General features: G+C 41.0%; 3 protein-coding genes across 4 annotated transcripts; 1 reads left to right on the top strand and 2 right to left on the bottom strand.

Annotated features, from left to right (window-relative positions):
• Positions 1 to 1,801: 1,801 nt before the first annotated feature.
• Positions 1,802 to 16,390, bottom strand: gal3st2.L (galactose-3-O-sulfotransferase 2 L homeolog). Of its 2 annotated transcripts, XM_041563491.1 has the most exons (4): positions 16,284 to 16,390; positions 7,305 to 7,400; positions 3,981 to 4,335; positions 1,802 to 2,873 (listed from the first exon to the last, which is right to left on the bottom strand). In XM_041563491.1, exons 1-4 carry the CDS (start codon positions 16,310 to 16,312, stop codon positions 2,067 to 2,069), a joined length of 1,287 nt encoding a protein of 428 aa, XP_041419425.1. In that variant the 5' UTR covers positions 16,313 to 16,390; the 3' UTR covers positions 1,802 to 2,066. The 2 variants fall into 2 exon arrangements, with proteins under 2 accessions (XP_041419425.1, XP_018117844.2); XM_018262355.2 differs by lacking the exon at positions 7,305 to 7,400 and having other exon boundaries at positions 16,284 to 16,384.
• A 2,115-nt stretch (positions 16,391 to 18,505) lies between these two features.
• neu4.L (neuraminidase 4 (sialidase) L homeolog) lies at positions 18,506 to 26,887 on the top strand. Its single transcript, XM_041563489.1, has 5 exons — positions 18,506 to 18,730; positions 21,270 to 21,473; positions 21,982 to 22,237; positions 25,264 to 25,833; positions 25,944 to 26,887. Exons 2-5 carry the CDS (start codon positions 21,273 to 21,275, stop codon positions 26,363 to 26,365), a joined length of 1,449 nt encoding a protein of 482 aa, XP_041419423.1. The 5' UTR covers positions 18,506 to 18,730; positions 21,270 to 21,272; the 3' UTR covers positions 26,366 to 26,887.
• On the bottom strand, positions 26,153 to 35,376 carry LOC108716232 (transmembrane 4 L6 family member 5). Its single transcript, XM_041563490.1, has 6 exons — positions 35,200 to 35,376; positions 33,540 to 33,617; positions 31,475 to 31,656; positions 30,669 to 30,855; positions 28,866 to 28,959; positions 26,153 to 26,269 (listed from the first exon to the last, which is right to left on the bottom strand). Exons 1-5 carry the CDS (start codon positions 35,374 to 35,376, stop codon positions 28,882 to 28,884), a joined length of 702 nt encoding a protein of 233 aa, XP_041419424.1. The 3' UTR covers positions 26,153 to 26,269; positions 28,866 to 28,881.
• Between the last annotated feature and the right edge of the window lie 16,341 nt (positions 35,377 to 51,717).

Raw genomic sequence — 51,717 nt, 5'->3', positions numbered from 1 at the left:
ACATCACATTGTCCTCCTATACACCGGGTTGAATAATACAAGTACATCTATAATAAATGTATGGTTTGAGATTGCGTGCTCTTATATACATATAAAATGAGTGTGCATTGCTTCACCCTGATTTATATTTCTGTTTACATCATAAAAACTTGTAAAACGCTTAGAGATTATACCATAAAACCAACTTTACTGTCAGTGACAATATTGCCGGAATAATTGTGTTATGGTGTATGATGATTTACTGGTAACCTCAGCTTGTTTCCAGGCACATTGTATAATTACTGTACATCACTCATGTTCCATATTTCTCATGACATAGAACTACCCAGTAATGTAACTAGCAGGAGGCAGGCACGGGGCGGGACATGCAGCTGGGGCCCCCACCCCCCTCCGCACATGATTTTCTGGCCGGTCTCCGTGGTGCGCGAGCTGCCGGGGGGCCGTGAGGGGGTGCGGGCCGTGGTCCAATCGCACCCCATGCTCTCCCGGTAGAGCTCTAAGCACACATTGTTTTCTTTTATCCTCTGAAGAGAACGGCTTAATGTAAAATGAACTTGTATGAGGCAGAGGTGCAATTGTAGGCAATACCTGGTTACTACAGAAAGTGGGGTGCTAGTGGGAAAATGGAAAGTTTATTTCTCTCTTGCAAAATGGGTCTGAAATAATAATGAGTGCTTCTCTGCTTGCTGGTGCTGCTGATGTCTTCTTATTTGGAGGGTCAGACTGTCCTACATAACCCTGGCCCTAGAGGGCACAAGACAAGACCAATGTCAATCAGCCCTTTCCTATTTGCATTATAGACTTATAGGAACCTATTACATGGCCCTAGGAGGACCAGTCCAATGCTACCCATTTGAAGGTGTGCTCCTTTGTGGAGCCTCTATACAGGGGGAGCCATGGTTCTCAAATATGAGTTACTGTGCTGTGGTGTAAAGGATAGACTCCTGCATGGTGTCTCTCGGGACACTTTCTGGGGTTCAGGCCTCTGCTGATTTAGTTCCATCTCTAGTTTTCAAAGCTCCCATCATTAACAGCATCCAACCAATCTACTGTGGGTGAACTGTGGTCCTACCTCTTTGTGTAACAATTAAGTATTCACAACAGAAAAAAAAAAAACAATTAGGGTGAAACAAATCCATACCTTTTGGATACCGCTCCTACCCAAAAAAATCAGCTGAATTCCAGGGCCAATTTTTTATATTAAAATTTGTGTACAGTTATCCCATACTTTACAGTCACATGAGGGTTCAGATTTGGTTTGGAAGGCTGGGAAGTGACCAAATTGTGAATCAACCCCAGAATATTCCTATAAGACACAAAATAAACAATCTTTCTCAAAAGAGCAAACAGATTTTTTTATATTTAATGTTGAAATCTGACGGGGCTAGACATATTGTCAGTTTCCCAGCTGCCCCAAGTCATGTTACTTGTGCTCTGATAAACTTCAGTCACTATTTACTGCTCTACTGCAAGTTGGAGTGATATCACCCCCTCCTTTTCCCCCCCAGCAGCCTAACAACAGAACAATGGGAAGGTAACCAGTTAACAGCTCCCTAACACAAGATGACAGCTGCCACGTAGATCTAAGAACAGCACTCAATAGTAAAATCCAGGTCCCACTGAGACACATTCAGTGACATTGAGTAGGAGAAACAACAGCCTGCCAGAAAGCAGTTCCATCCTAAAGTGCTGGCTCTTTCTGAAATCACATGACCAGGCAAAATGACCTGAGATGGCTGCCTAAATACCAATATTACAAGTCGAAAAAATACACTTGCTGGTTTTGGAATGACATTTTATATTGTAGAGTGAATTATTTGCAGTGTAAACAGTGTGATTTAGAAATAAAAATCATGACAGAATCCCTTTAACAATTGTTAGCCAGGGAAATATGTCCAACTAGTATTTCTAGCCTGATTCTGAGGCCCTTCCCTACAACCAGCAGTGGAACAAGGAGTCCTCCATATTACTGAAAGGTTCAGCAGACTCTGTGCACTGCACTTCTCTTATTGGACAGTTCTTTTGGAAGGATATGGTCATAAGCCACATACTCTGGTTAAAATAATTTACTTTTGCCTTCTAACTTGAATTATCATTGAGTTTATGGAACTGAATTTAGACTTTCTCTGCTTGGCCCGTAATAAATTTGTGTACTGTAATTCCGGGGTCACCATTCGCTGGCACAGGAGTTGCTCGGCCTTTCCTAAGCCAGGGTTCAGGTTATAACCGAGAATCTTTGCTTTGCCAGACTGGTATGGGATTAAAAACTTGTCTTGGATTTTGTTTACCTCTACTGTATCCTTCAAACATAATTTAGCAACTTGTGCTCTTCTTTTCCGAAGCTCTTCAACCTCACGCTGCATCCGTTCCTTTCCAAACTTCTCCACTCGATCCCAGAAGGAATTGTTGAAGTAAACATACAACTGCCAGTCCAGCTGGTTCCAGATCTTTATCTTTTCTTGTGTGTCTTGAGACATAGCGAGTTTAGTGCTGTTAGTCCTTGTGTTTAGGGGAAACGAAAGCACGTCATCAAATGTCCAGCACAGGGCGTCTTTAAGCAGCACCAAAGACTCATCAAAGTACTCAGTGATCAATACGAGGTCATATGTGGCTTCCACCATTCTCCCAGCCAACTGGAAGTGCTTTGGGGATTCTTTCCCATTGTGATCGAAGCCCAGGTCAAAAGTCATAATATTCCTGGCATGGCTGTTGCCTTTGTAATAATTGGATGTTTTGTTGAGGAAGTCTTCCAGGCTTTTGGCTCTAATGAAGGAGGAAGTGGCTTTGTAATAGGAGAAAGACGATTCCATGAGAGACACTGGATTCCGTAAAATGGTGAAATAAAATGAATTACTGGGCATCACCTTTTCCACCTACAGAAACATAAGATCAGATCAATCTTGTGGGATTATGGCTTCACTCGTATAACAGTAGTTTCCTTTATCTTAGATGTAAATTTTATTTCACTTTATCTGCTATATTACTGAACCTTAACTGAATATACATTGGCTTCTTACAAACTTCTATATGTCCTGGAAGCTCCTCTGGAATTAGCAACACTGTTAGGAGATGTGCCTCATCAAATTGAATGGAGTTGCCACACTTAATATCTTGGTATCGCAAAGCAAGCCCTGAGTTTTGGCCATGCCAGGATGGTACTCACAGCTTCTACTTCATCCTTTGGTCAGTTAATTGTTGTGCAAGTGCTGCATGCTTGCAATTAAAAGGGGTTGTTCTCCTTTAAATTAACTTTTAGCAGAGGCATAACTAGAGTGAGCTGGGCTCCCTGCAAAAAAAATTTCAGAGGGCCAAGAGCACTGCAATCTCTAAAGCTATACATTGTGCAATTTCAACAATCCAGCAGCTAGGGTCCAAACTACCCTAGAAACCATGCATTGATTTGAATAAGAGACTGGAATATGCATAGGTGAGGCCCAAAGATGAGTAATGAAAAGTAGCAATAACAAAAATTGTGTAGCCTTACAGAGTATTTGGTTTACAGGTGGGGTCAGTGACCCCCATTTGAAAGCGGGAAAGGGTCAGAAGAAGAAGGCAAATTACATTTCAACTGAAGGGCAATTGAAAAGTTGCTTAGAATTAGCCATTCTATAACATAGTAAAAGTTAATTTTAAGGCAAATCACCCCTTCAACAGCAGGTTGTGATCCAATTGGACTGGGATCAGGCTTGTCAGAGTGGGTATGGATACACGGGTATTTTGGAGCATTTTCTATAAAGAGAAGGTACACACATACAAGGGAGCAGGAGCATTAGGGGTTTAATAGACATCCAGTAGGAACATGAAGATATGAAGATTTAGGGGGCATCGTCCATACTTTACTTATTTCTAGCCTACTGCTTCTGTTAATAATCAGACTATTTTAGTGCACAGGCTCTCAGTGAATTAAGTAATAGTGGACTTTATTAAAAGGTCACATCCAAGCTGTGTAATCTCCCCCCCCCCCGTACATAGAGTTGTACCTCAGTAAGTAGGAATCTCATGTGATGACACATAATCTGATAAGTATTGTTGTTGTGTGCTGAGAATCCATCCACAAAAGCGGCAGTGAAATATTTTGGGTAGAAGAACTGTGAGTTCGTTTTTGAGGGCAAGGCGAATGTCAGGTTATGAAATTCTCCATAGCGGAACAGTATGTTCATGATGGTGCTGCTGGCGGTCTTGTGGGTTTTTAGGAAAAAGATGTTGGTGTGGGCCCTACAGGAGCTGGACCCTCTGTCTTTATTCTCACTATTCTGATGCTCTCCCCTGCTTGCAGTTGTAGGGTGCAGAATGGACACATACGGAGTCATGACGGGATTCCATTGCTCACTCCTCCTGTTCAAAAACAATATCGTGCACATTGAAACCTCTAGCCATTTATAATCATATCTTATCAATAACATGGTGACAGAGGTGGTACAAATAACAGAAGGGCACTTACCCACAGCATGCTGCAGACATTGTGTAACAACTCGGATTTAGTTCAGGATTTGGCCAATTCGGGATTCAGAATACTTTTTGATAAGTTATTGAAAGTGCAGTACCATGTATTCATCTCTCTTTCTGATTTGTAATTTACAGTATATTTGTTATTATTTTTCTAGTTTTAAAAGATATTAGCAGGTTTTTACACTGCTAATATTATGAATTTGGAGCAATAGCTGTCTGGAGACAGTCAGTAGAAAATTAAGTTATTGAGAAAAGGAAAATCGGGAAGGCACATTTACTATATCAAGGGTCCAATTCCTTATTCATGTGAGTTTTTTTAAACATTGAGGGCAAATAGACATTTTTAGGAAAACCTTGATGCAATTTTGTAAAATCCATCCTTCGAAATGCACTAGAATTGGTGGGACTGCAAAAAACAGTGTAAAAAAAGGGGAATGTAAAATCATGATTTGATGTGATAATAGCAGCTGCTGAGCAGGTAGAAGGCTTCCAGCTGGATTTCCTGGATTTATATCATTATTCTTTGCAGGGGCCCCAGAATTGCAAGGAGGGCCCTCATATTTTACTTTGTCCTTGCAAGTCTAATATACTATATGCCAACAGTTATTTATATAAATATGCTATTTGTAGAATTTTAAATTGCATTGTAGGGGCTTTTAAGATTTTGGGCCAGTGAGACAACTAAAGCAAAATTCACAGACGTCTCACCTTTGCCCCATGCTTTCAGCCCTGCTAGCAGGTCACTTTGGGACACCCTTGGTACAGTCACACCCCCTGCACTCTGATAATCTTTTAATACATAGTTGGCCTAAGCCTTATTTGTAAGTTTTTATATAAGTAAAGTGTAATTTATCATTTAGCCAGTAGATGACAGCAACTCCAAGGGTTGGGTCTGTATATGCAACCCCAGGAAGATTTCTAGTATTGCAGGGGATACAGGGCTAGTGAGACGGTCATCACTGGAGAAATCTCTTATATCTGTAACTGAGCTTGAGGTGCCTACTTTCGAGACCTAATAAGCAAAACAAAGATTGAGAAAAGGGGTATGTCCCCTTTAATGCTGAATTAACTAATTGGGGTTAGTCCATGTCAGGCTAAGACCTAGTGGTCTGAGTCCAACAGGAACTTGGGAGAGTGAATTCCAAACAAAACATTGTTTATGAAACTGGACATTGATGTGACGTGGCTGAAGCCAAAACTATTCCATCTTGAGTTATCCTTTAAAGGGGTGGTTCGCCGTTAAGTTTTAGTATGTTATAGAATGGCTAATTCTAAGCGATTTATCAATTGGAGAGGAAAGATTAGATGTTTTCAGCCACAGGATGATGTGCTGGGACATCCACAATGAGGGTGTTGAGATGTGGTGGATCCCTGTCGGTGGATTTGTTCGTCAAGCCCACAGACAGGAATACTCTACTCCACTTTGATTCCTTTCACCCATTGCAGGTTAAAAAGTCCCTCCCAAAATCCCAGTTCAGTAGGGTTAAGAAGATTGTTAAGGATGAGTCATCACTTGACCTTAGATTAACTGAGATGCAGAATAAATTTAAGGAACGGGGCTATCCAAATAATATGTTAAAGGAACAACGCAAAGAGGTAGAGAAAATTGATGTAAAAAGTAAGAGATTGGGCCAGGTAACTCAACAGCAAGATCGTATTCAATTTGTTTAACAGCTTATCCAATAATGTTTCTGATATTGTTAAAAAACATTGGAGAATTCTGAGGGAAGGTCTCCCCAATGTAACTAGTTTTCAAAATTTTCCCATCATGTCCTACAAGAAAAGTAAAACAATAGCCTCAGTACTTGTAAAGTCTGATATAGGCAGCCAAAAAATGAAACAAGGCCCATTACGGCCAATAAAAAATGATACTTTTCCATGCCTTGGGTGTAACTGCTGTTCCAATTGCCAAAAAGGTGGAGTAGTTCATCATCCCCGACAAGGTACACCGTTTACAATATGGGGGTACTACACATGTGCCACAAGCTTCATGGTGTATAGAATTAAATGCCCTTGTGGCCTATTATACGTGGGACAAACCTCACGCCCCATTCGAGAAAGAATTAGGGAGCATAAATCGGCAATTAGAACAAAAAAGATGGAACAAGCAGTTGCTGGCCATTGTTTAGAGGCTGGACATTGGATACACCAATTGAAATTTCAGATATTGGATCATATACCTATACCCAGACGAGGTGGGGATCGTATAAAATTTATATTTTAAAAAAAGAAGCACAGTGGATTAGGAGACTAGGGACACTTTCTCCGTATGGATTGAATAGGGAATACGATCTACAAGCTATTTTTCGATGATTATGTTTTTATTCAGATTTTAATTGGTTGTTCTTAATATTTTGTTTTACAGATAATATACCTAAATGATTGGTCTGTGACCCACAAAGAGTTAACTACAAAACTAATTGAACTGCTTAGCAACAGTATGTATGCAATGTGTTTTCTAATATTTAAATGTTGCCAAAAGGTGGTACTTAAGGGATACATTTTGGTCACAGTTGTAACAATATGTATATAACTTGTTGCTGTTACCATATAACCAGTAGATGGCGAAAATTTCCCCTATATAAAAGGGGTGTTTCAAAATGGTTATTATAGCGCTTGATAAAAGGCCACATGGCCTGAAACTTCGTGGACCAGGCTGTTTGCCATGTAGTTTATCAATAAAGGCATTTTAACCTACTGGTGCTGTGCGAAAAACCTTCTTTGGGACATCCACAATGTGCACAATTGTTTTGCCCCACACTGGGGCCATAGCCTTTATAAATTGGCCTGAGGGCCCCTCATCTCTTACTCTGACCCTTGTCTTGTCCCCACCTTCAGTAGCATTTATCACTCACCTCTTCTTTTTACTGACTTCCAGAATTTGTAATGTGGTGAATACAACCCCAGTGACAATCAGAGCAACACAAAGCAGCTTCAGGCAAACAGTGGTCCTGAAAACACAACACAAACAGGATTCATTGGCTCATATACACACACCTTTCTCTTTGCTTTCTCTATCACACCTCTTCTAAAAAACAACATTGGCAAGCACTAAACATAATTGGTATTTGCATTTACATTAATTGCCTGCCTTCCACATCAGTAGACACTGGCACTTGTAGCTTTATTACATCTGGGCTGGCTGCAGGCTGAACACCCTGGTTTCATTCTGTAGAGGGAGAACCACCCTTCCTGCATTAAGCAGGCTTTCTGGCATCATCATTGCCCCTTCCAACCATAACTCTCTCGAGTAAGGAAGACAATAGCCAAAGTCAAGGGAGACACACTTAGTTCTATTCTTACCCTAACTCCAGGTGCCCCACGGGACATCTTTTATTTATTAATCCATTAGGGTCATGGGACATGAGGCACTTGGAATACAGATAGGTTGTAAAAAAACATGAAAAAATAATGAGACTCCATATTGGGGCTCCATATTTTCTTTGAGGTGCCTACTTTGGAGACCTAATAAGCAAAACAAAGATTGAGAAAAGGGGCATGTCCCCTTTAATGCTGAATTAACTAATTGGGGGTAGTCCATGTCAGGCTGAGTCCAACAGGAACTTGGGACAGTGAATTTCAAACAAAACATTGTTTATGAAACTGGACATTGATGTGATGTGGCTGAAGCCAAAACTATTCCATCTTGAGTTATCCTTTAAAGGGGTGGTTCACCATTAAGTTTTAGTATATTATAGAATGGCTAATTCTAAGCAATTTATAAATTGGAGAGGAATGATCCTTGCCTTCAGATTAATTTAATTTCACTATTACAGCCAGTTCTATTGCAGCTCTTTTAGTTACTTCCTTGTCTAGCAGGAAGCTCTGCAACTTTGCCTTTCTAATCACTCCCCTTTAACATCATGTGTTTGTAATTTATCAGTTAGTGACCTTTATAAACCTACATCATGTCACTTCACACTGCTTGATCACTGAAGCCACAAAGCCAGATCCAGCCTGTTAAGCTCCCCATACACTAGCCAATATAAACTGCCAACAGATTAAAGGAGATCTAAACCCCCCAGTTAATCAAAAATCCCCATCCGTCCATTGGCCACCCTTCCTGCTTTCTCCCTCCTTAGTAACTCAGTGGAAAAAGTGTCCCTGTCATGTACCTTGGCATATTCATGCAGAGTATCGCAACGGAGCTCTCCTGCGCCATCTTCTGTATCTTCTGGTTCCACGCGGAAGTGAGTGCCGGAATGGAGCTTTTTTGCACATGCGCAGTTGGGACCATTCTGGTGTTCGTGCCTACTGCGAATGCGCCATAGCTCCAAAGATTGCCGAAGGAAAAGAAGAGTATCCGAAGATGGCGCTGAAGAGTTCCACTGCGCAATAATTATGCCAAGTTATATGACAGGGATACTTTTTACACTGAGTTACTAAGGAGGGAGAAAGCATTGAGGGGGCCAATGGACAGAAGGGGATGGGGATTTTTGATTAATGGGGGTTTAGTTCTCCTTTAAGTCGGCAGCTTATTGGGCAGTGTTTAGGGCCCTCCAACGGACTTCCCCAATTGATATCTGGCTGAAAGTCAACCAAATGTCAATTGGGCAGGTTTAAAAATCCTGTTGGATTGAGGACCACATTGGTTCGTTGATGCAGCCCTCAATCCAACTACCCATATTCTTCTTGAGGAAATCCGATCATTGGGCCCTACGGGATCAGCCCAATGTAGGGACCTATTGTCTGAAACCACATGTTGGGAAATCCCCTGCCTGTGAGCTACAGGGTCTGCCTAGAGCTTTGGGAGGTGCTGGAGCCCTTGTCCCTGTGCAGCATGTCTGGCAGATACTGACATGCTGCACAGGGACAAGGTGTCGTTGCTGCACCACCTTTGAATATATAGGAGATGCCACGTGCTCACATTTTGCCATTCCTGCTTTCACTGAGAGAGGGTGGACAGAGATGACTGCAAAGATGTAGGGGCAGGAGCCCCTGGATGGCTGGGGTGCGGCAGCCCCAAGCCTGGGAGCTAGACCAGGAAGGTCTGAAGCTCCTAAATCCAAAACCTGGACTTTGTGTGCTCACGCTATGGACAGTGATCGAAGCTACGGAGGATCAAGCAATGTGTGTGCTTGGCTAGGAAAGCCTGGCAATATTTATTCACCACCATGCCATACTAATTCAATTTAAACAACTTGAAAACAAACAGCGCTGCATGTGTAAGGAGGGAACCCTTGTTTCAAATTCTAAACCACATACACTGATTAGCGAATCAGGTGAGTGTGGAACAGTATGTGGGCTTGTTAGAAGTAATTTATAATTATCTGCATATGAAGCAGAACAATATGCCACCCTGCTCTGTGTAAGTAGGGGTAGAAGGTCTTTTGTAATCCTGTGTGAAACAAATCCCGAGATCTGCGATGTGTGGCGTCCCAAGAGGGCATACAAAGTCACAAGATTACTTCACGTTCATTGTGCTCTCCCGAACACTGGGATACTCTAGCTGTACCCCCTGAAAGAAGCCTTATTAATTAAGTCAGTGTGAAACCACAAACGACACTGGTTATTCAGAATGGCAACGTAAACTCAAACGGACATGTATTGCAAAAGACTGGTAAAACTTTAATCTGCTATGCAGCAGTTACACAGGTAGGTATGCCATGTCACCTTGGCTTGTATTTTCCTTGTATTGAATAATTTATCTGATAAGGTTTAGATTAACCGTAAGTACCTGGGACTGTGTGAGCTACACAAATTAACAAGGTCATATTCAGCCATTAATATCAGTGAAGTGTTTGTTCTCAGTTGGAAAGGAGAGAGACACAAACTCATTATGCACAGTACATGTTAAGAATCGAAAGCTAGTAGAGCTCATTTACTAACATAGGTGCTAAATTTCACAAGTGCAGCAACCAATTACCACTTAATTTTAAAGGGCATGTAAAGGCAACAAAATAAAATCCCATTTTTACTTTCTTTAATGAAAAATGAACCGATCTCCACAATACTTTAGTTAAAAAATGTCTACCGTTTTTATAAAAAACCTGACTGTATGCAGTAAAATTATTCCTTCATTTACTGCTGTGGATAGGAATTGTCAGACAGTCCCTAACTGCTGAGCAGAGAAACAATCATACTTATGAACAGCAGGGGGAGTCCCCGTGTTACTTCCCAGCCATGCAGAACTCAAGCAGCTTTGTTTGTTTCCCTGTAGAGCAGTCGATGACTGTATAGAGATTTGTATTGGATTTTATTTTTGCCTTTACATCCCCTTCACTGTTTCCAACTCCAGCTGCAGGGACAAAGATCATGGAGCCAGATTTAAACAGATAAAATGGGATTCTCATTGATGGATTATTTTGCTGCAGCCACTGGTTCTGCAGAGTTGGAGAAAGTTTGTATTAAACAATAGAAAAACGATAAAATCCACATTAGATTACATGACAACACAGGACCCAGTGCAGTCTCCATATTCTGATTATTAATCAGTCTTGCTGTATCGGCTTCTGGCAGATATTATTTGATAATTTATGATGATCCCTAAGCAGCCCAGACCACACTGAGCATGTGCACAGTCTTAGTCTTGCATAGATGTTTAACAAAGTTACAAGATGGTGACCCCCTGTGGCCAACTTTGAAAGCATAAATTATTTGTTTGATTCGCTTGTAGTGCAGTAAGTTCATGTTTATATTTAGTATACAAAATACAGCATGTCTAGCCTTATTCTATTTTAGACTTTACTTCCCCTTTAAAGGGATTCGTTAAACAAAGCAAATGGCGTATTTGCTCTCTTCTCTGTTTTACAATTGATTTGAACTTGCCTAAAGCTTAACAAATGGAGGTTCACTTTTTAGACTAATATTTGATAATAAATTCAGTCCGAAACTACAAGGGTGGGTTGGCGTTTGGGAGGACTGGTCTCTGCATACTGCATATCTCTCTCTTCTTGCTACATTTCTAAGGGGTCAAAGATTTATGGTTTTTGAGTCTTAGTTAGCTCTTTCAATAGTACAGAGCAGGTAATTACCACAGTCTCGGTTACCCTGCCTTCTCCAAGCTTTGTGGTGTCCCAGGGAAAGAAAATAATCAGGCAGCAGAAATCGGGACAACTCCGCCTCTCTTTATTTCATTTTCTCACATACGTTTTCATGCAATATGAGCAGTTGATTTAAACAATTCATTCCCAATTAATTTTACCGGCTATCAATTGTTTCTCTACCTCAGAACTTTTTTGTTAAAATGAACTGTGATTTTTGCACTGCACTTTAAATTCATGATAAACTATTTAGTATATTGATTACATAAATCTATTAATTGTACAATTAGTCTCATTGTAATCAATTTTTTTAATTAACTTAAAGGGGACCCGTCACCCAAACAAAATTATCCAAACCCAATTTATCATGTTAGTCAAGCAAAATGAACTTTAATTACACTGTATAAATTATTTGAATCTTGTTTCCATCAGTCTGGGAACTCATAATTATAGCCACCAGGCAGGAGCCATTTTGTGGACACTGTTTTTAAGGCAAGCATTGTATCATCTCAAAATCTTGTGCACTAGGGGACAGGGACCCAATGTCCATCCCCATGCACTGGTTACACAATTAAATGGTAAAGAGAGCTGGGGGAATGTAGGGAGAGCGGTGACATCTAGGAAGTGCTGAATGGAAAGTGAAAGTAATTGCTTGCCCCGCCTCTATGCCCAGTCATAGAGGAGGGGTAGGCAATACTTGATTGACAGCTGATATTTTTAAATGAGTTTACAACAGCTATGAATGCTTTAATAAAAAAAAGAAACTGGATTTCATTTTTAATTTAAGAAGGACTTTTATTATACAGATTTTTATGTCTGGGTGACGGGTCCACTTTAAGTCATTGGCTTACTCTTTACAATTAAATAAGTCTGATTGGACTATTACTGAATTCGTTTCTAATTATCACTTTCTAGAAAAGATTAATGATTCACCTTGCACAGTAAATAGAGAATAATTGATAAACATCTGTGGAATAAATATATGGTATAAGTAGTAATTCTATATAAATGGGGTTCCTTTCTTCTAAAAATTTGTTTTAACAACTAAGTTTGTAAGTCGGCCCCAGCATCTCAAATATCAGGATTGAGTAAATCAAATCCTATGAAGCAAAAGGGCGCAAGACATTCAATTCGCTTTTATGTTCCCACACCTTGCCCATCTCTCCTAAAATAATATCTCATAATATCTTATGTCTCTATGATCATTTGAAAAGGCTTCACTGTTATACATTATAGGAATTTCAACTGAGAAGCCGTAGCACTGATAATCAAAGTGCACACTCAAGCTAAAATGGTTCAATGGAATATGAAAGGGGGTTTAACCAAACAAACATGTAAAACAAAATCAGAAACTGCCATATTCAAAGTTGTTTATTGATACTAAAAAGTTTTACCAAAATGTAAAAAGCTATCACAAAAAAATCCATGCTCATGGGTATCTGCATGGCTATCCGGATCACTTCTGTGCAATTCTAGTGCAGTCACCTTTCCATACAGATCCCTCACCAACCGATAATTCCCCCTTCAGATTCCAGCAACCCAGGTTCCAGTAACTGTAATTTTAGGATTAAGAGGTTGCACAGCTAACATATCTGCTGTCCTCAATATCGCTATGTCCATCTGAGCTTTTATTGTGCCACCGGAATGTTAAGGCAAGACCTTGCTGTTCTTGAAAGGACTTGCCTGACACCACTACTTTGAGAATCCCTCGAGGTCTTCTACCACCAGCATGGAGCCCTCCCATTAAGTTGGTTCCCATTTTTCAAGAGTTTTGACACCCTGCCTACCAAAACTAAATAGAAATTGTGCATAACGTACATTTCACTCTGTGTACCCAACCTTTATCAAAGTGACTGGAAATACAACATTAGTACCACGGTAGAACTCTCAGAGTGTGTTACCCACAATTACTGCATGACATAGAGATGGTGACAAGTCCAGAACTAGGGACAAGCAGAAGAGGCACCTGCCTAAGGCACGAAAATGGGGGGGGGGTGCCGGGCAGGTAACTTTTGAAGAGTCTTCTGCCTACCCCTGGTCTAGGTTCTCCTGTTCCCACTGCTGCTCTCCCATCTTGCCACCATGCCCTACCCTGTAACTTCACTTTGCATGGAGTACACGAGGGAGCTGATGTGGTCAACTGAGTTGCCTAGGGCTAGGGTTGCCACCGGTAAATGTGTAATATCTGTCCCGACCCTGGCAGGTGTTTTACCGGCTAGGCCGGTAAAATACCAGCCCGGTGACAACCCTACCTATGGCATCCGGCCGGCTGGGCCCTCCCATGGATGGTGAAACAGATTGTGATCTCAATATTGTGAATGTGACTGGTATGGACAGAAGACATACTGCACTAGGGTAGCCAATTTGGCAGAATGAAATCCACCTCCATTCCATAATAACTTCAAAAAGTAATAGGACATCATAAACTGACTGTCACGTCCATCTAGTCCTCAAATGGATTGCTAGCACAGCACGTAAAATCTACTTAGCCCAGCTCACATGACCCCCAACACTCATGCAGCAATGTCAAGCGTGGAGACAATTCCCCAAACACTAAAGCAGTTACCCCAGAAGAGGTAAGGCCTGTCCCATGTTTCACCCAACTCAGTTGTAAATAATATGAACCAACAGCTGAAAAAGACTACATAGTAAAAGAGCTGTAGAATATCTACAATGAACAGCTAAGGTCAAAGGGCAAAAGTGTTACCAATGGAGTTATTCTGCCAATCACATGGGCCCTTACAAGACCGGACATCGGATGTTTATAAATTGAGCACAGCATGTTATGTTACATCTATGACCTTGGACTACATTAAACAACAGTATTTGTAACACTTAAGTATTTGGGACAATTAATCTTAACTAAATCTTTGTTGATTCTGGCAGGCCTACCAACTGTTTTATATTAACATTAAAGATAAGAGTCCTTAGAGAAATATATCTCAATGTTTTGTTTTTTTTTAATAAAAATGATTGATTAGGAAGATTGCCAGCTGAGGACTAAATCTTGCCTCTAGTCTCATCGAGGGTTTTCCTTTGAAACCATAAGAGTCATCTTTAACCATAGTTCTCTTTAAAGGAAATACAAGTCTTTAAAACAAATGAATGAAAAAATAAACAGGATGATAGTCTAAGTACTTTTGCCATTTACAGCTTTTCTTCTTTTTAAGATTCCAGGAAATTAAGAAAAAATGTAAACAGCTGATATGATGAATTTTGTAACAACAGTGCCTCCTGCTGGTCACTTTTCTGACTGTGCTCCCATCAGCAGAAGAAGAGGCCTGTTCTGATGTTGCTCTCTTTAGAAAAGAGATCAGGAACCTCAGATAACTTTTCTCTTGTCTTTCCTGAGCAGAGCAACATCAGAACAGTTCTCTTGCTTTCTGTTTACAGATTCTGCTGACTGGATCACAGTCCAAAAACTGAACAGCATGTGGTGCTGTTGATATAAACTACATTATATTAGCAGTATACATTTTTCATGACCTGATGCTGATCTCCAGCATCAGACACATATTTGAGTGCAGTCAGCCCAGTGACACTAGAATGCTGGGAAATCAAAGACTGTTATGACCAAGAAAACAAATATGCAGATTTCCACCAGTTTGCTTTTTGCACTTTGCCCAGCATAATTAACTAGCCAATTTGCAAAATTTGTATTTCATATTTTACTTATATATCTTTAGATTGTAAGCTCTTGGAAGCAAGACCCGCTGATCCTATTTTTATTGTGTAACCCTTATTTGTTAAATTATTGAAAGACCCCTGTTTGTTATAAATTAATGTAAAGCTCTCTGTAACTTGCTGGAGTTATATAAATAAATGATGATGTGTTGTGTACCAAAAAAGTTATTATAAGTAAGTAATTAAGTTATAAGTAATTAAGGCAGTCACAAGAGTACCAACACCTCTCTTTGTACTGTTCAAAATGTTTCAAACGTTATTAAAAATAAAATGCTAAAACAAATTTGAGCAATAGTTGTATTAAATATCCATCCTATATGTTAAGCTGTCCCCATTTATATAGCATTCATGGTACAGGTATGGGATCTGTTATCCGGAAACGCATTATCCAGAAAGCTAAGAATTAAGGGAAAGGCTGTCTCCCATAGACTCCATTTTATCCAAATAATCTAAAAAATTTTTAAAAAAAAATAATTTCCTTTTTCTCTAATAATAAAAGAGTACAGTTATGGGATCCATTATTCAGAAACCCATTATCCAGAAAGTTCCAAATTATGGAAAAGCCATTTCCCTTAGTCTCCATTTTAACGAAATAAATCAAATTTAAAAAAAAAATCCTTTTTCTCTGTAATAATAAAACAGTACCTTGTACTTGATCCCAAGTAATAAGATGTAATTATTCCTTATTAGAAGTAAAACCAGCCTATTTGGTTAATGTTTAAATGATTTTCTAGAAGACTTAAGCAATGAAGATGCAAATTACAGAAAGATCCATTATCCGGAAAACCCAAGGTCCCGAGCATTCTGGATAACAGGTCCCATACCTGTACCTTGTACTTTATCCAAGTTAAGATATAATGAATCATTATTGGAGGCAAAACCAGCCTATTGGGTTTATTTCATGTTTACATGATTTTCTAGTAGACATAAGGAATGAAGATCCAAATTACAGAAAGATCCGTTATCCGGAAAACCCCAGGTCCAGTACCTGTGGTCACATACACTATAAGTTAGGTACATATAGATCTTGAAAAGCTTCCATTCTATACATAGCACAATATGTTGCACTTAAGACATGTCCTATTTTAATGACAAGAAAACCCTATTCTTGCAGATCATGTTGTACTGCTGGGAGGGTCATTTGGAGAGATCCGGTTCTGAACTTACCTGCAGACAGCTCTGCTCCTCCACATCATTGTTACCAAGTGTTTCCCAGTTCTTCCCTGTTACTTTAGTCAGGTGTGTGTGTCCTTAAATATTCTTCGTAGTAAGGGTGATTTTTATCTTTCTTACATTATTTATCTTTTCCGTCACAAGATGTAGAAAAAAGTTCTTTAAACCCCTCCTCCCCTCCATCTCACCTGTCTCCATTCAATTTGTTCCAAAGATCTATCAGTAGACAGGTTTTAAAGAAAAGTATGAGATTGCCTTGGAAATACAGACCACACATATTGTATCATAATTTGTCTCCTGTTTAGCACATAAAGAAGCTCAGTGTGATGTTTTACCAGACACAACTATATTCTCCCCACCTGCATATCAAACTGCATTTTATTTCCTCGGAACATAGTGCAGAATTATGTTTGCCATAATATTATCTCTTTTTAATGTTATTTTCTTTCCCAGAATATCTAAAATGCATTTTAGTGTCTTCACAATATAAAGTGCAGCATTATATTATTCCTGCTTGCATGTGATCTACTATTATATCCTCCAAGTCTTCACATATAACCGAATTCCACTGTGTCCTAAGCAGAGAGTGTGGAATTACACCCTGCTAGTCTGTTTATTATGCAGCGTGCCCTGTGCCTGCACTCTCCGTGCCCCTGGGCAAGTTTGCACACTGCTAAGAAATGATTCCACTAAGTGTTTTATTCCTGCAGGCAGTGCCAGTGTATGTGCCACTCTGTGTGTAAGTGCATGTGGGTATTTTATCCCAATTTAACTCATAACAAGAGTTTAGATATATGAAGCCATTGCTGTAATATAGTGCAATATATTAAATAAGGATTCACCTTCAACATGTTCTGCTAATTCCACAAACTAAAGCCCTTTTCACTGCTCTGCTGAGTGCCAGTGATGTAAATATAGAGGAAGCAAAATAGGGGGCCCCAAGTCTCCTTCCTACAGGAGTCCATCGCAGGTGACCTGCCACGTACGTGAAATAACATTTTTTGTCACAGATGACTTTGTGCATTGCACGTGACCCTTGATTTCGGCAGTCAGATGGTGGAGGCCAAACTCATGTGCCACTGTTGGGCTCCCAGAGGGTGCCGTCACACAATTTGGGAACTACTGCTTTATAGGGTTAACTACACAACTAATATTAACAACTAAGTATAAGCAACAACATTTTCTACAGCCTGGAATAGGGAAATAAAATAGTTATCTCTTTGATCAGCCCCTAACACTGTCAAGGATTTACAGGCAATCAAGTGAACCAGGGCTGGATCTAGGGGCAGGTACCTTTTGAAGAGTCTTCTGCCTAACCCTAGTTTGGGCTCTTTTGCACACCCTGCTTGTCACCACATGCTCCCCCCCCCCCGGGTTGCCTAGGGTGCCCAGTTATGCGTATTTTACAAACATTATATCCGGTAGCTCAAGATCAATAAAAATCCAGTTTTATTCAATATACATAACAAAATTGTTTACATACTGACCCCCTCAACGATCCACCTTACGCGTTTTGTACCTACCGGTACTTAATCATAGGTGCCCAGTTGACTTGGCCTGTCTCTGTGATGGACACTTCCAGAAATGTTATGTGTTCTTAGATCTGTTGACTGGACAATCACATTACATAGCTCACATCTTGACTTAAGGGCTCCTACAGACGAGCGTTTTTAGCTGCGCTCCCCTACATTCCGGTTTCATGCGTTGAAGGAGTAGACGTAGTTAACAGAGAGCTTTACAGAGATCATACATCCTTCACATCAGTCCCTGTCCCAATGGAGTTTACAATTTAAATTCCCTATCACATTCACACACACAGTAGGGCCAATTTTATTAGGAGTTGTCCTGCCTGTATCTTTTTCGAGTGATAATAAACTTGTAGAATAAAAAAAGATATAAAAAAAAAATAATATATATATAGACAGTATATATATATATCTATATATATATATAGATATATATATATATAGATATATAATAGATATAATAATAGATAATAGACTTGTATAATCATAAATTGGTGCTTAATGGTCATTTGTGCTATCACATGTTGAAACGTATTATTAATGAAATAAAATTACAGCTATAGTTGTTGCCTTTATATGGTGGTGGAACATCTGATTTCTCTTATCCACAGAGGAGCTTTAGCTTCAACAGGCAACGGGGAGAATGCTAAACAAGCTTAACAAAACCAGCTCTGTGAGGATGTTACAGTGACAGGCTGTGGTTGCTGACTGAGACAGAATTTCTGGAATCACTAGCAGTGTCCTTTGTATGTCAGCTCACATGATCTAGGCAGGTAGAAAGCCCCAGAAAGGATGTTGAACAAAGAGTAGGTTTAAACCTACAGAAGACCGAGGATGTCTAGGAAGAGACCCTGTAAGAGTCGGTAGGAACGTGAAGAGAGATCCAGAGAGGGGCATCAGGATCATTAAACGCAGGTACTGGGTATCGATTCAAGGACCCAACTGACATATAGAAAGGGAAGAGTAAGGAACACTGGTCAGGAGATGCTGGTTGGGAGGGCTAAAGAATCCTGGCCAGTAGACATTGGATTGGAAGTGATTCAATAACAATATATTGAAATAAGGAGGAAAATGAAAAGACAGAATCCGCATACAATGACTGAGGAGGCATACAAAGTAGTGATATATGGGTTGACCAAAAACCCACCAAGACCTGTATGCAGGCCCGGACTGGCCATCTGTGAGTTCGGGAAATTGCCCGAAGGGCCTCTCTGCTTATAGGGTAAATGGGCTGCACGGGTCCTCTCTGTTCTGTAAAGGGGCTGCTGGAGGTGGAGGAATTCTTTGCTGGCCCAATCCGTTATCGTTACAGGCAGGTGAAGTTAGGAATCGAAGCTTTTATGTAGCAGTTTCCAGCTCAGCTGAGCTGCTTCCAGGGTAGGGCACTAGTTGAAACAATGTAACAGTTTCCCTGAGCCGGCCGAGAAAGGGGGCGGGGCCAGCACAGAGCAAGCAATGTGCAGCTGGAAAGGTAAAAAATGTCCCTGCATTTTCTCTTAGCAAAAGATTTAGCCTTTGTAATTCTTTACAATTTTATGGTACTTGTGATTATTTCTACATTAATTGCTGTGATATCTGAGAGTTTTTAAAAGCCTGTATGATATTGCAAATTTTCAGCCCTTTAGCCTGTGGTGTTGAGCTATAAGATTTCAGCAAAATTGTAATTCCTGTAGGGCCACAGTCCTTATTCAAATAGTGGAGCTATATTGTGCTTCTATTTACTACACTCTATATGCCACTTCTGCAAGTTTAATAATGTTGTCTACTGGCTATGTGGCCCTGTATGAAGGAAGGTGGTGAAGGTATTATAGTTTACAAAAATGCAGTAGACAGTCACCATTCCTTTCTATTTTAGATCATTCCAAGCTCTATCAGTTTTTGGAGAACTTTGCACTGTGCCCCCACAAACATAGGGTGTAGTGCTACACAATCAATCTCACCGCTTTTTGTAGCGTCGGGTGCCAGCTGCGACTGTCTGCCCAGGTCCAGTGCAAATTCCGATACAAACTCCAGCAGCACTCCGGTATAGTGATAAAGGGCTGGTTATGCCCGAAACGTTGCTTCATTTGCACAAATAAATTTCTTTCACTATACCGGAGTGCTGCTGGAGTTTGTATCGGAATTTGCACTGTGCCCCTTTACTTTATGGTGAACTTTGGCAGCCATTGTGAGAAATAGCACAAATAGAAATCCATTCTCTATTCTGATGAATAAACGAAATTCCTGCAATAAATAATATTTACCTTGCACTACATTTGTTAAATGTCAGCTGAGTTAGTTTTATTGCAAGTGTCTAAGGACTATGGGACAAGTAGCATTTTTAATACTCAGAGTGCTGTCAAGAAGCCCTGCAACAGTGAACACACCATTAATTGCTTGGAAATAACTTCTTAGTGAAAAAAAGTTGCTTCACCTGCAGTGACAAGCATTTTGATCGCCACATTTTTGCCAAGAGCTGTACAGCAGTTACATATTTGCTATACGCTTAAGTGAACAAGTGTATAGCACAGCAGATTAGGAGTACTTCACTGTGCACCATACACTATACAGTGCAAAGTCTTTATGTATAAGGTTTATTGCCAGGCAGATGTATGCATGTGGGCTGCTTCCCAGTTTTTGCCAGGGCTGCTTTTAACTCCCAGTCCGGCCCTGCCTGTATGTTTACCTCCAGTTGGGTAGGTTTGAGTTGAAATTTGGGAGACCATTGCAGGTTAGGGTTGGGTGCAGGTCAGACTCCTCCACTGTTCTCAAAGATTCTTTTATCACAGAAGTAGCAGACAGAGTGAGTTGATGTAGGTGCAGGTTGGGTGTGGGTCCTACAATGACAACACTTTGTGGGTTAGGGTCAGATGCAGGTTGAGTTCTTCCTAACACACACATCCCTAATACAAAGGGCATCATATAATGATCTTCAACCTGAGGGTCTGTAGTTGTTGCTGAACTACCACTCAGCATCTCAGTGGCCGCTGCTAGGTGCCTACCTTGAGGAAGTTTGAACATGTCTAGAGATACTTGAGAGTGAGGTAACATCCATGTCTGGCTAACAAGTACCAGATAAAATAAGTGAAAGCCATTATGAAAATGGAGAAAAGTCCTTTAATGTTTTCTAAAGTGTTTTGTTCCATAGCTGTGCAGCAGGTTGGTGAGCTATTCCTGGCTAGTATTGCCACCTGGCCGGTATTTTAGCAGCCTGGCCGGTAAAAATGTTTCTTGATGCCTATGTTATTAATGGGGAACTTAAAATAGAGTAAGGGTGGTATGTTTTTCCAGCAAATGTGGCAACCCTAATCCTAAGTGAGACTATACAGCGTATACAGGACTGGTTTTAGGGTATAACAATTGTCAGATACATACAGTATACATAGAAAGTATGCAGTCTATGGCTGTTGTTGGACTGCACATCTCACTATCCTACTGGCAGCTGAATACTACAACTAAACAACTTTATCCACAGCCCATGGGGTCCCGCCATGTCCCTGCACGCACCGTGCTTTTTGAGAAGGAGAAAAACGGAGTGACATACCGGGTGCCGGCCCTGCTGTACATCCCACGCTGGCGCACCCTGTTGGCCTTTGCAGAGGAGCGGTTAAGCGCAGATGATTCCCATGCCAACTTGCTTGTCCTTCGTCGTGGAATTTTCTACCGCAACTACGTGGAGGTCAGCATTAGGTGTCTAAAGGCTCAATCTTTATTAACTGTAATGAAATTAACAATAATCTAAAATGTGGAATTATTTCAGAAGTGTTTTTTTTTTTAAAGAATGTTGGTTTTTACTGCAGTTGAAGGCACATCTCTGCGCATCTTTGCACTTGGTCATCCATTTTTTCTGATGTTAGAATACTTTGTCTGTTTATCCTACTTCCTTCCAAAGGGAAACTTACTGTTATCAGATATAACAATAGTTTTTATACCCAAAAAGAATTGTTCTGGCTGAAGCATAGCAAACATAAACATATCAACTTAGAAGCAATTTTGGACTTTATACAAGAGGTAGATTTATTGTCCTTTGTAGCTCAGGTTCAGGTGACTTGAAGGGAAAAAACATGAATGAGGACTCATATTTTGCTCCCAAAATGTTCTATTGAGTTTGTTAGCATTGCTGTGCCCTAGGCACCTGTACTGGCACTACGTAAGGAGTAAGACAAGTCATTCTGTATTCCTTACAGTGGGAGGACATGCACGTGGTGGAAAGAGCTTCCCTGCCCGGCCATCGTTCCATGAATCCTTGTCCAGTCTATGATGACAACACTGGGCAATTGTTCCTCTTCTTTATCGCAGTCCTAGGCAGGACCACAGAATCCTATCAGAGAAATACTGGGCAGAATGCGGCTCGGCTTTGTTATGTGACAAGCTTAGATCAGGGCAAGAGTTGGACTGAAGTCACAGACTTAACCCACCAGGTCATTGGGGAGTCATTGAAAGGTAACGGTCTTTATGTATTAGGTGTGAAGCTTTGGCCATTGTCATCCATATCTTCATTATCCCTTTCAGCAACTTACCTACACTTCATTAACTTATAAACCTTTTGTGCTTTTTGCCCTAATGTACCTTTAAAGAGCAATCATATCCCCACACCATTGCCAATCCCAACCTTGATATATAACGTATAATTTAAGTCCATTTTACAAGATGGACTGCAAGTTTCTTCACTCTTTCCAGCTCTTTAATATGGAACCCAAGATGAGGTCTTACCAGAGATCTGTAAAGATGGTTTAATCCCTTAAACCAGTGACCTTTCTATATTCATGGAAGGGGCCAATAATGTGATGGCAGTATCTCTTTAAAGGGGGGTAAACCACCCCAAAAATTGGCTAATGAAAGAAAATAAAATTCTAAGCAACTTTACAGTATACGGTACATTAATTACACTGGGACACTGTGAAAAATCCTAGTGGGCCCCACTCATTGTCTTCTGCCCCCTGTTCATAGCCCACCTCCCTTGCATTATGCCTCTCTTTCTGGGGTAGCCCACCAACTGAGCGCTGCCATACATTGTGTCCCACAGTCACCCTCCCTTCCCAGAGACTATTATCCCACTGTTACTATAGGCACCATCTCTCCCTACTATACCTGCTATCCCACAGCCACACTCCCTTCCCAGAGACTATTATCCCACTGTTACTATAGGCACCATCTCTCCCTACTATAACTGCTATCCCACAGTCACACTCCCTTCCCAGAGACTATTATCCCACTGTTACTATAGGCACCATCTCTCCCTACTATACCTGCTATCCCACAGTCACACTCCCTTCCTAGAGACTATTATCCCACTGTTACTATAGACACCATCTCTCCCTACTATACCTGCAATCCCACAGTCCCTTCCCAGAGACTATTATCCCACTGTTACTATAGGCACCATCTCTCCCTACTATACCTGCTATCCCACAGTCACACTCCCTTCCCAGAGACTATTATCCATGTTACTATAGGCACCATCTCTCCCTACTATACCTGCTATCCCACAGTCACACTCCCTTCCCAGAGACTATTATCCCACTGTTACTATAGGCACCATCTCTCCCTACTATACGTGCTATCCCACAGTCACACTCCCTTCCCAGAGACTATTATCCCCACTGTTACTATAGGCACCATCTCTCCCTACTATACGTGCTATCCCACAGTCACACTCCCTTCCCAGAGACTATTATCCCACTGTTACTATAGGCACCATCTCTCCCTACTATACCTGCTATGCCACAGTCACACTCCCTTCCCAGAGACTATTATCCCCACTGTTACTATAGACACCATCTCTCCCTACTATACCTGCTATCCCACAGTCACACTCCCTTCCCAGAGACTATTATCCACTGTTACTATAGGCAGCACCTCTCCCTACTATACCTGCTATCCCACAGTCACCCTCCCTTCCCAGAGACTATTATCCCACTGTTACTATAGGCACCATCTCTCCCTACTATACCTGCTATCCCACAGTCACAGTCCCTTCCCAGAGACTATTATCCCACTGTTACTATAGACACCATCTCTCCCTACTATACCTGCTATCCCACAGTCACACTCCCTTCCCAGAGACTATTATCCATGTTACTATAGGCACCATCTCTCCCTACTATACCTGCTATCCCACAGTCACACTCCCTTCCCAGAGACTATTATCCCACTGTTACTATAGGCACCATCTCTCCCTACTATACCTGCTATCCCACAGTCACACTCCCTTCCCAGAGACTATTATCCATGTTACTATAGGCACCATCTCTCCCTACTATACCTGCTATCCCACAGTCACACTCCTTCCCAGAGATATTATCCCACTGTTACTATAGGCACCATCTCTCCCTACTATACCTGCTATCCCACAGTCACACTCCCTTCCCAGAGACTATTATCCACTGTTACTATAGGCACCATCTCTCCCTACTATACCTGCTATCCCACAGTCACACTCCCTTCCCAGAGACTATTATCCCACTGTTACTATAGGCCACCATCTCTCCCTACTATACCTGTTATCCCACAGTCACATTCCCTTCCCAGAGACTATTATCCCACTGTTACTATAGGCACCATCTCTCCCTACTATACCTGCTATCCCACAGTCACACTCCCTTCCCAGAGACTATTATCCCACTGTTACTATAGGCACCATCTCTCCCTACTATACCTGTTATCCCACAGTCACATTCCCTTCCCAGAGACTATTATCCCACTGTTACTATAGGCACCATCTCTCCCTACTATATCTGCTATCCCACAGTCACACTCCCTTCCCAGAGACTATTATCCCACTGTTACTATAGACACCATCTCTCCCTAATATACCTGCTATCCTACAGTCACACTCCCTTCCCAGAGACTATTATCCCACTGTTACTATAGGCACCATCTCTCCCTACTATACCTGCTATCCCACCGTCACACTCCCTTCCCAAAGGCTATAAACATTGCTCTTGGTCAGGTTAGACACATGCACAGCCCTGAACACCCAAAAAGTCCATTAAAGAATATCATGAGCAGTGTATATGGCCACTAGCACATATTAGGCCCTTATATATATAAAGCTTGTGCATAGATAGCAAAAAATTATTTGTCACTTTAATTCATATATAAACACAAAAATACAGGGAGCATAAATATCACACCTGCAGAAAAATGTACACATCACATCAAATTGCACACACAGAAACTGAGTATTATATATCACAGAAATATACAAGCTATGGCACATAACTATGATAAAATCACATGAACAATATGGACTCAAGGTTGGACTAGACCCCCTAGGGCCCACCAGAGAGCTTTACATCAACAATAAATACATCAACCTCCAGGGAACTGAATTTAGGTAATTTTTAGCAAGTTCTTTACATAAATGTGCCCATTCTAGACATACAGTTGTGCACCTTCCTGCAAAGAACTATTATTTATATGTATAAAACCATAATTATCATTTTATATTTCTGCATTTTTTTCAGAGTGGGCCACATTTGCCTTGGGACCAGGTCATGGTATTCAGCTGAGAAATGGACGATTAATTATTCCTGCTTATACATATCATATTGAGCAGAGATATTGTTTTGGGAGCTTCTGCCAGACTACTGCACGTGCTTTTGCATTCCACAGCGATGATCATGGCCAAAGCTGGAAGTTAGGAGACCTCATACCAAACTTACAGACTGTGGAGTGCCAGATGGTATCAGTGAATGAGGCTGATGGCAACAATATTCTGTACTGCAATGCCCGAAGCTCCCTAGGATTCCGAGTGCAAGCTCTAAGCAATGATGATGGTGATGTATTTGAGCCAGGTCAGCTGATTGAAAAGTTGGTGGAGACCCCTACGGGGTGTCATGGAAGTATCGTTGGTTTTCCAGCTCCACTGCACAATCTTTATAGTCCATGTCCTGACAATCACTTAACCATACAACCAATGTGCCAGAAAGTCCACACTGAAGTGTCAGAACAAAAGAATCAGCACAAGACAAAGGATGAAGTTAAACATAACTATCAGTCCAACAGCAAGTTGCATCACTGGAAATTCATAACAGGTACAAATCTCAGTAAATAATTGCTTCATATGAAGGTCAGCTCTATAGGTGGTTTTTGTAATTGTACCTATGATAAGTTTTTCTAAATTCACAATGTCTTCTTGGTTTAGAAGACCATCGAGGACTAAAGGAAACGTTCTACAAGACTGTGCCGGGTGTGCGGAATCCTACATGGGTGCTCTACTCCCATCCAACAAGTGCCAGATCACGTGTGAACCTTGGTGTATATCTCACCTCATATCCCAGAGATGCAGACAGCTGGACGGGTCCCTGGGTAATTTACGAGGGTCCCAGTGCCTATTCAGACCTTGCATATCTCGGGCCCCCATCTGGTGAAGAAAGTGCTAAGGAGTCCTTATCAGTTGTTATTTTTGCATGTCTATATGAAAACGGTCTGATTTCCCCATATGAACAGATTTCATTCAGTATCTTCACCCTGTATGAGGTAATTCGGAATTTAACACCAAACTCAGCGATCCTTCACCAGACCAAGATGAAGAACAGAATAAAGGAGAACTGTACAGCGTTTTAATATCTATAAAGAAAGCAACATAATTCTATGCAACTGAGCTACTAGAACCATAGAATCAAGGGAATGCTGTATATTATCACGCAATATCAATCCGCTATACATATTTACAAAAGTTGCAATCAGCAACAATCAGTATGGCTACTCATTAAAAAGGGAAGGTAGCTTTGAGTATTTGTGAGCATGATGAGCAGTAGAAAGGCCAGCCTCCAGAGACATTGCTAACAAAAATGTGGAGGTTGACAGAGAATGGCTTGGTCACATCTCATATGATCATTTCTATACTCAATTCTATCCTCCGTCCCCTAACACCGGTGACTTTCTGACTTTAGATACTTCTATGTATTCTGAAGCATCATATATGTAGTGACAGAGTACATGGAAGAGTATAAAAAAAAAGGTTCTAAAAAGTAAATTAGCTGATGGTTCTTCTTAATTCTCACATGAGCAGGGCTGGCTTTAGTCTAAGGCAGATGGGGCATCGGCCTCAGCAAGCCCTCCAGTTTTTATACTGGAAAAACATCTGCAACATACATCATCTCGCTGACAGCTGAAGATGGGGGGGTGCTGGATGTAATTATCACTTTGACGCATTTAGCCAACTTAAATATATTGCAATATATGGAAAAACAATACCTGTTTTGTTTAAAGAGTAAGGCATTTTTTAGTAGCTTAAAGGACCAGTAACACCATTTTTTTTCATTAAAAAAATCAAAACTACACCCTCCAAATAATAACCATGTCCTACTGCATTCTATATTAACCTTAGGTTTAGCTAAAAATTCACTTGTAAAAAAAGGCGAAAAGGCGACCAGCAGCTGCAGCTTCTACCTATGTGCGCGTCCCCAACAGCTCTCCTCCTCACATGACTTCCGGAACCAGGAAGTCGCTTAATTTTCAGAGCAGCCAGAGAGGATCCATACAGCGACGCTGCGCACAGAGCTGGGGAGAAGAGGCACACGAACAGAATGGCTGGGGAGGAGAGGCACAGTGGAAGGGTTGCTTCAACGATCGCAGAGGGCTGGGAGAGAGGCACACACACGGAATGGCTGGGGAGGAGAGGCACACGTGGAAAGGCTGCTTCAATGGTGGCCGAGGGTTGGGAGGGGTTTACACACACACACGGACGGGCTGGGGAGGAGAGAGGCGCACATGTCAGAGGAGTGTGGAATGGTTGGGGCTTGATGAGAGGCAGTGGAAGGGAACAGTTTGTTAGAACAGATAGGAGCATACTAACAGCACAGAAGACGCTTTCAGGTAACTAGTGGTTGCAGGTGATGTCACTTCCGGAAGTGACGTCACGAACTAGGAAATTGGATCCCGAAGAACAGGAAGAGGCTCACAGTGGCGCACAGGCACTGAGAAGGAGCTTTTCTAGTGCTGCAAGATGGCGGGCCACCTTGGACTCCACAAGAAAGCTGCGGTTTCCATTTTTATCGGTTTCCTTACTAGAAAGCAGGATGCAGCTGCATATTTGATGTTACTTATGTAAGTGCATTGACTGGGACTTGGTTCTCTAAAATGTGTTACCGGTCCTTTAAGGAACAAAATGTCTCATTGTCCTAAATATATTGATTGGGTTGAGTGCAGAGGATCCCTTGTATTTGTTTGTATGAATTTTGTGGTCACAGCCTCATTGAACCCCCGCTTAATGGTTTTAAAGATTAGTGGTGAGCACAACTTTCCCTTATTTGTTATAATTATCACCATACAGTGTACTTTTGCTTAAATAACACACACACTCTAGGGTTCATTTCATTTGTCACCACTTAAACTGTTTGTTTTTGGAGTGTGGGAGGAGGCCCTCAGAGACATGGAGAAAACATACAAACTCCTTGCTGATAATGCCCATTATCCTTGCAGACTCAACCCATTATCAATATATTTAAGACATTGAGACATTTTGTGCATTAAGCTACTAAAAAATGCCTTAACCTTTAAAAAAACAGGCAATGGCGTAACTAGAGTGTGCCGGACCATCCTGCAAAAAAATCTTCAGAAGGGCCAGGCACACTCCGATCCACATCCCTACGCCCACTTCCCATCCCCTCCGTGCCCCGCCTGACACACCCACTCCTGCCCAGACTCCACCCACTCCTGCCCAGACTCCACCCACTCCAGCCCAGACCCTGCCCACTCGACTTGAGTCCCAGGTAATCGAGTGGCTGGGGAGGAGGACCCCACAGTTTGGGCCCCCCTGAGAATGTGGGGTCTGCTTCCTATAGTTTCTCCATAGAGAAAGGGAGAAAGGGATTTTAAATTAACTTAAGACCCCAGAATGACAGTGCTAACGACTGAGCCCCCCAAACAAATCCAGTAACAGCTGGAGAGTTGGAGGTTGGAATCCCAAAACTTTTATAACTCTCCCTGCATCTTCCCCAGTTTCCGGTCACTCCTGCTCATAGGTTAAAAACAAAAAGATGGCAATAAGATATCTAATTGGATTAATTATTAATTAACTTCCTTTCTTGGATGTTAATATTATAAAACTGGCCGCCCTTACCTTACAGAATCCTTTCCTATACTGGTAGTGAATCTGCCTCTTCTTTAGTCTCAGGAGCTTTTCTCTTGTCATCTGGACCATCATCTGCAGAGCACTATGGAATCAAATTCATTGGACACATTTTTATATTGATCGATATATCATTTTGTAATAAGCAAATATTAAACTACCATCACACAACTTTACCAACTGTTGTCACCAGCGAATATGGACTCCCTAAATTCAAGAAAATTTACAAAGCAATTGACAAAGCAAAGACTGAAAAAAATATCACACTAACCTCTATACCAACCTATCAACAGAATTTCTACAAATACTCTTCTCCTGTTAATGTATTAGGGATGTAACTAGAAGTTACTGGGCCTCACCGTCACGATAAGATAATTTTAGGCCCCACAACCATTTTTCTTAAAGGAAAGCTACTGAAGCAGTTTATTGCCAATAGATAAGCAATAATAGTGCAAGTTATAACACTATATTTATTTTGCAGAATGCTTTACCATACAACCGCTCTAGAAACTCTCTATTTGTCTCTATATTAGCTTGTTGTGACATCCCTTCATGCCTGAGTCCAGGGCCGGGCCATGCTGGCTGGGCGCCCCAGGCAACCCAGCAGCCGTGACGCCCCATCAGCTCCACATGCGCACTGACGTGCACATAGGACGTCTGCGCGCATGCGCACTGACCGTTCACATAGGAGGCACGCACACGCGCACTAACCGGCTGCGTCGACCTCTCCTCTCCATGTACGCTCTCCCCCTCATGTACGCGCATGCGCACAAATAGGCGCATGGACTGGAGCGGTACTTACTCAGCCGGACTAGGGGTAGGTAGCAGTGAGAGGTACGTGCCTGGCGCCCCTCAAGCTTTGCGCCCTAGGCATGTGCCTACTCTGCCTACCCCTAGTTCCAGCCCTGCCTGAGTCTCTCCCTGCTCACTCATAACTCTGGGCTCAGATTACAGCGGGGGGGGAAGGGAGGGGGTGAGAGGAGCAAACTGAGCATGCTCAAGCCCAGGCCCTGGAGGTTTCAGCTGAAAACAGGAAGTCTGATACAGAAGTCCATGTGTACACAATAGAAGGAAAGAAATGCAGTATTTCTTTTGACAGAGGACTCAGAGCAGTATTACTTTGAGGGTTTACTGGTGTATTTATATAGACCTTTCTGATAAAGCTTACTTAGTTGTAACCTTTACTTATCCTTTAAAACTTAAAACTTCCACTTTAATTAAACCCTAGTTTCTGCTTGTTTTTGAGATGTTGTCTCCGAACCATGATTGCATTGAAAATGCAGGTGCTCAAGCAGTGGCGTAACAATCCGGAGCAGAAACGTTCCCTGATCCGATTATGCACTGGTGGCCATCCTAAAAACCAAACTCAGACCCCCGGCAGTCGCAGGGTCTGCTATGTGGAAGTTACACTACTATGCTTGAGCTCAACTCCTTGTCAGCCTTGACAGCTTAATAAAGTATCATTAGCAGTATACACTGCATTTGATCATCTCTACATTGGTTTATTACAATAACATAAATAAATAAATAAAAACTACATATTGCTAAAACAGGGCCTCCTTGATCTCCTTTAATCCAGCAAATTTTTTCCTACAATAAGAAGAAAAATGTGTTACTGAACTCATTTCCAACCAGCTCTTGGGTCACAAAGATATCTTCCAAGCATGAATCTGTGTGCACTGGGAAAAACTGATAAACAAGGTAGATGAGATCCCTCTCTGCCATCCCAGTCAAATCTGGGTATGTGAATTCCATGTGATACGGATACAACTAGTACAAAATTCTAGCACCAACCTTGTTGACATCACAGCTCCCACCAAATAGTCCAATAAATGAATTAATGATCTGGAAGAAGCTTAGGAGGACCTGCAAAAGGCTGACCAGGAAGAGCAAGATGAAGAAGCTGGAAGTCCAAGGAATAATCATTGGGGGCTCAGTGCAGATGTCGCTCCATACGAGAATGCCAAGCACTGAGACATCACTGGTGAAAGGAAGTATAGAAAAAAAAGATTAAATAAGATGGATTACTTATATACAGTATCTACAGTAGTTGTCTGCCAACCTATGTTCTAGGTAGGCATGGACAGAATCCAGGATTTAGGCAAATCAAAGTAATTATTTCAGGATTTGAATTTAGTCAAATTACGCGTTGAGTAGTGCTAATCAAATTTTTTCAGCAGCCATGGATTCACTGCACAATTCTGAATTTCTCTATTTATTCGCAAACATTAGCCATGGAAAAAGTTGCCAAGACAAAAAAGTCACCATAAGAAAAAACGCCCATTGACTGTAATGCATTTCACGCATAAAATAAATTTGACACCCATTGACATCAATGCATTTTGCAAAGTTTGGCAAGCTTTTCAGCAAAGCAAAACCGGGCCATATCCGTTCATCACTAGTAAAACGCATCAAAGTCAATGGGCGTCAAAATTATTTTGACGTGCGTCAATTTTGACGCCCGTGTCAATTTTTATATGCGCGCCTGTTTTGTTCAAACACATTAAAGTCAATGGGCGTCCGAATTTTTGCTGCAGTTTTCACAAATTAATTCACTGGTGGCAAAACTTCGAAATTCACCGCAAATTAATAAATCACACCTGCTCTCGAAACTGTCACGAAACTGCTCATTGCTTGGAAAAGCATAAGCCCATTCTTTTGGCTTATTTGTACTCTCCTTAATTAAACAGTAGGGGCCATTTTTTAGTCCTTCATTCGATATGTAGAGACAAGAAGAAGCTCCCATGAAGGCCACACAGGAAAAAACAAAGGAAAGCAGCATCTGCATAATAAAGAGATGTCATTGAAAAACACTCAAGCTCAAGGGTTGCCATTGACAGAACTAAACTCCCTCCCCACAGTTTACAACAATAGGTTTTGCATTTTGTTTGTAAATGACTAGGCTAGTCGATTTACTCTCTTAATACTCATGTATCATTTCTTCCTTTTCCCAAATGTAAATATTTCCTTTTCTCCTATTCCAAGTCACTAAACACTCTTTACATATGTTAGTTTCTCCCCATCCCCATGTGTCAATCACTTGTTCTTTTATCCTATCTCTAAATATGACAAATCCTCCCTTTTTACCCTTATGCCAGTGTCCATCCTTTCCAAAGAATCAATTACTCCCCATTTTTATTCCCTCTCTAAATGTCAGTTTTTCACCCTGTGCCATTTGTCCTCTCTGCACCTTCTGATTGGCTCCCTTTGCTTCCCCATGTGCCAGTTGCTTATACCACCATGTGACTCCGTAACTTCCTTTTTTATTCCTTCTCTTCATCTGTTCCTATGTGTCAGCTAATTCCCCTTTTAATATCTCTCTCTCTCTCTCTAAATTTGTAAATTAGTCTCCTGTTTTTTCCAAGTGAATATTAATCCCTTTCAAATACAAAAAAGGGAGGTTGTGGGTGCACTCCTAAGGCTAAATTATAATATGTTTAAATTTAATGGAAGTGCTACTGACCCGGCCTGTTAATCAATGCAAAATCTATACTCACACCTATACTCTTATCTACATTCAGACACATACATACATAAGTGTGCAACTATACATTTCATTTTACTTTGCCTTCATTATTATGCTTCCATTATCATATATTATTAAAAAATGGGCGTTGGTTTGGGCAGTCTCTCTCTATCTCTCTCTCAAAAGCTGCAATAGCAGGTGGCGGGGGAGGATTTAGCCCACAAGTTGAAACCAAGGTTCAGTAGACATTTACTCCAAGTAATGCTATTAAGCAGAGAGGTAAAAGACCTTTTATACTATGACCAGAGGTAAACAGTTAGGGACCACCATATGGGGTTTACCTTGACGTGGTATGGTGGCTTATCAATTTTATGATCATAACTTTGTAACAAAAAAAACCCTGTTTTTAAAATACATGCACTTGCATATTTATTGACAGGGCCAGATTTACATAGTAAGTGCCCCTAGGCCCGCTGCCATTTATCACCCCTGTCCCCTCAGGCTCTCCTTTATTTGAGCAAATTTTCATCATCGGGACCGGTGTAATGGGGATTTGTGCACGGGCAATTAAAAAAATATTGTGTTTCTGAACCAATGTGGGTGTTATTGGGCTTCACGCTGTCCCCTAAAATATTGCCACCCTAGGGCCGGGCCTTGGTGGCCTCTCCACAAATCCGGGCCTGTTTATTGAATTACTTAGACAGGGGACCAGGGAATGTGCATTGATTAATTGGCCAGGTCAGGAGCACTTCCATTGTACTTAAACATATTATAATTTAGCCTTAGGAGTGCACTCACAACCCCTCATTTTTAATATTAATCGCTTTCCCTATTCGCCAGTTTCTTTCCATCTCCCCCTTTGTCTATGTAAATGCAGTTATTAATGTCACCTTTTTCCCTTTCTGTATTTGATGGTGTCTCCCCTCTCCCAATTCCCATATAAACATCTATCCCCCTTCTCCTAGCTTCCAGTGCCATACGCCAATTTCTCCTTCTTGCTTGTATAGTGCACTCTCCACTATTTCTTCCCCCACCGTATTTGTAAATTTTCCCCCTTTCCTATCTCTCAGGTCCAATATCACCACCCCTCTCTCCAAATCTTCTAATTTTGCTAGGAACATGGGTGGGTATAATTTTGGCAATGTAGGCAGCTATAAATGTCACACAGAGTGACAAATTAGTAAGAATGAGTTACTTACATCACAACAGGTACAGTAGCTGGTCAAGCCTCTTACTTTAAACCCAACCAATGTGGTTTGTATCCCTGGCACCAAAACCTGAATAAAGCAGTTCAACAAGAAACAGTGTCATGTAAAATATTATCTGCAGTTAATACTTGCACGAGTCACAGTCTCTCATGTCTGCACCCATGGGTGTCAAGCAGAAGGGGGTAAGTTGCCCCACCCTGACCTCTCCAGTAAATTTAATTCCCAACAATACTATACTACCCACCCCAAGTCAAGCCTTTATTAAGTTATCTAACACATTGTCATGAATAGGTTCATATCAGTGGGATGCTACAATATCTGATATTAACTTATTTCCCCCCACCTGGAAAATATTCAGCGAACATCCATGTCTGCACCCTCTTTACTCTTTTACTCTGTCAGTGATGTAAACATGCACTCAAACTGTATAGTCCATAGTGGGCGCTAAACAATTTCTTTCCACTAATACATTTTAAATTTTTATTACAGTTTTTAAATAAAAAATACCCATGGTCTTTGTGCATGTATGCTGGACCAATGCTAACTTATACTGGGATCAGCCATTTATAGCAGCTTAAATCATTCAGTGACTCAAAGTTTGTGTGCCTTGGTTGCAACTGGAAAAATGTTAGGTTGAGAAACTCACTGATAATTTGTTAAAATATTGCAACAACTATAAGAAAAAAAAATAGTGATTTACTGAAAATGTTATCCTATGTTATCCTTCTATTCACTTACATGGATTCTAATAATAAATTTAAATCCTTTAATTAGGGATGCCTTACATGCTACAACAAGGCAACATCTAAAGGGCTACAAGTTGACCATCGCTACCTTAAAATGTTATTTGTAGTTGGATGATGCACGAAAATAGAGAAGTAGAATACGCGTCTCAGTGATGTGGCCAATTATGGTAATTTCTGTTTTTGGGTTGTTCTGGTAAAATTTCCCCCTATTTTTAGAAGAAGCTTTTCTCTTTTTGCAATTTATATTTATATCAAATTGAACAGTTGTGTTTATTTTCCCTTAAAGGGAAAATATATTTAGACCCATACAACTTTATGTATAATTAGTGTGGCCTTCTGAGCAGGTTTGGATTTCATTCATTATTTTTCCTTTTTGTACAACTTCAAAACTCATGACTGTGCAACAGAAACACCCAACAGAAGCTCAGGTGGTGGCTACACAGAACTGCAGAATTTACGAATTCTGGGGTAACTCCCGACCTTCATCTTCTTAGTTCTATTAGTAGTGTTACCCTGATCAATAGAACTGAGCAGAGAATTGTTTATTAGTGTTCTGTCCGACAGCTGAGCCTAACAAAACAGCAGGAGGTGCTTGAGAGTAGCAGTGTAAAACTGCCAATATCATAAAAATGAAAAGAAGACAATAATTACTGTCAATTGCAAAAGTGCTCAGAAGAGCACTTTCATATGGCCCTCTTCTTAGAAGTTCTTTGAATGAGCATATGTTCCCTTTAAGTAGATGTTAATATATGAAGATTTAGATTATTGGGATCAAACAATATTGATTATTTTTGTTTCAGCAGGAGTGGAACTACAGATTGAATAGGCAGTACCCCTTAAAAATAGTTTCTAGTATGATGTAGACATTGAGGATAATACTGATGATGATGATGATGTAGACTTACCATTAATCCCCCAGCCCAAATTCCTGCGAGTCTTGTAGCATCACTGCTGATCTTTTTGTTTTTCAGGTAGGAGCCATCAAAGTTAGGGAAGATCAGGAACAGATTAAAAGCAATAGCCAGTAAAGACAAGATAACAAGAGACAGACCAACATATCGAGAGCATTTCCCTACACACATGCCTGAGGAGGAAAGAACAGGAAGAGCTATTTAACAAGGAGCCCCCTGCTGCCCTGAAAATATGCAATATTATCATCAGTTCAATCAAATACATTAAATAAAAACACATAACATCAAATAAACATAAAACATACAGTATATAAAACATATATAAAAACCCAATGCTATGCACAGGAAATAGATGCCCAGTATGTAACACAAGCAACTCCTCCCTAAATGGGGTTGATTAATGCGAAATTAAGTGGTGATGTCCAGAAAACCAAATAAAGCAACACATAAAAACACAATCAGCATTTGCCTTCAAAATGCTCACATTTTCAGACACAGAAAATTATCATTAAATGTCATACAGGTATGGTATCCCTTATCCGGAAACCCATTATCCAAAATGTTCCATATCACGGAAAGGACATCTCCCATAGACTCCATTTTAGGAATATAATCCAAATTATTTTCTTTTTCCCTCTAGTAATAAAACAGTACCTTGAACTTAATCCCAACTAAAAAATAATTAATCCTTTGTGATTATTTAGTAGAACTAAAGGAGAAGGAAAGTCTTCTTCCACTTGGGGGTGCCAAATTTTAGGCATACCCAAGTGATTGTATTGACTTATCTGAAACCCAGGGTCGTTGCTCCTATCAGCAGAAAACTGCACCGGCCCGGGGTTCTTCCAGCTATCACCGCTAAGCGATCCTCTTCCGGCTTCTTCTTTCTTCATGATGCTGCACATGCGCAGTAGATCGAAAAGCATAATTTTAACTTAAAAGTCGGCTATTTCGTTCTACTGTGCATGTGTCTGCCCCGGGAAATTTGAGGAAAGAAGAAGCCGGAAGAGGAGCGCTCCATGGTGCTCGCTGGAAGAACCCCGGGCCGGTGCAGTTTTCTGCTGATTGGAGCAATGACCCGGGGTTTCGGGTAAGTCAATACAATCACTTGGGGTGCCTAGCATTTGGCAGCCCCAAGTGGAAGAAGACTTTCCTTCTCCTTTAAGCTACACTGATCAATTTCACAGAAAGCCACAGGCTTGAGCATTCTGGAGAACAGGTCCCATACCTGTATACAAATATACATATAGATATAGATAGGTTGACAAAGATAGATAGATAGATAGATAGATAGATGATAGATCGATCGATCGATAGATAGAAATAGAGATAGATAATGAGATAGATAGATAGATAGATAGATAGACAGATGATAGATAGAGATAGATAATGATAGATAATGATAGATAGATGATAAATAGAGATAGATAGATGATAGAGACAAATAGAGATAGATAATGATAGATAGATAGATAGAAATAGAGATAGATACTTATAGCTAGATGATAGAGATAGATAGATGATAGAGATAGATAATGATAGATAGATGAGAAATAGAGAGAAATAGAGACAGATAATGATAGATAATGATATAGATAGATAGATAGATAGATAGATAGATAGATACATAGATACATAGAAATAGAGATAGATAGATAGATAGATAGATAGAAATATAGATACTGATAGATAGATAGAGATAGATAGATGATAGATAGATAAATAGATAGATAGATGATAAATAGAGATAGATAGATAGAGATAGATAGATGATAAAGAGAGAAATAGAGATAGATTATGATAGATAATGATAGATAGATGATAAATAGAGATAGATAGAGAGAGATAGATGATAGAGAGAAATAGAGAGATAATGATAGATGATAAATAGAGATAGATAATGATTGATAGATAGATAGATAGATGATACATAGAGAGAAATAGAGATAGATAATGATAGATAATGATAGATAGATAGATAGATAGATAGATAGATAGATAGATAGATAGATAGATAGATGATAAATAGAGATAGATAGATGATAGACAGAAATAGAGATAATGATTGATTGATAGATAGATGATAAATAGAGATAGATAGAGAGATGATAGAGAGAAATAGAGATAGATAATGATAGATGAGAAATAGAGAGAAATAGAGATACAGTGGTGTGAAAAACTATTTGCCCCCTTCCTGATTTCTTATTCGTTTGCATGTTTGTCACACAAAATGTTTCTGATCATCAAACACATTTAACTATTAGTCAAAGATAACACAAGTAAACTCAAAACGCAGTTTTTAAATGAGGGTTTTTATTATTTAGGGAGAAAAGAAATCCAAACCTGTGTGAAAAAGTAATTGCCCCCTGAACCTAATAACTGGTTGGGCCACCCTTAGCAGCAATAACTGCAATCTAGCGTTTGCGATAACTTGCAACGAGTCTTTTACAGCGCTCTGGAGGAATTTTGGCCCACTCATCTTTGCAGACTTGTTGTAATTCAGCTTTATTTGAGGGTTTTCTAGCATGAACCGCCTTTTAAGGTCATGCCACAACATCTCAATAGGATTCAGGTCAGGACTTTGACTAGGCCACTCCAAAGTGTTCATTTTGTTTTTCTTCAGCCATTCAGAGGTGGATTTGCTGGTGTGTTTTGGGTCATTGTCCTGCTGCAGCACCCAAGATCGCTTCAGCTTGAGTTGACGAACAGATGGCCGGACATTCTCCTTCAGGATTTTTTGGTAGACAGTAGAATTCATGGTTCCATCTATCACAGCAAGTCTTCCAGGTCCTGAAGCAGCAAAACAACCCCAGACCATCACACTACCACCACCATATTTTACTGTTGGTATGATGTTCTTTTTCTGAAATGCTGTGTTACTTTTACGCCAGATGTAACGGGACGCGCACCTTCCAAAAAGTTCAACTTTTGTCTCGTCGGTCCACAAGGTATTTTCCCAAAAGTCTTGGCAATCATTGAGATGTTTTTTAGCAAAATTGAGACGAGCCTTAATGTTCTTTTTGCTTAAAAGTGGTTTGCGCCTTGGAAATCTGCCATGCAGGCCGTTTTTGCCCAGTCTCTTTCTTATGGTGGAGTCGTGAACACTGACCTTAATTGAGGCAAGTGAGGCCTGCAGTTCTTTAGATGTTGTCCTGGGGTCTTTTGTGGCCTCTCGGATGAGTTGTCTCTGCGCTCTTGGGGTAATTTTGGTCGGCCGGCCACTCCTGGGAAGGTTCACCACTGTTCCATGTTTTTGCCATTTGTGGATAATGGCTCTCACTGTGGTTCGCTGGAGTTCCAAAGCTTTAGAAATGGCTTTATAACCTTTGAAATTGAACTCAGGTGTGATAAACCACAGTTAAGTTATTTTTTAACAAGGGGGGCAATCACTTTTTCACACAGGCCCATGTAGATTTGGAGGTTTTTTTCTCCCTTAATAACGTAAACCTTCATTTAAAAAGTGCAATTTGTGTTCAATTATGTTATCTTTGACTAATAGTTAACGGTTTTTGATGAGCAGAAACATTTAAGTGTGACAAACATGCAAAAGAATAAGAAATCAGGAAGGGGGCAAATAGTTTTTCACACCACTGTAGATAATGATAGATAGATGATAAATAGAGATAGATAGATGATAGAGAGAAATAGAGATAAATAATGATAGATAATGATAGATAGATGATAAATAGAGATAGATGGATGATAGAGACAAAGAGATACATAATGATAGATAGAGATAGACAGATGATAGATAGATAGATAGATAGATAGATAGATAGATAGATAGATAGATAGATAGATAGATAGATAGATAGATAGATGATAAAGAGAGAGATAGATAGATAGATAGATAGATAGATAGATAGATAGATAGATAGATAGATAGAGAAATAGAGATAGATAATGATATTGATAGATAGATAGATAGATAGATAGATGATAAATAGAGATAGATAGATGATAGAGAGAAAAAGAGATAGATAATGATTGATAGATGATAAAAAGAGATAGATAGAGAGAGATAGATGATAGAGAGAAATAGAGATAGATAATGATAGATGATAAATAGAGATAGATAGATGATAGAGAGAAATAGAGATAGATAATGATTGATAGATAGATGATAAATAGAGATAGATAGATGATACATAGAGAGAAATAGAGATAGATAATGATAGATAGATAGATAGATAGATGATAAATAGAGATAGATAGATGATACATAGAGAGAAATAGAGATAGATAATGATAGATAGATGATAAATAGAGATAGATAGAGAGAGATAGATGATAGAGAGAAATAGAGATAGATAATGATAGATAATGATAGATGATAAATAGAGAGAAAGAGATAGATAATGATAGATGGATAGATAGATAGATGATAAATAGAGATAGATAGATGATAGAGAGAAATAGAGATAGATAATGATAAATAGAGAGAAATAGAGATAATGATAGATAGATGATAGATAGATAGGAGTTTGTAGCAGTGGGGGAGGGCTGCCTTGCAGGACAATGGGGCACTTTGCTTAGAAGATGATGGATAAGGTATTTACTGCTTTAGCATAACATGTCCCATTCCCATTATTATACAGTACATCAAAGCATAATAATAAGAATAATAATATAAATAAATAATAAGCTCCATAAAAAGAACACAGCATATCTCTGCAGGGTTAACAGGAAAAATATATTTTAACAAAATGACACCCACCTGAAAATTGTGAATTAGTGATGATATTTTTGAAGTTAGCCAGAGATTTATCAACAACTTCCCAAAGTCCTGCTCCCGTCAATCAATTCTGAAGCATTTCCTCGCATGATTAGTTCCTTATATACAGTAACATGCAGTGTTTGGCCCACTGTTGCCAAATTTAGCCCTTAAAAGAGGAAATTTGTGACATTTAGCATCTGTGTCACATGTAAGTGCTCATCGTTCGTTTGTTGTGGGAAAAGCGGAAAGATACAATGATTTTCCCTTCTAAGGCAAGGAAATATATCACATCTGAAAAGTGATTTAAAGCAATATTTTATCTCACAGTTTACAATCCACCATATAAAATATTTTTGTTACACTCTTTCCCCTTCTAGTGATTGGAAGAAATGAGCCAAGCGAGCTGATCTTTGACCATCCACATCCCCTTGGGCCAATGAACAGATTATAAATGGAGTCTATGCAGACCACTTGGGAGGAAATTGCATTAAAGGAACAATAGCACCAAAAGAAAGTGTTTTAAAGTAACAAAAATATAATTTAGTATTGTCATGCACTGGGTAAAACTGGCATGTTTGCTTCAGGAACATCCCCAACCAGAGGCTCGAGAGCAACAAGTTACTCACCAACCCTTGAATGTTGCTCTCAGTGGCCTCAAAGCAGGTGCTTCATTTTGGTTGAATAACAAAAGTTTTATGCTAAACAGAGCCTCCTATAGACTGCCAGTCCTTATAGGGGCTATAAAATAGCCAATCACAGCCCTAATTTGGCATCCCCAGGAACTATTTTCATGCTTGTGTTTCTCCTTGACTCTTTGCAAATTTGAATATGGCTCATGGGTAAAAACTGGTTGGGGACCGTGGGTTTATATAACAAGTTGCTGCGTAGCCATGGGGGCAGCCATTTAAGGTGGAAAAAAAGGAGAAAAGGCACAGGATACACAGCAGATAACAGATAAGTTCTGTAGTACACAATGAGATTCTATAGAGCGTATATGTTATCTACTGTGTATCCTGTGGTTGAATGGCTGCCCCCATGGCTACACCGCAATTTGTTTATATAAACTATTGTTGCGTTTCTAAAGCAAACACACCAGTTTTGCCAGCGTGGAGTAACAGTACATGATATTGTCATTCCTTTAAAACACTTTCATTTTTGTGGTGTTACTGTTCCTTTAATGTCCCAATATAGTGCTCGCCCCACATTGATTTTCAAAGCTTTCTTATAGATCTCTGTATTGGTAAGACAGGACATCAGTTTGGCCATATACCAGTATACTACCAACCATACTGGAGGGGCAGCTCAGCAGCTAATAGTGGCTGTCCTTTCTTTCCCCTGCTTTATCATTCAGGTAATTACTCCTGTTAAAGGAACAGTAACACCAAAAAATTTAAGTAATGAAAATATCATGTACTGTTGCCCTGCACTGGTAAATGATCTGTTTGCTTCAGAAACACTACTACAGTTCATATAAACAAGCTGCTGGGGAGCAATGGCGGAAATTGATAAACGGCTATGTGGCACAGGTTAACTAATGTATAAAAGAGAACACCGTTTGTTAACCAGATGTTAACAAAATGTTAACAAATTGTGGAGCACGTCCCCTGGTGGGGCATGTAGGTAAAACATTGGGGAAAGACAGACCAACATAGCAAGGTGGGGTAAGCACAAATTAAGTCTATGTGCATTAATGGCAGTGTAGAATGCTGGTATTTAATCTATTAAATTTAAATTTTTAGATTGAGATAGTCTGTTTCCATCGACCTGGAGTATTGTCTATGGGAGCACCACTGCAACACTATCTTTCAGTAATTTCCCAATAGTTCCTTGTGACTGAAGCATGCACTGTATAGTGAATTATAGCACATAACTATTCTGCCCATGTGCTGGTCCCAGATCACTAAGATCAATGCATGGAACTATAGTGTGTCAATGGATTGCTTTATGGCAATGGGGTTCATAAGGCATTGGGGCCATAAAAGATGCTGACTTGATGATTCTGGACCGATTCAACAGCTTATTGGCCTGTGAATGGGGCACGTTGTGAGGCTGCCCGACTGATATCTGGCCAAAATTGCCCAGATATCAGTTGGGGTCAGTTTTAAAAATCCTATTGAGGAGAGGAATGCATTGGCTCATTAATGCGGCCCTTACCCTGACTACCAGCATTCCCATCATTGTGAAGCGATAGTCTGGCCCAAGGGACAAAAGGAGTATTGTCCTGATATTGCCCAGCTCAGTGTGGCCATATTGGGTAAAGATCGGTTTGTTTCAAACAAGCAGTTCTTTACATGTATGGCCAGCTTTACACAGAAGATACTCCAGCCATGTATTTTTTCACAGCCATGGTCCAAGGTTAATTATTATATTCACTGGATGGTGTACCGTACCACTCAATGAATTTGAGTTTCTTTGTCCCTTAACAGGGATAAAAACAAATTTTTTTCGTATGGAAACTGAACATATAAATCTCCCAGTACCTCATACAAGACTGTATGTAGGTCAGTAGAGATGTCGCGAACTGTTCGCCGGCGAACTTGTTCGCGCGAACATTGGGTGTTCGCGCTCGCCGGAAGTTCGCGAACGTCGCGCGACGTTCGCCATTTTGGGTTCGCCATTGTTGGCGCTTTTTTTTGCCCTCTCACCCCAGACCAGCAGGTACATGGCAGCCAATCAGGAAGCTCTCCCCTGGACCACTCCCCTTCCCTATAAAAACCGAAGCCCTGCAGCGTTTTTTCACTCTGCCTGTGTGTGCTGAAGAGATAGTGTAGGGAGAGAGCTGCTGCCTGTTAGTGATTTCAGGGACAGTTGAAAGTTTGCTGGCTAGTAATCGTTTTGATACTGCTCTGTTATTGGAGGGACAGAAGTCTGCAGGGGTTTGAGGGACATTTAAGCTTAGGTAGCTTTGCTGGCTAGTAATCTACCTTCTACTGCAGTGCTCTGTATGTAGCTGCTGTGGGCAGCTGTCCTGCTTCTGATCTCATCTGCTGACTGCTGCAATAACAGTAGTCCTTGTAAGGACTGCTTTTATTTATTTTTTTGTTGTTTTTACTACTACTACTACTACTACTATAAGAGCCCAGTGCTATTAGTCTAGCAGTGTTGGGGAGTGGGACTGGTGTGCTAATCTGCTGCTCCTAGTAGTTCAGCAGCACCAACTTTAATTTTTTTTTTTAATATTCATTTTTTTTTTATTTTACTTTTTTTTATTTTACTACCGCTGTAGTAGTGTATAAGTTGACCTTTTAGGCATTATTTGCCCTGTAGGCATTTTTTGCCCAGTGTGTTATTCAACCAACTGCCATCTAGCTGTGTGACCTTGTTCACATTCTGTCTAAATATCCATAATATTACCGTCTCCAGAAAAAACACCGGAGTGACTTTTTTCAAGCAGCCATAATATATTTTACGTAATCCGTATCCACCACTGTAGTAGTGTATACGTTGACCTTGTAGGCATTATTTGCACAGTGTTTTCTTCAACCCGCCATCTAGCTGTGTGAGCTTGTTCACATTTTGTCTAAATATTGATAATATTATCGTCTCTAGAAAAACCACTTGAGTTACTTTTTTTCAAGCAGCATTCATATATTTTACGTAATCCGTATCCACCGCTGTAGTAGTGTATACGTTGACCTTGTAGGCATTATTTGCACAGTGTTTCTTCAACCCGCCATCTAGCTGTGTGAGCTTGTTCACATTTTGTCTAAATATTGATAATATTATCGTCTCTAGAAAAACCACTTGAGTTACTTTTTTTTCAAGCAGCATTCATATATTTTACGTAATCCGTATCCACCGCTGTAGTAGTGTATACGTTGACCTTGTAGGCATTATTTGCACACTGTTTTCTTCAACCCGCCATCTAGCTGTGTGAGCTTGTTCACATTTTGTCTAAATATTGATAATATTATCGTCTCTAGAAAAACCACTTGAGTTACTTTTTTTCAAGCAGCATTCATATATTTTACGTAATCCGTATCCACCGCTGTAGTAGTGTATACGTTGACCTTGTAGGCATTATTTGCACACTGTTTTCTTCAACCCGCCATCTAGCTGTGTGAGCTTGTTCACATTTTGTCTAAATATTGATAATATTATCGTCTCTAGAAAAACCACTTGAGTTACTTTTTTTCAAGCAGCATTCATATATTTTACGTAATCCGTATCCACCGCTGTAGTAGTGTATACGTTGACCTTGTAGGCATTATTTGCACAGTGTTTTCTTCAACCCGCCATCTAGCTGTGTGAGCTTGTTCACATTTTGTCTAAATATTGATAATATTATCGTCTCTAGAAAAACCACTTGAGTTACTTTTTTTCAAGCAGCATTCATATATTTTACGTAATCCGTATCCACCGCTGTAGTAGTGTATACGTTGACCTTGTAGGCATTATTTGCACACTGTTTTCTTCAACCCGCCATCTAGCTGTGTGAGCTTGTTCACATTTTGTCTAAATATTGATAATATTATCGTCTCTAGAAAAACCACTTGAGTTACTTTTTTTCAAGCAGCATTCATATATTTTACGTAATCCGTATCCACCGCTGTAGTAGTGTATACGTTGACCTTGTAGGCATTATTTGCACACTGTTTTCTTCAACCCGCCATCTAGCTGTGTGAGCTTGTTCACATTTTGTCTAAATATTGATAATATTATCGTCTCTAGAAAAACCACTTGAGTTACTTTTTTTCAAGCAGCATTCATATATTTTACGTAATCCGTATCCACCGCTGTAGTAGTGTATACGTTGACCTTGTAGGCATTATTTGCACACTGTTTTCTTCAACCCGCCATCTAGCTGTGTGAGCTTGTTCACATTTTGTCTAAATATTGATAATATTATCGTCTCTAGAAAAACCACTTGAGTTACTTTTTTTCAAGCAGCATTCATATATTTTACGTAATCCGTATCCACCGCTGTAGTAGTGTATACGTTGACCTTGTAGGCATTATTTGCACACTGTTTTCTTCAACCCGCCATCTAGCTGTGTGAGCTTGTTCACATTTTGTCTAAATATTGATAATATTATCGTCTCTAGAAAAACCACTTGAGTTACTTTTTTTCAAGCAGCATTCATATATTTTACGTAATCCGTATCCACCGCTGTAGTAGTGTATACGTTGACCTTGTAGGCATTATTTGCACACTGTTTTCTTCAACCCGCCATCTAGCTGTGTGAGCTTGTTCACATTTTGTCTAAATATTGATAATATTATCGTCTCTAGAAAAACCACTTGAGTTACTTTTTTTCAAGCAGCATTCATATATTTTACGTAATCCGTATCCACCGCTGTAGTAGTGTATACGTTGACCTTGTAGGCATTATTTGCACAGTGTTTTCTTCAACCCGCCATCTAGCTGTGTGAGCTTGTTCACATTTTGTCTAAATATTGATAATATTATCGTCTCTAGAAAAACCACTTGAGTTACTTTTTTTCAAGCAGCATTCATATATTTTACGTAATCCGTATCCACCGCTGTAGTAGTGTATACGTTGACCTTGTAGGCATTATTTGCACAGTGTTTTCTTCAACCCGCCATCTAGCTGTGTGAGCTTGTTCACATTTTGTCTAAATATTGATAATATTATCGTCTCTAGAAAAACCACTTGAGTTACTTTTTTTCAAGCAGCATTCATATATTTTACGTAATCCGTATCCACCGCTGTAGTAGTGTATACGTTGACCTTGTAGGCATTATTTGCACACTGTTTTCTTCAAACTGCCATCTAGCTGTGTGTATTATCGTTTCCAGAAAAACCAACTGAGTTTTTGTTGTTTTTTTAAAAATAATGCCAGGCAAAGGCAGGCCGCCACGCAGAGGCCGTGCTAGGGGCCGTGCTGCTATGCAATCCTGTGGCCCTAGCAAATTGCCCAGTTTTAAAAAGCCAATGACCCTGAACTCCCCAAAATGCTGAAGAGGTAGTTGACTGGCTTACACAGCACACCCCATCCTCTACCGTTTCTAACTTTACCACAACATCCTCCTCATCCTCCACTGCTATGGCCACCCCACGTAACACTTCCTCCACCACCGGTGCCCCTTCTTCACTGGAGTCAGAGGAGTTATTTTCCCATGAGTTTCTTGAACTGAGTAATGCGCAACCATTATTGCCAGAAGAAGATGAAGGAGATGAGGACCTTACACCAGATTTAATTCTGGCAGAGAACACGATAGAGATGGACATAATGAGTGATGAGGAGGAGGTCCCCGCTGCTGCTTCCTTCTGTGATGTGTCAGAAGAAATTGATGCATCTGAGGAGAATGATGATGAGGAGATTGATGTTTTGTGGGTGCCTAGTAGAAGAGAGCAAGAGGAGGGTAGTTCAGATGGAGAGACGGAGAGTCAGAGAGGCAGTAGGAGAATAAGACTTAGAAGAAGCAGGGAGGACAGCCCGCAGGGATCAGTAGGGCAACAACATGTATCGGCACCTGTGTTCAGCCGGCCAACGCACCCGCCATTGCCGCCAATGCCGCCAACTTCTACTGTTACCGCCAGATCGCACACTTCCAAAAAGTCAGCAGTGTGGGATTTTTTTAATGTGTGTGCCTCTGACAAAAGCATTGTAATTTGCAATGAGTGCAGTCAGAAACTGAGCCTTGGTAAGCCCAACAGCCACATAGGTACAACTTCTATGCGAAGGCACATGAGCGGCAAGCACAAAGCACTTTGGGAGCAACACCTCAAAGGCAACAGGCAAACTAAAAGCCACACTCCTTCTGGTCCAGCATCTTACTGCTCTACCTCTGCTCTCCTTGACCCGTCTGAACCACCCTCCACTCCGCCTTCCACCTTGACCACCTGTTCCCATTCCCAGTCATCTGCCACCAGCCAAGTTTCTGTGAAGGCCATGTTTGAGCGTAAGAAGCCAATGTCTGACTGTCACCCCCTTGCCCGGCATCTGACAGCTGGCTTGTCTGCACTCTTAGCCCGCCAGCTTTTACCATACCAGCTGGTGGACTCTGAGGCCTTCCGCAAATTTGTAGCAATTGGGACACCGCAGTGGAAGGTACCCAGCCGCAATTTTTTTTCTAAAAAGGGAATACCACACCTGTACCAACATGTGCAGAGCCAAGTTACCGCATCTCTGTCACTTAGTGTTGGGCCAAAGGTCCATATGACTACTGACGCATGGTCCTCCAAGCATGGTCAGGGCAGGTATGTCACCTACACTGCCCACTGGGTGAACTTGGTAATGGCTGGGAAGCAGGGAATGGGTAGCTCAACAACAACAGTGGAGTTGGTGTCACCGCCACGGATTGCACGCGGTTCTGCCACCACCTCTACTCCTCCATCGCTCTCTACCTCGTCTTCTTCCTCTTCTTCTTCTTACTCTGCTGCTGGGTCCTCCTTCTCCTCCTCCACACCTGTGCACCCCCAGCTCCCCCTAGGCTATTCGACGTGCCAGGTACGCCGTTGTCACGCTGTCTTGGGGATGACGTGCCTGGAAAGCAAAAACCATACCGGATCTGTACTCCTGTCATCTCTGCAGTCACAGGCCGATCGGTGGCTGACCCCACACCAACTGCAGATCGGAAAAGTGGTGTGTGACAATGGAAGCAATCTGTTGGCAGCGTTGAGACTGGGCAATTTAACACATGTGCCCTGCATGGCACATGTGTTAAATTTAATAGTCCAACGTTTTGTCTCCAAGTACCCAGGATTCCAGGACATTCTCACCCAGTCCAGAAAGGTGTCGGCCCATTTCAGACGTTCCTACACAGCCATGGCACGCCTTGCTGACATTCAGCAGCGCTACAACATGCCAGTCAGGCGTTTTGATTTCTGACAGCCAGACTCGCTGGAATTCAACGCTCCTTATGTTGGAACGTCTGCTGCAACAACAAAGGGCCGTCAACGAGTACCTTTTTGAACTGGGTGGTAGGACTGGATCTGCAGAGCTGGGGATTTTTTTCCCCCGTTACTGGGTGCTTATGCGCGATGCCTGCAGGCTCATGCGACCTTTTGAAGAGGTGACAAATATGGTCAGTCGCACCGAAGGCACCATCAGCGACCTAATACCCTTCGCTTTCTTCCTGGAGCGTGCCGTGCGACGAGTGACAGATGAGGCTGTAGACCAGCGTGACGAGGAGCTGGAAGCGCGCGATTTCTGGTCGGAATCACCAGAACGAACCCAGGCACCTGCTGCAACGCAGGGAGAGGTGCCAGAAGTGGAGTCAGAGGAGGAAGGTGGCTTTGTGGAGGAGGAGGAGGAGGACCAACAGGAGCAGGCTTCCCAGGGGGCTAGTGGTGACCTTTTGGGGACCCCTGGTCTTGTACGTGGCTGGGGGGAGGAGACCGTGGATGATGCAGTCCTTGATAATGAGGAAGCGGAGATGGATAGCTCTGCATCCAACCTTGTGAGAATGGGGTCTTTCATGCTGTCATGCCTGTTGAAGGACCCCCGTATCAAGAGGCTTAAGGAGAAGGACCTGTACTGGGTCGCAACGCTACTAGACCCTCGGTACAAGCATAAAGTGTCAGAAATGTTACCAACATACCACAAGTCCGAAAAGATGCGGCATTTACAAACCAGCCTGCAAAACATGTTGTACAATGCTTTTAAGGGTGATGCCACTTCAGGAACTCATCAACATTCCAGGGGCAGAGGTGCCAGTAATCCTGCCACGAGCGCACCTGCAAGGACAAAGCCCTTTGGCCAGTCTGTAACGTCAGACATGCAAATGTTTTTCTGTCCAAGGCAGCGCCACAACCCTTCTGGATCCACCCTCAAAGAACACCTCGACCGGCAGGTAGCGGACTACCTGGCATTAACTGCAGATATCGACACTCTGAGGAGCGATGAACCCCTGGACTACTGGGTGTGCAGGCTTGATCTGTGGCCAGAGCTGTCACAATTTGCCATGAACCTCTTGTCTTGCCCAGCCTCAAGTGTGCTCTCAGAAAGGACCTTCAGTGCAGCAGGAGGGATTGTAACTGAGAAGAGAACTCGCCTAGGTCACAAAAGTGTCGATTACCTGACCTTTATTAAAATGAATGAGGGGTGGATCTCGGAGGGTTACTGCACGCCGGAAGACTTGTTCTGACTTCTATGCAGCTGTCCTTCTCTTCAAGCCTCATGACTCCACACACAGCTGTCCTTTAGCGTCCTCCTCCCTCCGCCACCGTTACAAACTAGGGTGCAAACCCTACTGGTTTAATTTTTTCTGGCCTCTGTGCTTCAGTGGCTGCAACCAAAAAAACTGGGCAAACAATGTATACAAGGTCAACGTATGGCAAAAAATGACTATTTTCAGCATTTATATGGCATATTTTTTCTGGCAACTGTGCTTCAGTGGCTGCGACCAAAAAAATGCATATTTTCTGCATTTATATGGCATAATTTTTCTGGCCTCTGTGCTTCAGTGGCTGCAACCAAAAAAATTTATATTTTCAGCATTTATATGGCATAATTTTTCTGGCCTCTGTGCTTCAGTGGCTGCAACCAAAAAAATTTATATTTTCAGCATTTATATGGCATATTTTTTCTGGCAACTGTGCTTCAGTGGCTGCGACCAAAAAAACTGGGCAAACAATGCCTACAAGGTCAACGTATGGCAAAAAATGACTATTTTCAGCATTTATATGGCATATTTTTTCTGGCAACTGTGCTTCAGTGGCTGCAACCAAAAAAAACTGGGCAAACAATGTCTACAAGGTCAACGTATGGCGAAAAATTACTATTTTCAGCATTTATATGGCATATTTTTTCTGGCAACTGTGCTTCAGTGGCTGCGTCCAAAAAAACTGGGCAAACAATGCCTACAAGGTCAACGTATGGCAGTTGTTTAAAGAGAACAGTAGATTACTAGCCAGCAAAGCTACCTAAGCTAAAATGTCCCTCAAATCCCTGCAGACTTCTGTCCCTCCAATACAGAGCAGTATCAAGCAGATTACTAGCCAGCAAACTTACTATCATCTGTCCCTGAAATCACTAACAGCTCTCCCCCTACACTATCTCTTCCAAGCACACACAGGCAGATTTTTCAGATACATTTTTGCCCTTGATCCCCCTCTGGCATGCCACTGTCCAGGTCGTTGCACCCTTTAAACAACTTTAAAATCATTTTTCTGGCCAGAAATGTCTTTTTTAGATGTTAAAGTTCGCCTTCCCATTGAAGTCTATGGGGTTCGCGAACCGTTCGCGAACCGCTCGCGTTTTTGCGCAAGTTCGCGAATATGTTCGCGAACTTTTTTTCCGACGTTCGCTACATCCCTATAGGTCAGGTGCCACCCTAGTTGTCCCCCAACATACAGAATAACGTCATGTGCTTAGTTCAATTATACAGGCACCCGAGGGCCGCCCCGCAAAAGCGGCCACCCTTGGCACAGGCCCTATAAAATATGATCCACAAAACTCAAAAGCGAAATTTCATCATAAAATCCCCTACTTAAAAGATCTGTTACATTGTTTACATGTCTAATTAGTGATGGGAAGTTTTCTGTTTCTAAATATATCCAGTTTCCAGCTGGGCTGACATGGCAAGATTTGCCTCTTTGGTGAGGTCTCTGAATTCTGTGGTGACCTTTGCTGGTACCAATACAAAAACATAAGGTGCACAGTTTGTAGCCTAATTCTTTATTGTGGTTTAGTTCTCCTTTACACATTCAATTATACTTTACTATTGCTCCCAAAGCTACAATCAAACAATGGTTTCAGGTAAATATATATGAACTTAAATTCCTTAATGAAAATGTTAGGTTTGGTTCAGTCTACGGCACAGAATTAACTAAAATGCCTGAACGTTATTCAAAATAAAGGAGTTGTTCTGTCTGTCTGAAACCAGCAGACATCCCCGCTCAGCACAACATACTTCTGGTAACTGACACACATATGTAATGAGAAACTCACCAACATAAGGGTATATATATCAAAGAGTGAAGTTAGAGATCACCATAGTCTGGTAGAGTGAAATTCCACCACTCTCCATACATTTCTATGGCATTTTGAAAGGCGTATTACCAAAGGGTGAACTTTTACTTCCACCCTTTGATAAATACGCTTTTAAAAATTCCAAAGAAGTGAATGAAGTGACAGAATTTCACTCTAGTGGATTGTGGTAACCTCTAACTTCACTCTTTGATAAATATGCCCCTTAGTCTTAGGTATCAACATTTTAATATTTCATTTGTCCCTAAATGCCACGACTTATTTGTGCTGATATCACGTGTCATGGGGCATAATGGCAAATCAAATATTAAAATACTGATATCACAAAACCTGCAATAAGATAAGAAAAAGAGCACAAGGCTAAACAGAACCTGGCATTTACATCAAGTGCCCAAAATAAAGAACAGTGTGCAGTTATTTCTTCTCACCCAAGCTCACCAGTAACAGGGTCAAAGGTGGAGGGCACAGAAAGTAAATTAATAATGTTGTTGTTTTTTCAACTGTTTAACTTCCTATTCTGCCTCTATTCGTTTTGCAGTTATGCTAAAATGCTATCTACTTGCCAGGAGCATCAAAAACGTATTCCCTGCAAAGCTATAGTTTTATTGCTGTGCTTATCATTCTGTAGAAACTAGTGATGTACAGGTTGACCTGAAATCTGCAGTGACCTGCGGGTTGACCACCAGTTGGGTGGGTTTGAAATTAGGGTTAGAGTTGGGTGCGGGTAAAACTGGGGAAGTTCACTCCTATACTGCTCCGGAAGATTCCCTGTCTTGGAATCAGACGTAACGTACTGAGAGAAGACGCAGATATGGGTTGGGCGCGGGTCGTACAATGGCAACATTTGGGCATTAGGGTTGGGTACAGGTTAAGGTTTAAGTGCAGGTTGAGTTTTTCCA

This window comes from Xenopus laevis, chromosome 5L, assembly GCF_017654675.1.
Source record: "Xenopus laevis strain J_2021 chromosome 5L, Xenopus_laevis_v10.1, whole genome shotgun sequence".
NCBI classification, from domain to species: domain Eukaryota; kingdom Metazoa; phylum Chordata; class Amphibia; order Anura; family Pipidae; genus Xenopus; species Xenopus laevis.
Note: the sequence above shows the minus strand (reverse complement) of the source record. Positions and strands in the feature narration are given on the sequence as shown.

Excerpts from the sequence above, each read along its gene's own strand:
- gal3st2.L (XM_041563491.1), bottom strand. The coding sequence starts at position 16,312 with ATGATGTGGAGGAGCAGAGCTGTCTGCAG. Across the intron at positions 7,401-16,283 it reads AGGAGCAGAGCTGTCTGCAG|GACCACTGTTTGCCTGAAGC; the intron begins GTAAGTTCAGAA and ends TTGTGTTTTCAG. Across the intron at positions 2,874-3,980 it reads TGAGATTCCTACTTACTGAG|GTGGAAAAGGTGATGCCCAG; the intron begins GTACAACTCTAT and ends ATGTTTCTGTAG.
- neu4.L (XM_041563489.1), top strand. The coding sequence starts at position 21,273 with ATGGGGTCCCGCCATGTCCCTGCACGCACCGTGCTTTTTGAGAAGGAG. Across the intron at positions 22,238-25,263 it reads CATTGGGGAGTCATTGAAAG|AGTGGGCCACATTTGCCTTG; the intron begins GTAACGGTCTTT and ends CATTTTTTTCAG. Across the intron at positions 25,834-25,943 it reads TCACTGGAAATTCATAACAG|AAGACCATCGAGGACTAAAG; the intron begins GTACAAATCTCA and ends TTCTTGGTTTAG.
- LOC108716232 (XM_041563490.1), bottom strand. The coding sequence starts at position 35,376 with ATGTGTGTAGGGAAATGCTCTCGATATGTTGGTCTGTCTCTTGTTATC. Across the intron at positions 33,618-35,199 it reads TTTGGGCTGGGGGATTAATG|GTTTTGGTGCCAGGGATACA; the intron begins GTAAGTCTACAT and ends TGCTTTATTCAG. Across the intron at positions 30,856-31,474 it reads CGTGACAGTTTCGAGAGCAG|TGATGTCTCAGTGCTTGGCA; the intron begins GTGTGATTTATT and ends TCCTTTCACCAG.